Here is a 72,089-nt window from a genome sequence, read left to right as displayed (position 1 = left end):
AGTCTCACTTTGTGCGGATACAGGCCAAAGAGACCAAAGAGACTTGTGGCCATTTTCTCTCCTTCTCTACTTAAAAAGAAAAATGGGGGAAAGTGTTTTATTCTGTAGCTTTTGAACATTCTGCAGCCGTCTTTTATTGTGATTTTGCCAGCTTCCATAAGGTAAGGAGGGTTACTCCAGGTCACTAATAGGTGGTTTCTAAGAAACAGCTGGGCTGCTGGAGAATTGTCCCTGTTTGATTCAATAGGTGACGTTTTTCTCTGCACTAATAAAGATGGAGTCTTTTAAACAAGACGGAAAGCAAGCTTTTGTCATTAGAGCTGACTGCACTTCTGCAAGAGACTGTCCGATAAATTCCCATTTATATTAACCCTTGTGAACTATGTTTTGAGAGAAGAAATATGCAAAAACATGCAGCGGGCTGACCTAGCTGTAAATGCCCCTGTTCATTGCAGGGAAATTGGACTAAATGACCTTTAAGGGTCTCCCTCTCAACTCAAACCCATCTGTGATTCTCTGTTTCCAGTGTGTTCGTTTGCTTGTTTGCATTTACCATTTTTCTTCAGACTATTGTAGCAAGGCAAACAGAAACTCTAGTGACTTGTTTGATCAAATATGACCAAGCAATAGACAATCATTTAGCTCAGTCATTTGTCATCCTATAGATTACGTTTTTTTAAAAAATCGTAATTATTTGTTAAGCAAACTGAGATTGTTCCATGGATAAATTGATTTGTACTTTCTGTAATGACTCCCCACCCCCAGCCTCCTCCCCCCCTTTCCCTCTTTAAATTTCCTTCTGGCTTCAAACGGAAAAGATGCTTTCTGCCTCCCATCAGATGAACTTGGATAGTGCTGACCTAAAAGTTCACATGTGCTGTCTGCATGCAAAGGAGGGCTCCACATAAACTCTCGGGGAAGCTGATCCTTATTTCTCAGGGCAACATGAGGATGACCAAAAGAACAAAACACAAACATTACACTTCTGAAGTCAACCTCAAGGAGACACAGAGTGATCTTGCGCCTGTTAGAATTTATGTTTCTAGTAATTCTGTTAAATCACCCAAGCAAGAGAAGCCCAACATCCAAGCTCAGGAAAGTGCTTCAGAAGCGCTATGCTATCAGTGCATTCCAGCTCTACCTAATCCCTCTCATCATTTTTCACATGAACAGTCTCACTGACTTCAGTTGGTCTTCTCCCAGGTTTGATTTCAGGAGGAGCATCTAAGTGTGCCTATCAAAGCACCTCCATTTGCAACTCAGCACTTCGTCCCACATGGCTGCTTTAAACAGGTATGGCCCTGTCCTTCATGCTAAAGTGTACAAAGTGTAGCCCAGAGTGAGAATGGAAGTGGAAAGAGCCTCTCGTTATGCTAGGAACGGTTAGGAATAAAAGGTGCAGTAGGAATGTATGGTGGAGATCATTATCGCTTATCTCTAACTGCCAAACACTCTCAGCTGTCGGTCCCACTGAGCCTCTCCGTTAAAAGTATCGTTATTGCTTGCTGTCCATCTGAGATCAAACCAGTCCACCGTCTATAACTTCTCTCTCTACATTTATTTTGCTTTGAGAGTAAAGCAAAATCATCCATCTGCAGTATATTGCCATCAATATTTCCAGCATCTTGCATTAGCCAAAACAATCATTTGACAGTTAGGGAAGGTGATTATTACTTAGTGCCTCTTTACTCACTACTACATTCCTCCAAGCTCAGCTGTATGCATTAAATTAAATGGGGAAAAATAACAACTTTAAGAAGAAAGATCACATGTCATAAGAAGCTGAATTTGAGGAGTTTAACTTCCTACAGGGAGTTATACAGCAAAAATATATATACATTCTAGCTGCTTGCTATGCTGTTAAACTCTGCACATTTTTGCAGGTACCTGGTTTTACATGGTGCCATCCAGGAGTGCGATGCTGTAGCTGGCAGAAATGACATTCGCAATGGGAGATAAGAGACCAGACTTCCTTAAAGGTACTTACCCGTCAGATCCACCAATGCAATCTTGGTTTTGCATGCAATTTGGTTTTGCAATGCAATTTGGTTTTGCAGTGCAAGGGGTGGTCTGTAGGAATTAAAAATCATTGCTGAGCTTGCTTTTTTTTTTTTTTCTGCATGGAGAATGGAGGTCTCAGCTTTCCCTCTGCAGAAGTGGTTCTTTAGCTGTGGTCCCTCTGTGGTGGTCTCTTAATCATTCCTTGAATTTTCTCGAAGGCTTGATGAGATGCCTCACACTCAGCTATTAATGCACAACTCTCTCGCTGCTACTGGGCACTGGTACCTGATTAAACATTTCCACTGACTACACAGTTTAGTTTCCAACCTAAATGCATCTGCTCAAAGCAAACAGAAGTGACAGTTCCTCCTTTAAAAGCCCATCAGCAGAATCAAGAACAAGCCTTAGGGTGGTCTCATTAGAAGCAAATGGTAAGTGCTATCAAGGCACAAATAGTGATTAAAACTGAATGCAACATGGAATGCAACAAAATTATGATGATAGCTTTTTTCTCTCTCATGGATGGTAAGGAGAGGACATGTCCCAGCTCTGACATCGGAGCTCCTTGATCACTCCATCACATATCAGAAAGCTCCTTGATCAGCTCTGTGATTGGTACAGCAGTGTTCAACTGTCATTCCTGTGAATGTTTTCTTGTTAATTTTTGTTTTACCCTATGGAAGTCAGGGACAGCATTAACTGCAAAGGTGCTCTGAGGTTAGGCACACTCATGAAAATGAGTGTCAAAGCAGTTGGTCACTTTGCTATGGATAAACCTAAAGGTCGTTGTTCAGACCTTCATTCCTTGCCTTTCCAGCAGGCTTCCCAGTGGCTTCCTTCCCCAGCTGGCTGTGCTGGCAATGGCTCAGCAGGACACGAGGAGGAATTTGGCCTTGTACCTACCCCTGTAAGGCTGTAATTTTGTTGTTGTTCTTTTGTACCTGAAGCATTCTGGAAAAATGCTGATATCTTGGCAAATATCTGGACATCTTTGCTGTTAAGAGAGCAGTGATTAATGTGCTTTTTTGTTCTCTGATTAAATTAAAACATGTATTCTAACATGTCTTGGAGACATTTATAATTGTCCTTGTGTAGCCCAGCTTATCAGGACACAGTAGCAGGTGTTGTCAGCTCCGCCAGCCAGGATTTTCAATCCTGCATGCCAGACTCTCTGCTGAAGGCCAAGGCCCAGATGCCGCAGCCCTTTGCTCACACTAAGCAGCATTTCCACCAGCAGCCCAATTGCCCAGGAGGATGTTCAGTGGTTCCTGGGGACCACAACACAGCTGGGGTGGACTGAGCAGCAGTGCTGGACATGCCATCTCACAAAGGTCTCTTTGCATTAACCTGCCTGGCTGCACTGCAGATTGGGAAAGGTGGCTTTTCAGATTTCTCCAGATCTGAGAGCACTTGAAACAAACTTTACCGACTTTATCTTAAATAGAGCTTTTTGCTGGTTTATCTCAAAGTGTGTTGCAGAGCAGGGCAGTAGCAGTGATGATGTAAGAAGAGAGTGCTGTTTCTGTGAAGAGCCCATTCTGTTGCCCTGTGAAGAGCCCACTCTCCTCTCAGTGTAACCCCAAGCAAAGTGTCCCCTCCATTCACCTCTCTTCTCAGAGGGGTACTTGAATGTAGGGGCTTGAGTAGGTTGTCATCACCGAGGTCACTGCCTCCACAGTGTGCCCTGACCCTCTCTGCCCTGCCTCCAATTCAGGCAACTTAGTCCTCAGGGCTGATCTGGTGGCCACTCTTTATCCAGATCTAAGATTAGCTTTTTGCTAAGGAGTTGCTTTTGCTTCTTCTCTTTCTCTGGTGAATCTTAAGCAAGTAGTGCACTGTCACTGTTGTCAGCCCCTTTCTTGCTAATGTGACAGGAGAACCTTCCCTTCTGAAGAAACCCTTACAGACCTGGAGGTCATCGTTTGACTAGAACAAAGTTGAAATAGGTTTCCTTTGTACTTTTGCCACCTTTATACGAAGAATAAAGAAAAAGCTGATCGAGAGCATTTACAGAATTGCAGTTGTACACAAAGGGTTGATTTTTTCCCATTTCTGTCATTTTGTCATTATTTTCCTTTAAGGAAGGTTAGGTCCATGGAGGTGTCGGCATGTACTCATTGAATGCTTGAAGGAATGAGTATCAAAAGGAAAGTTTAAAAGGCAAGACAGTGTTTGCAATGATGCATTCAGCAGCTGAAAAGAGGAAGGTGTCTCTGTGATACTGTTCTGTTGCGACAACTGATTCTCAATCTTTTCCCTGCATAGAGAAAAGAACTATCCATCCCTAAATACAATAGTTTTGAGCATTTCTGCAATTGTTCATTTGTGTCACTGAAGTTTCCTTTGACCACCAGCGCTGGAGTCACGCTAATTCATCATATGTGTTTCAGGGATGTAAATCCATTGCTGTTCTGAAATGCCCATAGATAGGGATCTGGTAGCAGCTCAGTCAGGGCATTCATCAAAAAGCATCAAAGAAATGGTGTGTCTGATCACAATAATGGATGCTCGGGGTTGCCATTGATTTAGAAGGAGATGTGCAACAGACAGCTGAGATTTTTATCAAAGCTCTTCTGGGCAGTGAGTTAGTATGGCAGTTGCAGTAAGACAGAACACTGTAGGATCTTTGAGAAGGAGTCTGTTATAATTTTACAGTTCTACAGGGCGCATTGTCCAAGAATTCAAAGCCCCCCATTATGTTTCATTGTGCTATTGTGAGGCAGGTAAATATGATTGGATCCATTATTAGATGGGCAAAACGAGATACAGAGGCGATACGATTCCTCCGCCGTGCCATGCATACCACTGGCAGCAACTCAGTGTTCTTCTGTTGTACGAGCCCAGCAAGGCAGCTGCAGGATACCTGATCAGCCCTTTGTGCGGTTCTCCAGTCTGAGGTGCAGCTGTTTTCCCAGTGCCGTCTGTTCCCTCTCTCTCAGAGACTCAGCCCTGTAGTGATTATTTTACATATTTTACTTGATGTATCTGAAAGCAGAGTTCATTAAGCAGTCCTTGAAAAATCCCTACCACAGCTCAGCTCCTTTGTTAGCATCCGTGTGCCGTCAGTGCTTTCATCAGCCCCCCACACACCTGAAGTTTTACCCCACTGAAATCAGTAATCTGCGCTTTGCTCCCACCTGGTGCACTCATGGCTCACACCATCCCTTCTAGCCATCCTCCATGTCCTAGATTCTTATAGCCCTGATGTTCTCATGTGCCTACCGAAGCTCCTTTTGATTACAGAGCAGCAGCAGCTGCCCTCCTGGGAACTCACATGCATGCAGGTACAGGCCAGAACTTCCTCTGAGCAGAGTATTTTTATTAAAAATTACTCCCATAGGCTGATTGTTATTATTACTCTTTTTAATCCTGTCATTGCCTCCCTCAGGCCAGTCAAACTGAGAAGAGACAAACTTTAATCTGCAATTGTTTTTACACTTGCTTGTGTTTCACACCTACTGGGAGGTGCTAGGCTCCTCTGTCACTCTCCCAGCATGCTGCTTCATTACGTTCCTGAGATTCTTTTTGCAGTCATTTTTCTCCTTTTAAAGTCTACCTGTGCTCTAAAGGGAAAAACAACTCTTGCTTCACCCCTCCTTCCTTGTAGTGTTGCTCAGACTTAGTTACGCTTGGGTTGTGCATGGTTTAGGCCCTTCCAGAGGTACAGTTTGGGATGGAAGCAAGGCAGCTCTTCCTTGCTTTAAAGCCAGTCCTGATGAGATTTGGCTTTCTCTGGGATGAGGCCAACTGCATTATTTTACATTTGAGTTTATTCCAGCTCTTAGATCTTGTCTAATCTGCAGACACAGGGAGCTCAGCACAGTGGGGAGCAGCGGTTGTCCTTCCAAGAGAGCCTCAGCCATCACTGCTCAGTGCCAACCAAGGACAATGGCCGAACCTGCAGCTGTGGCTCTAGAATACAGTCCAGAAACTGATAAAGGATAAATGAAAAATGAATTTGTAGTTGTGTATAACAGCAGGCTTTCAACTCAACCCTACAGTCTGCTCACCTGGAACATGGGTGCATAACTCCGTCAATGGGAGCATACATGTGAGCATGAGTGCACTGTGCCTTAGGGACTTCAGGCTGATGGGCTCTTCACTTTGTGTTCCTTCTCAGAGGACAGAGAAAGGGAAAACACAATATGTCAAACAATGCTTTAGCTGTGTAATTAAAACAATTAGAACCGTTAGTGGCTTCATCTTTCAGAGCTTAGACTGTCCCAAGTCGTCTTATTTCCTCAGTTTAGAGTCTCCACAGTAGGACACATCTACTGCCACATTCCTAATGGCATCCAATATCTCTTGATGGTCTCCAAAAATCCTAACATCCAGTAAAAGATCCCCGTTCTTCTTGTTTTCTCTCACCACAGCATCCTGCTGACACAGGCATCTTGTCTTGCCCTATCATCCCAACAACTTTTTGCTCAGACTTTCCCAGTCTCTCCTTTCTTGGCCCTTCACCTTACAACAGCTCCTGTATGAACCCCATTCTTTCCTGTGCTTCATTTCATAATCCCTTACTCTGGCCTCAGATATTCTATTATGGGTCTTGCTGCTTCAATGTGAAATTGAGCGATAATTTTGATTTTTAATAGTAGTCTTTAACACACCTGAAAACAGCATTATTGATTCATCTCTCATGTGGTCCTGGTTAGGTGTTTTCTGAGAGGGGAAAAAGAAAGCATTGCTTCTTCTCTTTTTTTTTTCCTGACTTTTGGCTTTTGTGGCAGCACAATATTTGACTCTCTGCTACTTGTCTTGCTCTGAAACAGTTTATCAAATCTCCTTCAACAATTACTGTCTGTTCCCCTATTATTCACTTTCACTAGCTTGATTCTTTCCTATCAATCAGTGTTCCTTTCCCTCTCCAGCCTGCATTCTGCCAGCATAAAAGTCTCCTGCCTTGAAGTGCAATTTAGGGTAAATGCAGACTTTTAACCCTTCCCATGAGTGCCCAGCTCTCTATACTTAATACAGCAATTAATTTCCTATCTCCTTGGTTCAGTTTCATCTGTTCAAGCTTTCCATCATCTGTTTGCTCTTTCTCTCCATTTTCTAAGACAATACAATGGCCTTCTGCAGTTTTTGCTCACAACCCCAGTGATGTTCCATTGGTATTTTTTGTGGATGTTATAGGTTTTTAGGGCTAAAGCAAACCCTACTGCGGTACTGCAGCTTGCCTCTGATTTTCCTCTGAATGAGTCTCTGTCAAATAACTCACTGCACTATGAGTATCTCCTCAATCTGTATAATTGGTTTCAAGTTAAACTGTGGGGAGGCTGCTTTGCTCCTGAAAATGAGAGTTGTCTGTTCCTTCTGACCACAGAACTGGATTCTGTCTCTTGTGCTCCTACGGCCTGCGGTGTTCTTGTCCCTTTTATCTTGGAGTCCCTGCATCCTCCTCCCCTCACTGTTCCTGAAGTGCCGACAGAACCAGCTACATTCACCTTCACGTGTTTACCTTGTAAAGGTTCTCAGAAAAATAGGTTTTCATAAGTAGGACACAAAACTCTGGCTTTATCATAATCATTAATAAAAGCAATTAATTTGGTCAATGCAGTACAAAATTCAAAGACCTTTGCTAGGTCATGCTTAGAAATACACGTCTTTTGTATTAGTGAAGTGATAAAATTCAAAGGGAAATGAGAAATGTGGGGAAAAAAATACTAGTATTTTACTGGATTATTAAAGGAAATATGTTGTCAGATTTCTGCTATTATAGAATCATAGAATGGCTTGAGTTGGAAGGGATCTCTAAGATCATCTGCTTCCAACCCCTGCCATCAGCAGGGTTGCCAGCTTTTCCTCAATGCTATTTCAGAAGAATACATGAAATATTTTGGTTTTTTTCCATGACAAAATTAATATTTTGTTAAAAGGCACTGTGTTTATTTAAGCTACAATCGTTCTTGCAGAGGATTTGCCTCCAGTCTGTGTGTAGCAACATAAAACTGGTGTGAGCCATGAGAGATGGATTCCTATGCTCTAAACATTAGTGTCCACTTATATTGCTTAGAGGGAGGGAACTGGAAAAGGAGTAATTGTATCTGTGCTTCTTATCAATTAGAATCAAAGCTGCTTAGTTGGCTGAGCTTTGCTTCTTCTGAACCCTCTTTCTGGGTTTCTGTCATGCTTCTCTAATCTTCTACAAAGCTACATTTCCATAAAAAATCATTTTCATTCTTCCTGCTTCTTTTCGTTAACTAGAAAGTCTTCTTAATGATGCTTTTTTGGATTCAAAAACTCTTCATCTAGGTCAGCATTTTTAGAATGCCAGTTTCCTAGTTGTTATATTGCTATGCCTAAAATTCTTAATTCTAAACAATAAAAGTCTTGGAACAGTTCTTGCTTTTCTATAGTTCCTTTCCTTCTGAGAGATGAATTTTTCCTCTCGTCACAGTCTCCATCCCAGCTTCAACTCATTTATCAATTTATAAGTCTCGCTTCTTCCAGAATAGTTTTTCAGATACATATTTTTAGATGAGCTGTTCCATCTTTCCAAAATGATCACTTCAACCTCAGCAACTGGAGCTCAGACATACAATATTTAAATTATTATTTATAGTACAGGAACATGCGGAGACTTTCATTAAAGATAAGGCATTAGGCATGTGCCTTGATGAGTAAAGGCACAATGAATGATGGTGACCTTACTGCGAGCAGTTTGATCTCTTGAGACGCAGTGGACTTGCTGGGAGAATTTATAAAGACGAGTCACCCAAGAACACATTAGGATCACTCAGATTTGGGTACAGTCTCCAAGTCTTGTCAGTTAGCCAGCCCTGCCTTTCCCATCAGTACCAGCCCATCTCAGTGTGATCAGACGGCAGGATGGCATCAAACAGAGGGACAAGAGGCTGAGTGCTGACAAAGTACAGCCATCCAAGGGAGAAGCCAGGTGAGCACACATGGGTGCATCTGCCTCCACCGTGCAGCAAAGGGATCCCCAGAGCGGTACCATGGTTCTATAGCTCAAGGGCATGACGAGGAAATACCATTTTGAGATAACAGATTACATATACAAACATGACCAGACAATTCCTGATGCCAGGGTTTTTTTCCAGTCATTGCTAGAGATTCTTTTTCTCCAGTGTATCCCTAATTTTTTTGATTCCTCAGCTAGTACCAACTTCTGATCTGTCGGGCTTAAATAGTCTAGTGCATTTCTGTACTGAAAGAAACCTTTCTACTTGCATCACCATTTATAGCTCCACTTTTTTTTTTTTTTCACTAAGTGGTGTAAATTAGTTCTCTGTGACTTAATGGATTCGCTCCCTCCCCCTTGACAACAGTGATAAAAGATCTGACCCCTTTCTGAGCATTTGTAAAACCAAACATACAGAATCTAATTTGTTTACAGCCAAGCTTTTAATTGCTTTACCATCACAATGCAGAACTGAATGCTTTAGCAATCTTGGGCATTGATCGACTGATTTATAACAAGGGACTTGACCTGAGAAGTGTTATTACCCTTAGATGTAATAATACTTTTGGGATGGCTAGGACATTCATGCTGACTTCTGTGGGGCAAGATTTTGGTGCACAGGTTTTCAGTCCTGCTGTGGTTGCTGCTAAAATTCCCAATAAAATATTCTTCCAAACTGAATCTCTTACCAGGACTGAACATTATAACAGAGAAAGAAAGGTTCAGAGTAGCACACAGTGTTTCTGTCTTCTCCCAGAGGAAATCTGGCCAGCAGGCCAAAAATCAGGCCATTTTCCCTCATCTAAGAGGGTGGAGGAAACCCCCTGCATGTTCAGGGGTTGGTTTTGGGTTTGGTATTTGACTGCTTAGTGTTAGACTTGTAAAGCAAAACCAGTGCTTATGTGCAGAACATTTGTTGTCTCAAAGTTTGTCTAATTAAGGGCTCTTTGCACTGGACCATAGATCATAAAGCCTTCTATAGCCTTTCAGAGGCAGCAATGTTCTAGCCGTCTGTTTGTGCTGATTAGTATCAAGTCAGAATAATTCTTTTTTCCCCAGAGAAATCCCCTCTGTTTTACTCATAAATAAAAAAGAAAAGGAAGGAATATTCTTGATGGTATTTTTGCAGTGTGACTTTGCCATCAGAATAGAACAGCACACATACAGCACTTGTCGTGCCTAAAACTTACATTTTGAAAGTTCTTTGAAGATGTAAATTACAGATCTTTCATATGAAAAGTTAATGAAGGACTCTAAACAAAATAAAATAGAAATGATGACATGAAAGAGCCTTCTTATGGCTTCAATGGCAAGATAAACAGTTTAATATTCCACATACTGCATTAAAAATAACAGCTGGGCTCTATGGAGATGAATCCCCTAACTCAACCACATTGACTTTCACAGTAGCTGAGGACAGTTAAGGGGAGTGATGACTCTCCCTTAATTGCCACCTCCTTTTGGCCCCCAGAAACACTGAAAGCAGGCAACACCTGCTAAGTTTTAGCAGACTCCAGAAGTGCACTAACAAACATAGCAGTAAAGTGCCATTACCACCATCACTCGAGAAGCATCCAAAGTGATAGACACATACGGTATTGACAGCCTAGAATTTTAATGAGCAATAGCTGTTTCAGGCCGTATTGATTGTCCCTTTTTTCCTCTTCTTCCGATTCAGACAAGAGGAAACACGAACCAGCATTTCATTAGAAGACTTTGTCTGTTGATTCATATTTCATGAACACTCGTGAGCGAGCATGTCCTCTAAAATAACCAATTAATTCAGCCATGTTAGGACTGAGGCTGAAAGCTGAAAACTACACCATTACATTTACAGAAGCCCACGTAGGCATGAGGTTCAAAACTGCCTCCCATATAAAACGTTCCCAGACAACACTTTGATCCACATCCCTTGGTTCATGTCACTTTCTCCTACTCAGCTTTCCCGACAGCTGCTCCTGTGTATTCAGCTCTAAGTGACTATTGCACTGTGCTCTTGGCAGCTCAGGATGTTTCAAGATCCAATGCCCTTTTTTTTTTTCTGTGCGTGTGTGTTGGTGGTGTTGCTTTTGACAGCATCACAGACTCAAATCGAAAATGACCACGAGAACAGGGGAAGGAGTAGCCCACAATAATGATTTGCAAATTGTGTTAATTTCATAGTGGGACCCTGCTTTTTGATAGGATTTAATGCGTAATGAGCTCCTGAGACGTTATTTTTGCTTCAAAGCTTTGCTGAGTACTAGATCCTATTAAATTCTTGCAGTGAACACACCAAAAAATACTTTGAGCTAATTTTAATAATTTTTAATTGAAGGAGTATTTTTATTCCAATTTGAATATTCAAGCTGTTTAAAAGTTAACATATTCTCAAAGTATACATCAGTCTTTTCCTCCCATAATATCTTTTTTTAGGCAGCCTGTGCCTTTTCTTTTTTTTTCATTTAGCTTTTTTTGTCCTGGATTTGTTTGTCAGACCAACTGGAAGCAAATTTTGTTAAAATTGCCAGCACGCTGCAGTTTAATCTCCATTCTTTTTATTGCTGTTTTATAGTCTGCTATTACACTTTGTTTGTTTCCTTTTTCCTCTTTGTGACAACAGAAACAAAATCTAAATATCTCCACTGGTCCTTTCTTGTGTCATAGCAGGAGCTAGATTTGTGCGTGTGCGTCATGCTCAGTAACATATGTATTTTGTTACTTGTAGTTCTGCTACATTACATTAAATGTTATGGACCCCAGCAGAGACCGGCATCCCAGGTTGCCAGACAGCTAGCAGGGGACCAACAACACCATAATCTACATATATAAGCAAGAAGAGTGTTTTTCCACCATGCTGCAGGAAGGCAATACATCAGCGAATCAGAGAATCATCACAGAATTATGGAATCATTGGGTTGGAAGGGGCCTTAAAGCCCAAACCAGTTCCAACCCCTGCCAGCAGCTCGGGCTGCCCAGAGCCTTATCCAGCCTCCAGGGATAGGACACCCATGGCTCTCTGGGCAGCAGGGCCAGGGCCTCAGTGCTCTCTGATTAAAGAATTTTCCCCCTAACATCTAGCTTAATTTCCCCAACTTTTAGTTCAAAACCATTACTCTTCTGTTCTATCACAGTCTGCCACGTAAAAAGTCTGATATGCGTTTGCATATGTATGGGAAATCACAGCCTGAACCTCTGATTAATCAGCTGAGGCAAGTGTTGGGTCGGTTGTGGGAGCACAGGTGAGAGTAATTTAGCTGCGCTCCCGGAAGGGGTGGACTTCGACTCCACCTCCTCTGAGACCTCATTTAAGGGCTGACCACCACCAAGGCAGCATCTCACGGAGATTGCTCTCTGGTGCAGTTTTCCCCAGTTTTTCCAGCCAAGGCATCAATACTGGTGAGTTTTCTTTTACAAATAACCTTTTGAATATTTGCCATAATCTTTGTTACCATCTTTATATCATTCAACCTTACAGCATAGATGAAGAAAAATCCAGTGAACTGTTTCAAGCCTTCCTAAAGATCTGGGATTGGTTCCCATAGCCACAATACTGTTTCTCTGTTTGATTTATCCTCTCAACCTTATTCCTGTGCCTCAAAATCACATGGGAAGCTGGAGGGTGGTGGGAAGTTATATGGCAAATGAAACACAGCTGTGTCATTTGTTTCATATGCAACTCTGCCTCCTTTTAAGCATGGTATTGACTCAGAAATTGATGCTAAAGTGACAGCTGTGTTGAAGGTAAGCCCTGACTAAACAGATTCTGTGCCTGAAGTCATCCTGCCTGGTGGCCTCTCAAGATACATAGGGAGTGAAGAGGTTCTGAGTCTCACATGTACCCCCAGAAGGGTTTGGGGCTAGCAGAAGTGAGTGCTGATGAAGTTGCATGTGTGATCCCAGCCTGCCCATCATTTCCTTGCATGGTGCAGCTGGCCCAGGTGCTTTTTTTCTGGTAAATGAAAGTGACCCTAATGAGTCCATCAAACTTTCTCTCAATGTATCCATATTAATTTTTAGGAATGAGAGACAGATGGTCAAGAGCTTTGAGACGTTTGGGGTGACCTTGGAGAGACTGCAACTACAATGCAAAATTGCAAATGGCAAATGCAGTAAGCAGATTAAGAGTCTGGCACTCTGGCGAATCTCAAGACCTTCTCTTATGTTGCTATTTTTCCCCTATGGCAAACTTACAGATTCCAGAATGACTTTGCTATGGCAGTGACTTGAAAATTATAGTGAGTGAGTGTTCCCTTTTAAATAATGGATTATGAGCCAAAGATTAATTTTTGCTCAATTTTCACACTAATTCAGTGCCTTGCTGCCAGCAGAAGCACAAAGAAGGACACAAATTCACAGTGGCTTTCTTTTCTTTCAAAGTCTCATCATCTTTTATAAGAGGGACTGTTTGCAATAAAGTCCCATCATTCACATCTGGCTGCCTACCTAACCACAGGACTTTGACGACTCTGGAACATCGTTCGGTTAATGTCATCAGTGAAGACAGTCAAACCACTTCTCAACTTGCTTGACGCCTGTCTAAAGGAAACCAATCCTCTTCTGCTACAGACAGAAGGTCATATACCAATAATCCCTATGACAGCCAATGCTGAAGCTGCCAGGCACTGCTTATTTTTAGGCCAATTGAAAAAGGGTAAGGGGGGAGGGGGAAAGTAAGAGAAGGAAAGACAGACAGCTGGGAAGAGGTGAAACCAGAAATGCTACGTCCCAGAGGCATTTATCAGCCTGAATGAAATGGAAATAGTGAAAGGGAAACACTGCTTTGCTTTTCTCAAAATTGTATTTCCAGTTGAATGAACCAAAAAAGAAAATATCCTTTCCTTTTCCCATGATTTTGAGAGATCTGTTTGCTAAGGCTGCAAGCTTAGTCAGGGGCACAAGGAGTATTTATTTTCAGTATATGCTGGTAATTTATGAGGTTGCTATAAATGCAGACTCTATGGAAGCAAGATCGAGCCATGAAATAAAAAGCATTTTATTCAAATATCCCAGCCTATTAATTCTTTTTAATTCTTCACAGAGAGGGAGATGAGTGAAGATGCACACAAGGTTTACTGAATTTTATGAGGGAGGAAATCCAGAAAAGTAGCAAATGCAGGTATATTTTAAAAATAGAAAAGGGGAAAGATAAGTGAATTTTATTAGGGTGGAAATGTAATTGAATTTTTATTTTCCTATTTTGCCATCAAAGATGTCAGAAAGAAGTTTACTGTTCTGGGAAAGAGGCTTGCATTGCTAACTAGCCTGCGTAAAGTAGCTTCACCTTCTTGTGCAGCAGGGTGTGACTGATGGGATGTAAATGCAACTCTTATCGATGACACATGAATGGGTGGAGAGGAGGCTTAGAGCCTTCAGCAAGTAATAAGATGCCACAATTGCTTTCACTGAGAATTAGCATCCCACTGGGAGTAAAAATGGGGCAAACATATTGTTCTTTGAGTGCAATATTAGGTACCAATTCCACTGAGCTCCCATCAGTATGCATGGCTGTGTTGTGTTAATGTCTTGCCTTGGCCTCCCAGAGTTGCCTGGAAGATGGAGCGATTGGTTGGAGGTCTTCACCAAAACAAGTTCTTCCTGCTACCTCGCTCTGGAAAAATGCAGATGGCTTAAGGAGTTACTTCCTTCTTGGTGCAGGCAGCCCCTGCACTGCCTTTTCCTGCCCCTCCTTCCCAGGCTTTGTAATATCTAAGTATATTTAATATTCCTTACTAGTTTCTAGGGTTTTTGTCAGCTTTTTTTTTTTTTTCCCCTAATTGCATGTCCATATGCTTTTGGACAGCAGGGACCAGGGTGCAAATAAATCCCATGGCCCTCATACCTGAGCTGTTTTCCTGATAAGCCCCAGAGTGTAAGAGCAGCTGGCAACTGCAGTCACCACTCAGCTCGCTGGGCAACATCTAAAACGTGTTTCTTGGAATTAAACTCATTTGGGCTCTGTAGTAGAGGCAAATTGAATGAAATGAGGAAAAGTTCCACTGTGACAGCTGAAAATGGTAGCATAAGCCTTCTTCCATCTTGGCATCTCCTTGACCTTATATATCTGTCTCTGCTACTCATCTCTGCAGGGATGAGCTGTGATCCCCAGAGCCCACGTGAGTGCAGCTCTGCCAGAAGGCATGTGAAAGCTGGTAGTGTGCAGTAGAGGAGCAGTGCTTCTCCCCCAGTGTCACTTGGCTGGATGACACAGAGCACTTCACTAGGCAGGAGTAGGCTGGAAGCCTGTGATGATAGCGTGGGACAGAGGGATGTAAGCGAAGAGTGGCTCTGGAGTACCTAGTCCAGTGGTGCCCGCAGGGGGCTGTGAGTAGAGCTGTGATGGCGAGATGAGATGGGCTGCATCACATAGTGCAGGAGGGCACTGGTTGTAAGGCAGTTCCTGATACTTTGGTGTCTTTTTTTGGAATGCTTTGGAGGTGGCACATGACCTTCTGCATGAGAGATCTGATGCCTGAGGAATCTCCAGCTATAATATTGGCTATCAGTCCCTATTCTCATGTACAGAACTGTTACAAAGACAAGAAAAGCCTTAGAGAAAGGGTTTTCTACGAAGCAATTCCCATTGTTATGCTCGCTAAGATTTTTGGATCCCTAAGGTATACAAGGGAGTGTCTGAATTGTAAGTATCAAAAGAAATTAATTATTCTATATTCTAATTAAGACTTTTTAATTAGCTGAATAATTGGAAATGTTCTTGCACTGCAGTGCAGCTTTTCACTTAACCAGATCATTGAAAACTTTAAGGCTATTTACCTGAGTAAAAGAAATTTCTAGCACCAACTATTTTTTTACCGTAATAAAAAGTGGTAAATAACAGCTCTACTGTAGCTGCAAGAAAGGCGGTTCACTTTAAAAGAAGTCTGTCAAGACAAACTTGTCCCTCAAAATGCATGTTTTGTAAAAGCCTTCAGAAAATGTTGGGTCGAACTGTTTAGTGTTATTGCGAGGAAATCAATATTTCCCTGCAGCCTTTGCAACCCCTGAATTGTAGCATGTTGTTTGTGCAGAAGAAGCTGAAAGTGAAACTGTCTGAAAATGAGAGTGAAGAAAACTGGCCTGCTTCTATAATTTCAGCAGAAAGCACCCCCGGTAAACAAAATGGCACACTTCTGCAATCAGCAATGAAGAATTCTCCCTATTTAAATGGCTGAAGTGAGACAAGTTGAGAGAGGTTGGTAGGATGTTGTTGGTTTGGTTTTTTTTTCCTCTCTTTTTTTACCTTTTGACTTTACTTTCAGCCTCTGTCACTCTTCTTTCCTCATTCAGTGCTCCCTTACTCATAGGACTGTGCTTGATATTACTATGCCTTCCAGTGAAGGCACTGAGGAAATTATGCCAGTTCACCATTTCTTTCAACACAGAAATTAGTGAATTACCCACAGTGGCCCCTTCTCAAGTGGAGAAGAGGAAAAGTGTTTCATGTTGCTTAAATAGACCAGCAAAGTGCATCACACAGAGGTAGGAGCCACCCTACCTGTGGAGTAGGGGACCATTATATTGGTCCCATCCAACATGATGCCTTCAGGACCCACAGGCTGGGAAATGTATCAACAACACTGCTGAGTCTGCCTGATCCCTGATGGGATCTCTACTACATCATGTGACTGTGGGTCAACAGCTGTACAGTATTAGGGCTGGCTAGGTGACACCAGAAGGAATAGAGTTTGTGGTCTGATTCTTCCAAATGCTTTGAGTATAGATGTGCATTTTAAGCTGCTGAGGGTGATTTCAGAACATAGCCCCATTGGTTTCAGGAGCTTGGCTGGGACCTATGTCAAGAAAATAAAAAGGAGTCTAGGAGACTTCTTGTTTACTGATAAACTGAACAGTGACTGAGAATGTAATAATAGTTCATGGGCACCACAGACCTCACTGGGAAACCAGATACTTGAACTTACCACACTCAGTGTCAGTGTTTGGGAATGTTAATACATGCATAAGTGCTCAAACATTATCTGGTACAGGGACACTCCTCAGTTTTGTTTCATAGAATTGATATTCACCAAGCCATTTTTATTCTGCTCTGTGCTGGGGTGCCTGTTTGCATCATCAGACTGCATTTTACTTGTGGCAGATTGGTGGTAACCCAGCAGTCAAGAACATGAGAGTGAGCCTATGAGAGCCTGAGCAATGCAGGGACAGAAATCAAATCATTGCCACATAGAGTGAACAAGAGCACTTGAGTTCTGGGACTCCAATAAGCAAGTAAGTGAAAAAAATAAACAGAAGTTGTCAGCTAACCTGGATATACTGGCTGCAGTACAAAGTGGAGAAGTAGTGACCTGATGAATAGGATTGGGATGTTTGGAATGATCCCATTTCACCTAGTCCATGCCCTCAAAATTAGCTTCCTTTGCATAATGAGCTGTGGCCATACAAGTAAAGGAGATGCCATCATGGTAGAGAATACTACTTGCTCAGGGAGGTGTGGACCAGCATGAAAGAGACTACTGATTCACTGCTGAAATGGAGTTGGTTGATACCCAAGGCCTAGATTTTGATATCAGATTGGGACCTTTAATAGGGATATTTGCCTGGAAATGAACTGTATACCAATGGATTGGTCTAACAGTAGTTAGTAGTAGTAGTAGAGTAGACCAATTCAGATGAAAATACTACAGGTAGGGCTGGATGCCATGTTGATCGTGACCTGGAACTGAGAACTGCAGTGCTAAGAGTGTGTGTTGCAGTACAGTGGTGTGACCTGTGTTCTGCTCACATAATTGGGGTCTGGAAATAGAAGAATATGATGGAAAGACTCTAGAAAGAAAAGGAACTAGAAATAAATCTAGCCAAAGCAACTCCTACCATTAATTATCCCTTTTTCTTGTCAGGGTCCTAAGGGCAAACAAACCCAAAGCTCTTGAGGATGAAAGGGACCTTTGCCATCCTGCAGCCTGTAGGACTCTGCCTGTAAGAAGGCAGAGGAATTTTCTCTGAACTGGATGATTCTTGGAAGTGGCATTTGAAGCAGACATGAAAAAGAGTTTGGAACTGGAGAGCCTGGGAAAAGATAGAGCTAGGTGGAATATAAAATCCATTAGTGCCTTAATGCATAAATTGGCAGAACTGACAATGAAAAACAACATACTGAGAGACCAAACTCATTAGATTCTGGTGCCTCAGTGACTGTTGAAATTACTATTTTGCAATAGCATGGGCGCCTGCGAGGTACGTGATACAGGCAAATGTATAGGGTGTGTATCAGTTCTGCTCTACGACTGCTCCCAGTACAAACTGCTTACTGCAGAGTGAGGTTTTGTTTTATTCAGCATCATGTGCAGGAAAATAGAATAAAATAAAACAAGGATTAGTTTTTGACAACCTATTTCTTAAACAAAAGAGATTATTTTAGACCTATCCGACTGTGGAAAGATAATAAAGAAATCTAAGGACTCATGACTGTCTTACTTGAACAAAGATTCCCATAATGGTTCCAGAAATAGTCAGAGGACCTCAGGATGAGGGTGAGTTACCTTTCTGTAAGTATAAGCTTCAGATAAGTTGGAGCACGGAAAGATTAATGCCTTTTCTTTAATAACAGGCCTTGATCCAAGACTACAGAAATGATGTAAGTACCCAGGCGAAGCCCAGAACAGATTGTTGTCCACTATTAATAGCCTGGTAGATCAAGGAGTGCCAGTGCAATGACCCAGTGTGTGTAATTCCCCTGAATGGCTGGTATTAAAGGGAGATAGAAAGATGCATCTGACTATGGATTTCGGAGCATTAAATGCTGTAACTCTGCAAACATCACTTCTTCTTGTTAAAATGCCAGAAATTATGGCTGCAGCAGTACAAGTTGCTAAGTGGTTTTCAGTCATAGATCTAGCAATACATTTTTCTTCAGCCCTCTAGCAGAGCGTTGGTAAAAGCATCAGTAAAAGCGTAGTTTTTTTACATTTCAGGAAAAACAAAATTGTTTCACATGAGTTTTTCAAGGATTCACAAGGTCCTGCGATCTTTCCTATTTGCATCATTCCAATATGGGAGAAATTAGCCCACATTTACAAGGAACATGTGTCACCATACATGGATCACACCCAAATTTGTGGGATTCTGAGAAACAACTGTGTCAGCAGGCAGGAATTTCTGGCTGCAATCCAACAGGAAGGATTGAAAGTCAACGGACAAAAAGTTCAATTAGTACAACAAGAGGTAAAATATTTAGAAGCAATTTAGGCATTGAGGCCAAACTCCTGATAAACAGAGTGCGGAATTAATTCACAAGTTACCCAGCCCCACCGCTCAGTCTGGCTAAGAGCACTGTAAGACCCATTTAATTGTATGCAGGATTTTATTTTGATGTTCACTGAAGTGAGTCCGTCCTCCAGCTAAGCTTTTGAAGAAAGCTCGGCACTGGGAGCAGGGCATGGAAAGGCAGGCAGAACGGCTGAGCTGAAGGCAGCCCAAGGTGCAGTGGGGGAAGGAATCTCTGCAGCCAGGAAAATGTGTGGTTTACTCCTTTTGGCCAGGAAGGAAGTACTAATTTGTCACCAAGAGAGATGGTATTGGCTATTGTTTGATCGTCTCAAATCTTATGGATACCACAACTCTTTGTCGAAGGGAATGAGCAGATTTCTAATAAGAAAAACTGGAGCAAATAGAAGTGAATGGTTTCATTTTACTCAACAAGCTCTTTGCCTTGCTAGGTATAAAGCCTGAATTACAAGTAGCATAATGCCCACAAACCTCAGCACAGAGCGAACCTGGCTTCTAAAAGACGCTTTAAGGAAGTTACTACAGATGAATGGCAAAAATGTGGTGTTCCCATCTGAATGGCTCTATAGATGAGTGCAGCCACCCATTATTATGTTCATTTTAAGACCACAGCATGAAGGGAGATGTGACTCAGTGTCTGCGGTTAAGCGCTTCCATATCAAATGAACAGCAGTTGAAAGGTTTCACAGATTAATGGATAAAGGAATTTGACAGAAAACTGCAGAAGGATAATTAACAAATAGCTGAGGAATTAAGGAAAAATGTCCATAGAATAGATAAGAGATAGAAAATGGTAAATAACCAATGAAGAATGGCAAGCAGGGTGTCAAGTAGTGTATCAGGAGTTTCCTGGAAAGAAGCACAACTTGGGCTGTAAATGGGGTGGATCTGGCACTCGCACAGATAAAGTCATTCCTGTTATTTATTAGTTCCAGTAAGTTCTGACAGTGTGAGGTGGTGTCATCAATCATAGCCAAAGCTTTGGAGAACAGAAAAAAAAATAACCCATAGGAAAAGTTGTGTTAATTTTTCAGGATAGCTTGAAGGAGTGCATTAGCCAGTCCCCAGACCTGGATGAACATAGAAATACTGATTTACTGTAGTTCATAAGAACGCTTTTAGCTGTGGCATCAGACATAAAAATTCCCAAAACTGGTAGTAATACTGAATAGTGTTGGACAATTTCTATTCTATCTGCTCAGTAATGGCAAGGTCTGCGTGTAGCGTGGCATTGCCTGTGTTTTGCAGAATGGAGAGCAACACAGGGAAGAAGACATCCCTCTGTCCTAACAGGCCAGCATGCAGTGAGAGTGCTGTAGACTAGCACTATCATTCTCATCACCTCTAAGCATGCAACCGATCATCAGCCCACCAAATCCCTCCCTCCCATCTTCCTTTCTCTGGGTTACATGAAACCTCAGTGCAACCTGAACCTCTCTCTGCTTTCTTTGTCTTTGGCCCTTCCTGGCCTGTGTAAGTAATCCACTGATTTCAGGCAGGGAAATGGTCTCATTGTGGCAGAGGGTCTTTAACTCACGACATTTCCTCTTACAGAGGCTAGTTTCTTCTGCTGTGAACTAGAATCCCCTGAGAAAAAGCAAGCTAAAAAAGTCTTTCAGCAGCTTTTTCTGTTTTGCCCTCCTGGTGCAGGTTGAAAGTAAGAAGAAAGGGGGGAAAAGATTAAATAAAAGAAAATAAAAAAAAAAAAAGTTTTTCAAAAGAAGGACTTTCCAGGAGTCCAAACAATCAGTCGGACAATAGGCAGTAATGATTCCACCTCTATGCCCTCCTGCTGGATGGGGATTTCAAAACCTGTTTCTGCCAGAGGTGGTGAAAGACCTGAGTGATCCTTCTGGGCTCTGAACGCAGAGTCTTGGTGATGAGCTCAAAAGCTTGTTGCTCACGTTACAAACAAAGACTTAGCAGAAGGCAGAGGTAAAGCCAACTGGGGCCCGGCCTTCTAATCAGGCCCACGCTGTGAGCTCATGGTATTAATCCAGAGCCAGCGACATTGGGGCAGGAGGATGGCATGACCCTGAGCCCGTCCGACGGTGGCTCATACTACACAATGCCGTGTGTTCCTCTTAATAAACTCCATTGATATATTTAATAAAGGCACCACACACTTCCACAGTTTCATGTGTGACCTCTCAGTGGTTGCTACCAAAAATACAAAGCGAAGGAGTCAAGGATCATTAGCTGACGAGGCAAAACTGCCCCTTCCCTTGCTCTTCTTTTTTTCTTCTGAATATCAACTGCTTGGGAGGCAGTGATTGCCTGTAATCCTCTCTGTTGCCATTATAAAAAGTACAGCTTTCTGTGAGAGCTGGGGTAAAAATCACAGCGTAATTCCCCATGGCCTTCAGTCACCACGCTCCTATCCTGCCCTGACCCTATGCTGATGGACTCCTGAGAGCTCACAGGGGCAGGGTGCTGCATCACCCCATTGCCACCTCCTTCCAGTGGGTATCTGTCCACATCAGTGTCTGCAGGAGAGACACCAGGAATCCCGGAGCACCTCTTTGGGAACCTCTTTGAGTTCCCCAGGCTGTGCTGCCAGGGAGTTTCAGCTCCTGGGAAAGGCTTCAGCAAGGGTTTGTTGCTCTGTATGTTTTCACTAGACAGGCTAATGAAAACCTTGTCAGAAAAGTGTCTGCTTTAAAACAAGCCTAGAAATGGGTTTGTTCAGTAGGTTTTTTGCTGAGTTTTGGGCTTTCTGGATTTATTTTATTTTATTTTATTTTTTTCTTGATTCAGTTTGAGCTTTTTTAGGTTGTTGTTGGTTGGAGATGTTTCGGTGGCTTCAGTGGGGTGTTTTTTCACATTAAAAATAGTGTCAGACAAGACTCCTGATTGATTGGTCTGTTTGGTTTCTTTTCTTCTGCCTAGCTTTCAACATTCACAAACTCATCTAATTGTTCAGGACATACTGAGTATCTGCACTTACAGAAATCAAGCTCAGGTGGAACTCCCTTGAAAGCAAGGCACCGGGAAGCCAAGATGGGTTTTCAGAAAGTAAGTGGTTTTCATTTTTTGGTTTTGCAAGGGCTCTTTCTAGGGACTCTTTGAAACAGATGGCTGGGAGATCTGCAGAATGGAAGCCTGCAGTTCTAATGGGGACAGAAAAGTGTATATAGAAGGGGTTATTTGTTTAGAGCTTTTTTAGTTAAATAATCTCCTTGTTTGACAGCTATTTGTGCTCCTTATGCTGCTAAAATGCCAGTGCATTTTTGTGGACTCTTCCTTTTCAACAAAGGACTGAGGAGATCGTGACACTAATTTTCTAAGCTTCCTAGCAGCTCTTAAATATAGGCAAAAGAGCAATTTCCAACTTTAAAATACAGAGGCAAACAAAAGAATAAAAGCATGCACAGAACGGTTCCGTTCAGAAAGACCCTGGAAGCTCAAAGCAGCTATGGCTGTGTTCCCATGGCATTCGGAGTGCTTGCTTGAGCCTGTGCTCAAGACCAAGCCCCCCTCAGCTGCCCTGTTGATCTGTCATGAAAACAGGCCTACACTAAGCTTCCATGCAGCCTGGAGTGTCCATCAGCCTGTGCAGATGGACAGACCAGCTGTACCCAGGCAGTAGGATTATGCATCTGAGAGGCTTTGCACCCTCATACATGAATCAATGGCCATGGGCCAGCATAGTGCATGGGCATCACCTTGAGCATGGCCATTCCCAAGGCACCCAGCTGTGAGCTTGGCCAGCCAAGATATGGCACACCTGCACCCCCAGCTCCCAGCACAGCACAGCCCAGCCTTTGTATCTTGGTAAGTGGAAACAAAATTAGACACTGTCAGATAAACTCTTATCTAGCGCACACCATCTGGACTCAGCAAAATGCTTTGTTGCATTAGAAGAACACTACCAGTCTTGCATCCCCAAGATGGGAAACTGAGTCCTAGCACAGAGGTGGTCCTGGTGGTTAGGTAGCCCCAGGCATTCCCCAGGGCCTTGCATCTCTGGGGAAGTGCACATACACACACGCACCCTCCATGTCTGTGTTTGCATGGATTTGCTGTATGGTTGTCCCACACATTCTCCTTGCTAGCCCGTCATAACCATTACTAAAATATGCTTATCTCATATATGCAAATAGCAGGATATTTATAAGGTTCTTTGAAATTTCCATAATTGTGCTGTAAAAAAAATCTCTTTGCTTATCTCACAAAGTGTTGTAGCCACAATGTTACTTTTATTGAAATCCAAAAATCACTCAGCAAAATAAGAATAGTTAAAAACCAACAGATTTTTATATTTTTGAAATGGAAAGAAAAGGAAGAGCAAACCGGGTTTTATTATTTTAAATTAGAAAGTTTAACGCTCACCAAAAAGGATATAAGCTGTAAATGTGTTTTAGCAGTTCCCAGAGAAAAAGGAAGAGGCTTTAATAATAACACTGTGTGCTCCTATATCATTTTCATTAGAAAAATCTCAGAGCACTTTCTGCTTATTAAAGAATGGAATGCCTCAGAACACTCTTGGGATATACTATAGAAAAGTGAAGTAACAAATATAAATCCGCATTATGCTCCATCCTGTGACTACCTGGAACTTCCATACAGCTCCCTGATATGGTTTGGGATGACAAGTCAACCATATGTGGCTGCAGCTTGCAGCAGGCAGCAAATGCAGTGCAAGGGACTCATGTACAGGCACCTGATGCATGCTGGGCCAACATCTGGAAGGTATTTCATAGAATTATGGAAACCTTAAGGTTGTTACAGACCTCTAAGATCAAGTCCAACCATCAACCCATCCTCACCATGCCCACTAACCATGTCCCTCAGTGCCACATCTGCCTTTGGCTTGAAATTGTTCAAGACGATGAGAAGGAGCCTTGAGCAGAGGTAGGCCAAGCAACACGCCATGCTCATGTTGGCATCTGTCACCTCATATCTTGCTCTTGGGGACCACGTGAGGAGCTCTGTGGAGATCCCTTGGCCTGCTCTGGGGGGATCTGGCCTCACACACGTGGGTTGCTCAGCGGATATGAGAGCATCCCCCATGCATCTTGAGCATAACTTGGAGAGGATAGGAAAAAAGATCTTATCCTAAATTTAGCTGGAGTCGTAAAACATACACTGAAATAACAAAAGGAGGAAGAGAGGATGTAATGGTAGAGGATATTCCCGGGGCTGATGAAGAAAATAATGTTAAAAAATCTCTGGTGTTTAATTTCAGAAAATACAATAGGCCGAGTGAGTGCCCAGAAGAGGAACAACGTGTTAACATATCTTAGATAAACAGGAGCCAAACTGTTTGCCTGACAGAAAAAATGAGAAATCCCATCAATACAATGGGGGAAAATAATAAGTTAAAAAACAGATGGTTCGAAGATGTGATTGCATCTTCAGCTTCAGCGAGAGGAAAGAAGGGGAATACATACGTAATGCACACAGGCCAGGAAAACAAAAGCTGGAAAAATATGAACAGAAAAGCCAGACTCATCATAATGAAGTTAATTAATAAAGCAGGACTTCAAGTTATTTTAGGTCTCCATGGTAGGGACCCCAGAATTCCAAGCCTCATCCTTCATTGATATGAAAAGTTTCCTATTTCATCCAATGCTCAGAAAAAAGACCTGTTCCTTTATGTGCTGGAGAATGAGTCAAGGCAGATGGGAATTATTCTGAGCTTGGAGAAAACAAAGAAGCACAAATTAATGGATTACTGGCAGAAAGGCAGTTAAAGTGCTTTGCCAAGACACATTTCAGCTCTACACTTATTTTGCATATATATTTTTTTCTGTAATTCTGTTTAGATCAAAAGTACATGACCAAGCAAAGATACATGTCTGTACCGTGGGAATGGGCGTTAAAACAAATGAACAAGAAAGCAGTATAAAAACAAAGGAATGAAAAAAAGTTTAAAATGCCTGGTGAGATGATTTACAATCAGTACATGAAAAACAGAACAACCCCAGCTCATCCCATAAGTTCTGCGTGGGTATATATGCATCCACACGTCCATACACTATTGTTCCATATGTATACATTCTATGTAGCACTGTCAGTTGTATGGGATCCTTACAGCCCCAGGGATCTCAGCCAGGATCCTTGTTCTGTCAGAATGAGAAGTTTTACATTTGGGTTCAGGAGTGTCAGGGTTTCACTTGATTCTTTTGCAGCATGAAAGCCTAAAACCTGGAGCTCAGCTTCTGCTCATAACTCTGCTTAGCCTCTTCTGTGAGAAATCTGCAAGTGGTTTAACTGTGCAAATTAATCATACACAAAAAATACAAGATATGATACCAATGTATCTATGTATTTTTGTCATAATTGGGCAAGATAGTGGAGGCAGAAGCCTAAGTTATACTTGTGTTTGTATGCTGTTGACTCTTTTGTAACTCATAAAACCTCAGTTTTATATCCCTTGGGAACAGAGCCTCCCTGTGCTTGGGGATTAGAAACATGAGACGAGGAGGTTCAGTTGTTATGTGACTTTCAACTGCTTCCTTATCTTCCTGACACTTTTTTTCCCCCTTGTGTAAAATTAGAATAATGACATTTCTTCTTATGACAGCAGCTTAATGCATTTATGCCTAAAATACTTAGGTGAAAGGTGCTATAGATTTCAGAGATTATTGTTTATTATCATAACTGTTATTACTGCTATTTCTAAGAGTTTTACTCTCACATATATAAGGGCAAAATATTATGAATATTTTGCCTTATTTTGAATTTGACACCAATTTTATTCCGAATTAATTCCTTCGAATAGAATTATTCCTGAACTGCACCAACAGGGGACCAGCTGCTGACCCCAAGTGTTTAAGAACTACAGATAATCGTGGATGAAAAGAGACAAAAATACATTTTATCTAAGAAGTATCTACTGTTGTGATAGAGACTGAAATTAAAGTATAATCCAGAGAGAGAGAGAGAGAGAGAGGCAGAGAGTATTCTTTAATTAAAATCAGCTACCTCAAAAGATGGATATTCTCAGGAGTGAAATTTGCACTGTGCTGAAGGCTTCCCACTTAAACCCTTGATGATGCAAGGAGGAAGAATTCTCAAGGAGAAATATTGGCATTAGCTGATAGCCACTTGCCACCACACAATATAGCAAAATTTGCAGAGGAAAAATATGTGGACAATAGAACGGAAACACAGACAGAATAGGAAGCTATGTGAAACACAAGGCCGTGATTATCCAGCAACAAATGAATAGTTTGGCAAAGAAAGAGACATAAGATAGGAACTCGGAGATAGAGAAAGAAAAATTAAACCCGAAGCAGTAGAGATCAATGAAAACAATCAGTGCTTTCTGCCAGGAGATATGTTAAAAAGGCTGAAACCAAAGTTTCAGATAACGTGGTTCGAAATGATCCATCGCCCCAACCACCATCTCCATAGCAATTAATATCCTAGGCAAAGACAGAGTATGACTGAAGCAGCGGAAGTTGTTTGGACCCCAGTGGCAGGCATCAGGTGAAAGGCACAACAGCCGTGTGGGGTAGTTTGGGGCTCGCAGTGTAATGGCCTCACCTTCAGAGATGGACTGCTTCTGGCAAGATCCACAGCGCATGCCCTGCGGGAGTGCTTCTGAGGAGCGTTTCATAGCGAGTCCTCTTCTGTTCCCATTTTAGCTACCATCACAGATGGCTTCCTGCAATACAAAGAAGGCTTCTGGCAAGGCAGTTTGCTGCATAGCGTTTGAATAGGATGTGATGGAAGTATAACCTTACAGAAACTCCCTTTCACCAGCATTTATTTCTTTGTGCTCAGCAGCTACTTTGCACTGACACTGCCTTCCTCACAGTGTGCTCACACGAATCTCTCTTGCACAAATCTTACCTAACAGTTGTCTGCAACAAGGTGGTTCTTTGTGCAAAGTGGTAATATTGCAGTGAGAAAATATATATCCTTTTTTTTTTCTTTTTTTTTTCTTTTTTTTTTTTTTTTTTTAATATTCTGGAAGAGTGATTCATTGCTGTGGTGGAATCAGAGCTCTCCAGCTATGTCTGGGAGGAGCAGCAGGGCACCCTCCCTCTGCTGAGAGCACCCTAATGCTGGAAAGGGTGTTCCAAAAAGAGTTTAAGTTGTTTGTATAATATTGACGACACGGTATCACAGCTGGGCAGGATTGGATATGTAACGGGGGACTTCTTAATGCACCAGATTCAAAACCATGTATATGTCTTGGCTGAGTCCCAGATCCCAAAGGGTCACTGTGGATTCAAGAGGAGTTTCAGTTCAAGCAGAGCAGTTGGTTGGCCAGTCATGGGAGTACATCGTGCAGGTATTCCTTCTCCCAGACCTTTGAAGGTATTTTAATATACATAGTACTTCAAGTGCCAAAATATCTTAATCAAACCTGGTATTAGTTGCCAGTTTTCTCCTGAAAGGAAAAAACAATTTGAGGCAGTAAAAGAGCAAGGCCCTCTTGGCAATATTCCTTACAGTGGAAATTGGTGGATCAGTATATGAGCTGAGTTTCAAGTCTCCAAGTTACAGCTTCTCATAGCAGCTCTCATCACTCCTCAGTTGCCCAGTTTGCACAGATGCCACAGTCCTGTGGAGCACCCTTGGGCACACAAGATGGCTGTTTTGTGGGAGAAGACAAGTTCTGAAAGTCCAGTGATGGTGGAACATGCTGGCGAGCAGTATTCACATGTTAACAGATTTCCACTCAAACTGGCAAATAGGAATGTCTATGTTAGAAATGCTGTGTGAAAGCCAAGGCAACAAAAGTCAAAATGTGCATATGATAATATGTGGTACACACAGTATATGTCACAATGTTTACCATCACTTCAAAACATGCACCCACCCACAGTTCTTCACTAGCGGCATCCTGGAACTTCTCCAATTGGGATTAGCTATATGCAGCAAAAGTCAATTAAAATCAGCCATTATTGTACAGATCATGAGATCCATAGTGCAAGATACCATACTCATCCCAGATGCTCATTAGTAAAAGTGTGCTGCAAACAAGTCCAGGACAATTGCACGGGTTTTGTGTACTTTTCTGATTGCCTTATTTGCTCAGTTAGCATATAACATTTTCAAATGGGTTGGATTAAAATTTTTAGCAAATAGCAAACTCCCCAGAAACACATTCTGTTGCAATTTGGAACTGTTGTAAATGTAGGTCAGAGCCAGTAAGTAGGTTTAGCTAATGAAAACAGAAAGGGAGAGATATGTTTGGGGAAAGGGGAGTTGTGTCCACACAGCTTGCTGTAGGAAGACTCACCAACTCACCTGTTAATCACCTGTTAGTAGACCCTTTTACCAAAGGGCCAGCTGCCATACAAGACATGGTGACTCATCTCCACATCATACTTGTCCTACATTTTCAGCTTTACTTTAACCACCTGCTAAAAGCTTGGTGCGCTTGGTTGGGTTCCTTCCATATCTTGCAAAGCTCTTCCATGTTGTTAAGAAAATGTGATTTGTCAAGGAGGTAAGCTGTGTAATCTCATGTACAGGAGCTCACACAGTCGTACAACTCTTAACAGTTTTGTTCGTGCCACACTTTTATTTAAAACAGTATTTACTGGCTCAGTTCAGAGAAACCTGCAAGAGTATCCTTGAGCAGAGATCATTCTCCTGGGAGTGCGTAGGATGCAAGCCCTGTAGGGAAAGCTGAGCATGAACAAGTATCTTAGTTCCCAGGTAAGGGCTCACCAGAATTACAGACCCACTGTGAATTGAGCCCTTGGAAGGGCACAAACAGGTTTCTGTTGAACAAAGCATTAAGTCAACATGAAATGAACATATATCTTGGAAAAAGATTTCCCAAGCCATGCATGGACATACACATTTCTAAGGTGGATTTATAATGTAAAAAATCTGTAAGAAACACTATTTTATTTGTAATTAGCAGGAATAAGTCGTTTGCTTTAGTGCTGTTGCCAGCAGCAATGGAAGCATACTCTTTGTTTTTCTTCTTAAACTGCCTCTTCAAGTTCAGTTGCAAGGTGAGATTAGTATCTGGAAACATGATGCAATTTGTGCTGTTGTCACTTCACAAACTTCAACAAATCTACTCCCAGTAATGTATTATAACTACACTGATGATTAGAACTGAATTTGAGAGTGCACAAAGACTGGCACCAACCACCACTGCATGTCTGACTGGATCAGAGCATGAATGCTATGACTGCTGGCGTCTGTTGTCAGAGGAGCTCCAACACCTTTTTATAGACCGATATGGACTGTAAAAATTAAAACACTGCTTGTTTCATACACTTATCAGATTTTTGAAGACTTTGAGACTCATCTCTCAATCTCTGTTATATTTGTTCTCATTCAGTTGTTTCAGCAGTACCCCTTTAAAAGAAGCTTCCCTACTTTAAAGCCAAATGCAATCCTCCCTGCTGTGATGGATTCCTTCTTTTTCCTTCCTAATTGGAGCCATTTCATCAGATCGAATTTTGACAAGGATAGTAATTGTCATCTAATTTTAAGGCAATGACAAGATCAATATGAATTCTCCAATGACAAGTATTATTCCTGGCCAAGCACAAAGAAACAAAGAAAATGAAAAATCCATGTTCTGGGGATCAAAACAGTTTGAGCCACATGCTTGCCTTGATCCACGTGTGCGTGAATCCTGTTGACAACAATAGACATTGTGCATGTGGATGGATGGCTTGGAACAGATGGCCTTTGCCAGTCAAATAGCGAACGAAAGGGGAGTACCCAGTGCTTTAGTGCATCACAGTTTCGATAATGTGGGAGTCAATTAACTTACCAAATAGGCTTGTGGGGAAAATTACCCACAGCACCATCTCAGAGAATTCTGCTTCTCCTTAACATTTTGTTCTCCTTCTGTTTCCTGAGCTCCAAGAATAAATACTCATGAAAATCTGAGTTCTTTAAGGTAAATATATTCAATCTACTTATTTTTATGTAGGCAGAATTGCTTGATTATTTTTATAACGCTGTTTAAGTGAGATGATCAGATTAGTTAATGGCCCAGAAAGTTCAGATAGCATTCAACTAAGGATCTAAAATGTGTTGCAGCATCTTTAGACATTTCCCCCACAATAGTGGGGCAGATGATCCTCCATTTGTGTGTGACTGTTGCCAGATACTGTCATTAAACATCAGTTGGTTTACCCTGGAACAAGAAGTTTCTCCAAGGCATTTGACCCTCAGCACTCAGCTCTTGTTCCACATTTTCTGCTCAGTGTGCATTCAAGTTACCTCTATATACACATTCATATTGCCAGGAAACCAGACCTTCTGCTTTCCCACCCTCAAAATGCTCAAAGAAGGAAATAGACACTTTTCTTTTCTTTTGCAGTATTTATATTCAAAATACAGTTTAACTGGGGTAAGGGATTTTGGCAAAATAATGCATGATTGTTGTACTAATTGGCAGCTGCAATGATAACAACCATGACAAGTTTTAGCTCTGTCCACTTCAGCCCAGCCAAGTCATTAGAGGTTTCTAAGCAGAGGATTGTGTTATGAAGCCTCATACACACTGCTAGCTACATCAGCATCCCTGGGTTGCTAAACACATATTTTTACCGCCCAAATTCAGGTTTAGGGGGATTTTGATCCATGGAGGAAGGTCTCAGCCAAGCACTGAAAAGATGCTCGTTAGCCTCCAAAATATAAATAAAATATTTACAAAGAGAATAATTGACTTTTGATGTTTACTTCAGGCTATGGTTAAGCAGGCAGTGTCTGTGCTGAGCAATGCAGTGACCACCTGCCACAAATGCTGTGATATTTGACAGATCCCTTTCTGCCAAGAACTATAATTCCTATTTAAATCTAAATAGAGGAGCCATGAATGCAGATTTCTCATCACAAAGACGCTGATGTTAATCCCCGGTACAGAAAAAAAAATAAGAAAAGCCAGAACGTTTTATTGGATTTTATATGGAAGATAATTAAACAGTATTTCTTCTTTACTTGTTATACAGCATCCCATCAACTTTCCTGAAATTTGTTTATAAAGGAAACCAGGAAGTTTCATTACATTTATATGTAAAAGAAAATTAGCATTTTGTATCTTTGGGCTCACATTAGAATAACAAAAAGGCAGGTAAACAAAAATGACCAAAAATATACCAATAAATGGAGGAGAATAAAAAGAAAAAGAAAAAAGTGAGGAAGGCACAATGCTGTTCTGCTACGTACAGCTTTATATTCCAAGCATGCTAACAGAATGAATGTTTATGTGCATACGTACATATCATATATATTCAAATACCGAGCAGTTCTGAAAAGCTAAGCTCCCAGAAGTTAGAGGAAATGCAAGAATTACATGTGCTTGCACACCCCTCATTTGGCCTTTTTGCTTGTGTACACGGACGGGTGCTATTTTTTTCACACACTCATTGCACAAAATGGTGCAGTGTAGGCAGAAAATTGGCTGGCAGCATGATGTAATCTCCGTGAGCTGCTTTGCAGAAGCCTGTTTCTTTCTGCCCACAAGCCAGTTTGGTATTTTGGATGTACCCAAGGAAGTTCTCTTAGCATGTTTCCCAGCAGGTGGGTGCTGCCAATCTGAGTCTGCGAGCGACTGTGTCTAAGTGTGCATTTAGAGCGCATATTAATAGGGGGAGGGGGGGGTGGGGGGAGCTGTATCCAAGGTTGCATCCTCGGCATTTAAAAATGTTTCTGTTCAGGCTGTGCTGCCATTTACTGCATTATGTGATGCGTGTGGATTTTCCAAACAAAAGATGTTTATGAGGAGAGTATATTTTAAGATCCCTTTCATGACTGCACAGACCCCTCTCCAAGCAGATGGCCTGACAGTTGCAAGAAAACTATTCAGAAGCCAAAAGTGGCATTTATAATTCCTTTTAAAAGGCAGTTTGTTCCTCAGACACATGTACAGGGTAAGGGGGTATAACTTTGTCTGCAGCAGCACCTTCCCTGCTCCCTGATGTGTACCTGCTTTGCAGCACGAGCTGAGGGCTCCAGGCACAGCCTCCATTAACACATCTTGGTAATGCCATGCTGCATGTCCCATCCATCTTCTCTGAGCTGCATTCATGGTTGATGCAAAGAAGACCATAAAGTTCAGACTCCACTCGCTGCTATCTCAGAGCAATGCTGGAGGTCCAACAGCTTGTCTTTTGTACTCAAAATAAGATGTATCCACAGAGAAGATGTTTACTTTGCATCTACAAGTGCACAGAAACAAGTAGGATTAGTGAAGAACTTTCCAAGGACATGGATAAATTTAATTTCATTCTCATTCACAGCCTTGACTGTTACCTAGCTGTAATTGAAGTTCATTGGGGAAAATAGCCAGCGGAGAACAAAATACCTAACCCTGAGCCACTTGACCATTATTACATTTGTGTTTTCTGGAAGGAATCTATTGGTAGTGACTTCATACAGATGCATTTACTGACTTCTTTAATTGCCTTCTACTGCTCCTCCTGCTCAAAGGAAGAGAGCGCTCCCATATCATACACATGATAAATAAATAATGCCATCCCTCTGGAGAGAAAAATACCATCTCTAACTAATCTAAGCACAAGGACAGGGACTCACCATCCTTAGAGTTTAAGGGGATTGTTTGTTTTTGCTTTTACTTAGCCCAGGTAAGTGAGGCTTATTGTTTGTAGCATCTAAGACGTTTGGAAATATTTCTGGAACATTTGCCTATTATCCTTCAGCAATGAGTTGCAGGGTTGGTTATACACTGCACGAACTGTTTGCAGAATTTTTCATTCACCTTTCGGTGCATATTTGTTCTTGAGAGAAAACAGAATAAATAGCCCCTTCTCTCTGCTTCTGTTATATCATCTTTCACTCCTGTGCTTTGCAAACTAAACAATGCTAGTCTTTTTAATCACCTTTAAATGGAAGCTTCTTTCCTCGTGTGTTTAATCATTTTTGCTGCACTTTTTTTACAGCACACAGGTACCTGTATATGAGCATATTCACCTCCAGAGCAATCAATAAGTCTACAAAAAACACGTTTTAAGGCTTAGCAGAGGTTTGTGCTTTGCTCCCAAAACGATACCTGTTCATTTCATTTTAAATTCACTTTAAGAAATGGAGTCCCCCAGCGCAGGAGCTGAAATGCATGTACAGATGTTCAAGTGAACAAGCAAGGAACAGAACATGGAGGGCCGGGCGCCTGCAGCTGACACACAGCAGTGTCCCCAGGCCAGTCCTGATGGGCTGCAGAAGGGAAGGCAGAGTCTGGGCTGGTCAAGGTGGGTGTAGGTTAGCCAAGAACCAACCAACAGTGTTTTGGGTTGCATTCTCATCATCTAATCTTAGCCTTCTGAAACTGCTCATCTAATTCAAACATTTTCCTTAATATTCTCCTGCAATAAAGAGAGGAGGTGGTTCATCCCACCATAAAACAGGTGTCTATGATAGCAGGGATGTCCTGAAAGTAGACTGTAGATTGAATTAGATTCTGCTATGGCAGAAGGTTGTTTAGCGATGATCAAGGTGATTACCTTTATGGGCAGGAGTACAGCATAACATAAAAAAATCTGAAGTACTTCATCACAGATCCCATTCCTTGGGCCAGTTAAGTCTTTCATACTGTTTGATTTTGGTATGAGAACCAAAGAGCTCTGGGGTCCCAGAAGCTCTTGCAGTCTCGGGCTTCTTTATAGCAGTGGCTGCAAAGAGTAAGTATGACCACTGCAGACACTGCAGACACAGCTCCACTGCAAAGCATGCTACATCAATCAGCAGTTAGATGACATTTACGATGGTGATATATGGTTATTAACTAGTATATGCAATATTCAAAATGGGGCTTAGGATTGAGGAGAGGGAGGGCTGTTTCTTCCCCCTACCTAGTTACAGCTTATCTCTCTAAAGCTCTTTAAAAAAAGTTAAGGCACCAGACTTTCCTTTCAGTCTTAAAATTGATTCAGATATATCTTGCCCTTGGAAAGTTCTTTGTTAATCCTGTTTGTATTTTTTAAATGCTATGCAAACATTTTCACTGTGGATTAATGTACTGTTTCAAAGCAGTTGAGGTTGAGATTTTAAGATTGTCACTAATTCAGAGCAAGAAACTTCTGCTCCTATTCTGGTCCTTTTGGAAACCATTTCATTCAGTGCCCTTTCCGAAGCTTTGCACTAGAGCACTAAATGAATACTATAAAAGGCCACATTAAAGAGGATTGTATATAGTTGACCAAAGTTCATACCAGAGACTAGTTTTAGATAATGTCTTACATTGAAAATGTGATTCCTCAATTATACCTCCTATTGCCAAAATGAAATTACTTTGAATGCTTGGTCTAGTGGGCTTATTTCTTCAAATACAATAGTAAATGGTCAAATTCCTCCTCACAGTAAAGCATATCTGATTTTAAAAAATGAAGTATATCGAGAGAGAAATATGAAAAGCGAAGTCAGTCACAGCAGTCCTCCAATCAGCAAGAAGACAACGTGCACATAGGCTCTACCCATGTGAGTAGCCCCAGTAATTTCAGGACATTCTGAATGCTTCCAGCAGGAGTGTCTGAAGTGCTTCGTGTTCTACCAGCTGATCCAGGGCACTGCATATGGGGGTCAGTGGGCCAAAGCGAGTATGCAGAAGCTCTTAAACACATTCACACTGTTCACAGATATTAATCAAAGCGATTTGCAAATACATCTCCTTAGAAAAATGTAACATCTTTGACATCACAGTCATAAAAAATAATGACACAATTAGGGGTCCAATACTACATTTGGAGTGACTGCAGCAATTTACATTTATTACATTTTTAAGTGTTTTCTTGTCTGCTTTCCCAAGTCATAACATATATCTGATTTATTTGGCGAATAAGAGTGATTTACGGTCCTTTGCTCTTTCTTTTTTCTATCTCACAATCTGTGCAGATGATTTAGGTGTGGCTTTGTGGTGCATGGGATGTGGCCGTGTGCCCCTTCTGAGTTCCACCCTTGTTGCACAGCTTTGCCTGGTGGTGCTGGCGGGTTGTCCTCTGCATTTATTGAGCTGAGAGCCTACTGCTGCCGAATACATACACAACCTCGAGGCTACCTACTGTGGTGTTTCTAAACAGTCTGCTCTTCTAATTCCAGGATTACAGTGCTTAAAGGCACATAAGGATGATGAACATGTGGAAAGGATCTTATGTCCTTACATCCACAGGGAGTTTTGTGCCTCTGTCCTGTTGGCTTTACTCATGTAAACCTCTTGTTCGTCTACCTTGGGAGGAGTGATTTGTTCAGCTTTTGGTGTTTTCAGCTGTTTTTGATGTGCTAACTGAACTAACTCAGTGATTGCTTATGTGTACGAGAATTAATTATAAATTTTTACTGCATAAAGCAGTCTTGTGGACTCAAGCTTCATTAGTAATCTGATCAGTCAGCCACTGCAATGCTAACTGACATCATTGGCGCTGCAGATATCATAGCCAGAAGGCAGTGGACATTTGTGTGGAACACAGGAGGCAGAGTCTCACCAGCTCCTTGCTCTGAATTCATAATATCTCCCTCGTACCAGGGCAGCATGTGATGAGAGGACAGAGCACAAGGCTAGGCATTGTGTGCCCTGCTGAAACCTTGATTTATGACAAAGAATCAGTTGCTTTACTTTACTGAGGAAAACAAGCTACTTTGACTGCAGTGGTCTATTGCTGGCCATGGACTTGCACCTTGAGACTCCTGTTCCCTCACTTTCTTCATAGTCATATTAAAATGTTCCAAGAGCTACTGCTGAAAAGTATAGCACAAGAGTGAAGAGGCTATTTTCTTCTTTTAACCACTCTCTTCCTTGCTTTAGGTGTAAAATAATTAAAATTACTCTTAGGAATACACAAAGCATTTTGAGACCCTGACCCACCACCTGCAGGAATCTCATTGTTTGCTGGAAAATAATCGTTTTTGTTTAAAAAAAAAAACAACCCTGAAGAGCACAAAGAAACATTTATTTGCTGTCTGCATTAGTAAGAAAGATTAGACAGGCTGTAATCTTGGTCACTCTGACTTCTACAATTATGGAAAATTACAAAGACTGATGTTAGTTGCAATTTATCTTATTGCACAAATTTGCACAGGATGAATCTTCTCTTTTGAAATACATATTTTGCTAAAGCTAGCTCAGATATGAAGAGATTTCTGTTTCTTTCTTTTCCCCATCAGATTGATAATAGACTGTGTAAGAAAGTGCTGAAGAACACAAAAAGAAAAAGTTGGAGCGATTTGAATTGTCATGGCAATATCCTAGATTTTTCAAGAAGTTTGGTTCTGTTTAGCTAGTCACTTTAATTTTCCTTCACTAACTTGTCTCCATTCTCTGCCATAATGATAATTCTTTATATGACTGTCAGCCCTTTGCATTGTGACAGCTTAAATTAATGTTTTGATATTTCTCCCTTTGTAAGAATACAACAAAGAAGACAACTGCCAAGGATAGGACAGAAACTGTATGAATGTAAAACAGACATTGTGCACCAATAAAGCCAGAAGGAATAATTTTCATTTTATTGCCTTGTTAATAAGCTTTTGCAACAACTAATCCTGAGGACTGAGTTCTATAGGCTAGCATGGCCCTTCTGCTTCATCTGGATTGCAGTAAACTTCTTACTGAAGACCCTGGACTCTTCTGGGAATACTTCAGCCCATTTAGGTCAGGAGGTATAATACCCAAAGCAGGCTGATTCAGCCTCTACTGCTACACCAACCATAGATGTAAGCTTTGGTGGATTAGCTTGTTTTACAATCATAATCACAATGGTACTTGTTCACAGCTGAAATCTTTTGCAAACTAATGTATGTTCATCTCATTTTTACATACCACTGCTCCAAAAGTTAAGAGGATCAATACTATGAATTCCAAAAGGAAGATGCAGGGGGAGTTGGAAGGATTTGGTTTTGCACTTGAAAAAGGAATGGTGGAAAGGAATTGCCTTAAGATGTTGTTGAGATTTATGCCAGTCCTCATCAAAAGTTCAAGGCCTTCAGCATCATCATTCTTGTTCTTAACTTATGCTTCAAATACCCAGCCCCATCTGACATTGCCTTACATGAAACTTGACTTCAACGAGGATGGCATTCTTTCAATATTCTTTAAAAAAAATCCTTTTAGAAATATCTGAGATATTCAGATGCACTTTAATGTTTTATTACAGCTGAGGATTTCATTCTCTCATTTTTATCATTTTTCTATTTTTTCCTCTCGCACATTCCTTCAGGACCTGACCTCACCTGGGACATACGGACTTAAATGAAAGTAGAGCAAAAAAAAAAAAAAAAATTAAAAAAAAATCAATTAATCCATTCTTTGTGGCAGGAGCCACCAGATGATGCTGTTACACTTACAGCTTCTTAGCATGTGAGCAAGATTTCAGTTTTTGAAGGAATACTGCATTATTATTATTTTAGTTTTACAGCAATCCTCTGAGAGGTACTAGTAGCAGAGTGCATCTTTGACTTTATTCTATGCACTGGGATGCATTGAATATTCTTGGGACAATATAAAGAAGGCTTTAAAGAAAGTGCAGTTTGGATCACAAACCATTCTTTTGACCTGTACATCCCCATCTTTCAAGGAGTGCTGGTCCCAAAGAGATAGGTCCCAATAGATAATGTGCAACATAGGACAAGGGGGAATGGTTTTAAACTAAGACAGGGAAGGTTTAGGTTAGAGATTAGGAGAAGGCTTTACACCCAGAGGGTGGTGACACACTGGAACAGGTTGCCCAAGGAGGCTGAGGATGCCCCATCCCTGGTGGCATTCAAGGCCAGGCTGGATGTGGCTCTGGGCAGCCTAGTCTGGTGGTTGGCAGCCCTACATATGGCAGGGGGGTTGAAACCAGATGATCATTGTGGTCCTTTTCAACCCAGGCTCATTCTATGATTCTGTGATTCTCTGATTCTATGAGCATACTATTTATCTTAATGGACTACGAGTGCTGAAAGCTATAGATGAAAAATTTAACATCAGATTTGTCAAATATTTCACTGCTGATAGGATCATTTTAGCAGAAATGACCAATGACAGTGCTTATCCATCAAATTGAAGGTTTCATATAAAAAATAAATAACACAGGAGCACTGGGCATTTTGTGGATGATTCATTTATGCATTTTAATTAAAAATCTTGATTGTTTAAATGCAAATGAAGCAAATGCAGAAATGCCAGTGCATTACATTGGCATGCTTAGAATCACAGCAACAGCTGAGGATTGGTTCAGTCAGGTATAGCAATGATAGGGCCCTGAGTGTAGTGTAAGTTTTACTGTATCTGTGGAAGATATTGCCATTGGCTGCTCCTTCCTCTGCTTCTAAAGGCAGGAACAACCCCCACAGCAGCTATCTGAAGAAAATTAGAGCTCATGCCTCTGTACTACTGGACAGTGATCTGTTAAAGTAGGAAGTTTTACCGAAGGGCATGTGTCAATGTTCAAACATCTCCAGATCTGAACAAGGCAACATTAAACTCTTCAGTCTTTGCTAGGAGGAAAGAGGTGGCATATACCTGAGTTATATTTGCCCTTGGATTTCTAGGCTTGACTGCCATTTTATGCAAAATAAGTTCTATTTACTTTTTATAGATTATATAAAAAAGAATAAGCTGGCACGTTCAGAAATCAAGCATGTTACAGAACTAATGCACCCCAGGTTTGCTAAGCCAATTAAGCAATCAAATCAAGGTCACAGCTGAGTCGGACTCAATAGATCAATGAGATTGAATGGACAAAATGAATACACCAGGAAATTAAATCAAAAGGATCAGGTTGAGACTAAATTCGGTTCGTTGGTATTGGACTAGGGGGCATCTATGGGGAAGCTGTTTTCCTTTCAGGCCAATTTTGAAGCCAGTTTTTAGCTCGAAGCATACACACCTGGCCAACAAGTATGCTAGTACTCCAAGGATGTTTATGTCCATCAGGCACTGGTCATTCCCAAGGACACCTTCTAAAGCAAAGGCTGATCTTGAACCATTTCATTTAGGGAGGTCTAATGGCATAACAACCATTGTGATGCCAGCAGCTCTACTTCATTATTCCCTTCCTTAAATCTCACAGTTGTAACAAGTTATTAGCTTGCTGTTCTGATTTTCCTCTTCTAAAAGAGTAAAGCCTTCCATAGAAGTGACACAGATGACAGCCAAGTCAAGCAATAACAGCTTTAGGGAAAGAAAATATAATAAATCCTGAAGAATCTCCCTAATTATGTGCAAAATATGCAGAGTTTGGTGTTTACTTTTAGGGGCCTGTATGTAGTGCTGTTTCTCCATTATAAAGTGCAAATATGCAAGTGCGTGTTTGAGATAAGGCAGTATCACCCTGGTATAATGAAAAGGAAATGAAAGGAAAGAGTTCAAAATGCTTTATTCTGGGGGATCCTTCAGTCATGGTGTTGACAGCAGCTGTAGTGTTTCAGGTTGCGTGCAAGTTACCGCTCCTGTTGAAGGTCTCTGAGGCAGTAGCACAGCTGTTAACAAATCTCTTACCTCTTTCCCCATTAATTGAACAGTCACGAGAGGAAAAAGCCTTACATACAGGAGCTGTCCCTGCTGGCAGGAAATGAGTGCTCTGTTTCCCATCAAGGTCTTCAGTTCTTCACAGGTCCTGCTCATGGTGATTAAGACCAGCTCTTTGCATGGATTCTGCTGGAAGAGCCTGGGGCTGTGTGGCCACCGGGATGAGCACTTATCATCATCATGCTGTATCTGCTGGTCTAATTGTGGGTTGCTTGTCAAAAAGAGAGATAAGGAGGGCAGGTTGTAAGTACTTCGGTTTGCTTTCTTCCTTCCTTTCCTCCTTTGGCAGGAGGGAAGCCCTGAACAAGGCATGTGGAGCCTCTCCTCCCCTCTCTGCATGCTTCATCAGCAGGAATTAATTACCAATTCTCCAGGTCACACCAGCCATCTGCCCCATCAGTTCTGGCCAAGATGCAACGGAAGGGCATGCATGGGATTTGGGATTTTAACTGGAGCTGGAAGAGGGAGAAAAAAGGAATTTTTTTGCTGGTTGGCTTGAGTATGGCCATGGGTTTGTAGAGCCTGAAGGCTCATTGCTGACCATGCATGCTGCAGCTCAGCACAGAGTGTGCCAAAGGCTAAGACTTATGCGATGACTGTCACCCAGCACAAGGAGCGAGCTGCCGAGCCAGGCCTTCTGTTTGGCAAAGCCCAACAACACCGCTGAATTAAAGACATAATTGGGGTTTTGGCAAAATTGCAACACAGCTGCCCAAGGTCATCTCCAGTGAAAGTAGCTGAGGAGGTTTACATAGAAGATGTTAATTGGATTTTCGTTTTCTCTTTAGAAAGGTTCAGAGCTATCGTATCTCACCACACTACATGCTGCATGAGTATGTCCAATGATATTGTGAGCTGTGTTCAATCTTAACGGCTTTCCATCTCCGTAACAACGGTATTAGCATTAATATTGTGCCCAGGGCTCTGAGTGTGGGTACTAATGGAGCTCAATCAGCTCTAAAAGAACAAAGGATCTCTTTTATATCGCACCCTGTGACAGTCAGAGGATTGGATTAGCAACTTGTCAATCCTTTGTTTTACAGCTTTTTTTTTTTTTTTTTTTTTTTTTTTATGCTTTCTGAAATACTTCGATAGTACGTGGAATTGTTTTATCTGAAAAATTAATACAAAACAATAAGTGAAAGCTATGTGCTATTCCCTCCTGACCTGATTATTGTAGATTATTTAACTAAGTAGCCAGCATACTCCCTAATTTAAGTAAGTGCTGAATTCCTGCAATACAAAATGCTATCTTTTCTCATAAAATAAGCCCAAGAAAGAGCAAGCTCAATTGCCAATTATGCTTCCTCCATGAAATCTCTTCTATCCCCTTCAGGATAGGTTTGGGTAAAAATATAATTGCAGCGGATAAGGAAGCTTAAGAAAAGACGTAAGTGAAAAAATGTTATGTGTTGGCACCTGATTGATCCATTTGAAAGGAAGAGAAGGAGAATTTGATGAGATGGTAAGGAGCTCATAGTTTGTTTCGAAGGAACCCAGCATTTTTAACCTGTACAGGGTGCTGAGCTATAATTAAGAACGGCAAGTCAGTGAAAAATCTATTTAAACTCCTGACAGCTTCTGCAGATTAGCATTTTTGACATCTACATTCACTCTGGCAAATCACTAATGTGATTTTTTTTCAAATTTATATTTTTATTAGCTTTCTGCATATAATAACAAAGTGAAAATGATGTTACAGTCTGGACAGGTCTTTAACTCAAAAGCTCAGTACTTGCAATGTGCTTAATTAGCTGCCTGATTATTGTTTTATTCTGAAGGAAAATTTGTAAATGTGCTTTCATCTATAAAGCATATTTAAAATGAAAGCAATTGTTTGATTTTGTTAGTTGGGGAGAACTATAGCAAGTCCTAGATTACAAAGCACTGTGATTAATTGATGTCAAGATATTCATCTTTGCCTTTTTTTTTTTTTTTTTTTTTTGGAGTTGGTTGAATCACTGGATAACTAAACAAATATTTGGGTGAACTTTGAGTTACATAAGTCTTTCTCATTAATAATTATTCTGCAATGGAAGAGTAAGGCTTAGGCCTTGTAACTTGGGTAGAGGTACAATATTTTAAAGCACATCAGCAGTCTTCCTCGTGCAATGAAGAACTCGCAGAAACATTTGAGTCAGACACACTGTGAATGTGTTGGTTTAATTTGATAGCAAAGAAATACCATCATTAACTAGAACACTTTCAGTTTACTGTTTGTGTTGCATAATTCAACATTTGCCAAAGTTCAGGAAAGATACACACTAAGTAGAAATTATTACTTTGATAATGCTGCTACATTTCTTCTTATTATTTTTAATATGGCTTTTTAATTTGGGTAATGAGTATATATCACTAATCATTTTGAAAGCCTATTACCAACACTAACCAATCCATCAATTTGAGTTAATAATTTGCTTTATTACAAAAACTGGAACTGGACACAGCTGTGGAGGACCGAAAGAAAGAAAAATTATGGCTCCTTAGCAGATAACCTATTTTGCTTTGCTCATGCAGTGTCCCTTGTTCTGCTGGGACTTGTTTCCCACTGCTGGAATTCCATTGGTAGCCATTAAGCTCCTGCTTGAGACACTTTCCACTGCAGGGCATTTGGAAATTAAGTGCTCAAGGAATTAGACAAAGACGATCGTCTCTCGTACTTAATTTTCCTGTGTATTATTAGTAGCTGCCTCTGCACTGCTAATGCCCTTCTCCCACTGTGTAGGCATGAGCTGGCAAGGTCATTTATTTTTGAACGTGTTTACTGGAAAAATGCAGTTGCATCTGAATGATTGTTTTGGGAAAAATAAAAATCCTTGGATGAGTCATAAGTGAAGAAAAAAAGGTCATTTGAGAAGATTTCAGTAAGAGAAGAAATTGATAAGGAATATGGAAATGCATTCTAATTAGAATGAAAAGTTTGAAGACTGCACCCTGTAGTGAAATTAGTGTCTGCAGTAGACAATGCTCCTCATTAACAAACCGGGACCTCACTTTTATTACACTTAAACCAAGATTCTTCACCGTGTCCTACCACTTAAAAATATGCATCAATGACCACGACGCTCGCAACTGTGGTTATTCTTAACCCTCTGTGGTCAAGAGCAGATAAAAACTTGGAAAGAAGCACGAGTTGGAAGAGAGATGCCACAGAGATATGTAGTGCATTATGCTGAAGTTGAATCTTCCTTTGAATGGCAGAAGAATAATAAGGATACTGCCTACTGAATCATGCTAAACTGCAGCATTTGTTTATTTTTAGTACAGTTTCATCTAGTGACAATGCAGTCATTATAGCCTTTTGTTGTTAAGGTGTGTGCATATCTCTGCATGAAAACCCTAGCATAAAAATGCATGAATAGTAAAGCTTTTAAAGCCAGACTTTTCCAGACAGTCATGATTCCAGTTCCCCCCACGTTCTGGTATCTTCTCTTGACTTTGGGTCACTGCATGGGAAAAAAAGGAAACAAAGAAAAAAAAAAGAAAAAAAAGAAAAAAAAAGGGGGGAAACTTTCTGAGCAATAGAAATGAGAAGTTTTTTTGTTTTTTTTTTTTAACATCTTACTTTGAAATTAGTCCTTGTCTGTAGTTAAGAGGAGTCATGATGCCTTTCTTCCCTGCAGCTTCTACACCCCGTATTGCCCTTCCCTCCCCTGCTGCTACCAGCCCAGGGGATGAGCCCACCCCAAAAAGGCCAACGTAGCCCTGGAAGTGGAGAGCTACTCAATGCAGACAGCCCAGGTGAATGCAAAACTAAACACAGCCCAAACCTGACACTTTCGAGGTCAATGAAATACTTTTTCAGGCTTCCCAGGGGAAAATCTCACAAAAAATCAACTGCTTGCAGATGGAGTTGAAAGAAAAGTAAATACAGATTTCCACTTTGCAATGGAAAAGGATTTCCCTGCAATATACTGAGCTGCACATCATCACTGTGTGCAGCCCATGGGAAGCAGGGCTGCGGCTGCAGCAGATGAAGCACGGAGGAGTGCCAGCTGCAGTGGGCATTTCTGGGCCATGGCCACAGAACCTTTGGGCAGGGCTGTCCTACAGGCAGGTTCCCCCTCCACCTTTGTTTCCAACACCAGTCAGCCTGCAGCGAGCGCCAGGTGTCTCTGGCAGAGAGAAAACCTGACTTGCATAGCAAGAGAAGCAACTTCTATTTACTCCTTCAGCTCATACGAAAGCAAAGGGGGGCGAGGGTGTAGATAAAGGTAATAAACAACTCCAAGCTCTGGTAGCATCTGAAACGATTGTGCTGTTTATGGTTTCCTTTGGCTACAAGTAACTCTCTGTCTGTTCAATAGCCAGTGGTGCCTTCCTACTGATAGGACCGAATCCCAGCACGGAGCCATCGCCACAGGCAGGAGGATGACAAACAGGAGGCACAACAGGTACAAGGCAGAAATCCGTCTTAAATTCACTTGACTCGTCAGCTGTTTTATGGGCCTTGTTGTCGCTGCTCGCACACTTGTACTCTGCTGGTGTCAGTACAGCAACTTCACTGAAGTCCTCCTGTGTAAGAGCACTTCAGGCCCTCCAGACACAGAAGAGAAAGGCTTTTCATGCCATGGCAAAGCCTGACTTTGCACATGCACAACTCCCAGCCTCATGGCTCATGGCTTTATTCTTGCTGCACTGCACCACTGAGCTTTGGGGTGGATGTTTTTAACCAGGTGGTTATTTTTGCTTTCTACCTGAGCAGCACTGGTAGCTGGGTTCAGGTTGGGGCAGGGGCGTGTGGGGATGCCCTATGCCATAGGAATGGAGATGGAGAGCTGCAGCTAATTGCAGTCCAAAATCATAACTTTAGACAACTCTAATGTTTGCAGCTGGAAAGACTTAAAAGCTATTTGCTTCTAATCTCCCTCTGACAATCAATGAATTGAACAGTAAATGTTATTAGACTAATTTACTGTTCATCAAGAGTAAGAAATGAATAGAATAATTTACTATTCATACATCCAACTGTGTGACGTGCGTACAGATCAGTTTGAAAGAAAAAGCAATGTTATGGTTCCAGTTCTCCTCCCATACCTTTTTTTATTCTAATTTATTTCCATTCTCATATGTGAAGCTGCTCTGGCTTTGCCCCAGTGGCAGAATGACCACATCTGTTTGGGAACACATCTGTGTTGGAGCATAGGACAATGTGCAACCCACTGTGATTTCCATGGGGGGAAGCAGTCACAAACCCACCCCCACAGTGCCCACCAACCATATCCCTCAGTGCCCTTTCTGGAACAAAACCTGGGGTAGTGTTAGACACTTAGAAATGCATTTCTTACAGAATCAGGTTAAATTCATATGTGAAAAAAATAGAGCTGTGTCATCGTTAATCAAATGATCTCTGAATGCATATTTTAGATATTAAGGTGAGAATACCAGTCCCTTTCTGGACACCAAAGACCTGTATGGGAAATCACAGCTTGAAACTCTGATTAATCAGCTGAGGCAAGTGTTGGGTCAGCTGCAGGAGCACAGGTGAGAGTAATGGAGCTGTGCTCCCAGAAGGGGTGGAGCTCAACTCCACCTCCTCTGAGACCTCGTTTAAGGGCTGACCACCACTGAGGCAGCATCTTTTGGAGATTGCTCCCCAGTGGAGACTGCCTCAGCTTTCTGGTCAAGGCATTGACACTGGTGAGTTTTTCTTTGCTAATAACCTTTGAATATCTACCATCTTCTTTGTTAACATCTTTATATTAGCCACTCTTACCCAAACACAAAGAAGGCTCGTGGAAAACCATACAGGATGGCTGGAACTGAGGTTGTCAGTGGGATTCATTTTGCCTGCTGTGTGGATGCTGTTGTTCTCAGTGATGGTTTTGGGAGTTAAAAACCTGGAGTTCCTGGCTCTGGTCAGAGGTCTGGCAGCCCCAGTAGCCTCATCTCCCAAACCAGCACAGTACCAGTGTCCCATTTACTAATACTGCTTGTCTACACTCTTTTTTTTTCCCGCAGGTTGCACCAAAAAGAAGCAGCTTTTCAGTTCAGAAGAAAGTTATTGCACATGGACAACTTCTCACTTCATCTGTATGGGCTTTCCAGCACCTCAAGAGATCCCACAGTTTTTGTTTTGATAAACAAGATGCCATCCACCATCTGCCATCTCCCATTGCCTCTGTCAGGAAGAACAGTTTGGAGAATTCTTCCAACTGGAAGAGTCTCAGCTGTCTCTGCGCTTCAACACTATCCTTTCACATAATCTTCAAAGATCTGTCCACCAGCTCTGAAATGTTAGCATGGAAAAGCAAATAAGAAAAAAAAAAGAAAAAACAAAGAAACAGATCGACCTTGAATTAGGATTGATTTTGCTTTTAAGACTAGGGGAAAAAAAAATACCAGCAACAAAGCAGAAAATAGAATTAAAACTTTTTTATGAGTTACAAGCTACATCATTTTTCCCAGGGCCCAACAGTCAGGCTTGTTTTTTTTCCTTCTCACACAACAGCACCAGGCAGAGATCCCATCAGCCAAAAGCCACTTCAAATCCCCCAAGCAACCCTCTTTTCAGAGCATCTCCTTTCATGCACATGAGATGTAAGGAGAGCTCAGGAAGATCCTCCGATGAAAGCCTTCCTCCCAAGTTGTCGCCTTTGAAGAAGAGCCCCAGTGCCAGTGAAGCTCCACTGGAATTTGCCCTTTCCTGTGATTCACAATGGGGATGTGATGCAGTTTCCGAGCCACGCTCCCTCTGGAACATACCACACAGAGTCTGGGCTCAGGTGGGGCCATGCATCTTGCAGAACTGCTCATATGGCTGACCCTTATGTCAATAATTAGCAGGGAGCCAGGTGGAATTATCTGTAGTATAGTTGCAGCTGGTGACAGCAAAGCCAGTAGGAGAGCACCGTTAACTGCTTCAGCATTAGCAAGAAATGGTGCCAAAGGCTGGCTGCAATCATGTAAATAGCTCATGGAGGAGGAACATGAGGATTATGATTACCTGGTGCTGCAGAGGGGATGCCGCCTGAGAAAAGATGCTTGTGCCCACAGGGGAGAACACTCACTGCCAGCAGGGATATGGGGTCGGTGCAGCTCCTGCCCTGCATGGCAGAGTGTTGGACTGCAGGGCTAGCTGAGCAGCCGATGTGAGGCTGTGAGAGGCAATGTTTAAAAAATAGAATCAACACATCAAACAATGTGTCATGTAAGTTTTCCATGTCAAGGAAAATAGCCCGAGGCCATTCTTCCCACATTTGCCGCTACAACAGCCAGACAACCTGGCCCCAGAATTTATTCTGGTCTTTAATCAGGAAAAATTCCTGTGATCTCTGAGGTTGGGCTTCACGGTTTTGGAAAGAGATGATCTGGTTCACTAGAAGGAAGGCGCTTGCCCACTGTTCTTGAGGTCTGTGGTCACTGTGAGAGTCGCACTCATTGTGCACCACCTGCTGAAGAAGTGGAATTGCTCTCATTTGCCCCAGTCATCTCTGTACAGTAAACATCCAGCGTAGCGGCTTCAGAGCCATTACTCATACTATGTTTCCCTCTGTATACACAAAAGCAGATGCTGTCCAGTACCCAGATGACCCCAAGTTCTGCTTTCATCCTGTGCTAGTTTTGTTTTATTTTTTTCTCCATACTCTTCATGCTGAGGTTTACCTTCCTCATGATTTTATTGCCCCGAGAACAAAGCTGGCCCTCCACAAACCATGCACAGTGAGGCTACGCAGGGTGCATAGTTACTAGAACGCTTGATTTTTGTTCCCTAATTTAGAGCACAAAAACAATTTCCAAGTGGCCAGAGCAAGAGTGGCCTCCGTGCATATCATCCTTCCCTTTGCACCTCAGGTAGCCTTTGCACAGATTTCCTTTGACTCAGGCCATGGTGAGAGATTGGTTTTGCCTTTAGGAGAGGGCAGCAGCACAAAGGTGCCAACTCAGTGTGTAGGACTATCACAAGGCTCTCAGCACTCTGAGCCATTTGGGGCTCTTGCAAGATCACTCTTGGCAGGAAAGATAAACCCAGATATGTTCATGGGTTTAAAACCCAAACCCTAAACAGGCTTTGAGGCCAGCACACAATTTCTCTAGCAGGCAATATGGTTTTCTTGTACATATAATAAGCCTCAGTCATCAGGATTGCCGTGAGCTGCCACAATGCATACACTCCTGTGGTGCAGCCCTGGTCGCTCTCACTGATGTGTGCTATTTCTGAACTAAAGCATAAGGTTTATCATCCCTGCTGTTCTACCCTGCAAGCAGGAGTAAAAAAGGTCGACTACTGTGTTCAGGCAGCATCAAATTACTGTAAAACAAGTGAGATACTGCAGCGATATATGGTGAATCTCGGCATCTTCACTTCTTTCAGGCTTGCATTATAAATGGGTCACAAACTGTTGCTTTCATAATAGAAAGACAAGCCATCAGCTTACTCATCCCTTCCAAATTAATATTCAGTGAGGATTTGCAAATGAATCTGTTTCATACCTGGGCATGCCATGGAGCACCTGGAGTGCTTTGTCTGAGCTATGTAATGGGGAGTTCAGTGTCATGAAGCAATTTACAGGCTGTCCTAGGGCTTTCTCTGATAAAAACTATGACAGCATGCATAGGTAGGTAGAGGATAAGTGTTATAGCAAAGTCTGGGCTGGACACAGGAGGGGAATTAGGCACAGGTTTTTTGTCTCCCAAACCCAAAGATCTCCTGCATGTTACCCAAACCTGGCCACACAGAGTCACTGAGGTCAGGCTGCCATTCTTCCACTCCTTACACCAAGCTCCAGGTTCACCCAGGCAGTGCTGCCTCCATCAGCACTGACCAATATCAGCACCAATATCTGCCCTTCTGTCAGAGGAGACACGCACTTTTATCTTCTCAGACTGAAAGAGAGCCACTCGATAGATCTGCATCTATAGACCGCAGCGCTCTTCTCATTCATCTGTCGAAATGTGTGCACCTGACTGCATCGGAAGCCACAGATACAGCACTCAGCTGCAGCTGATTGTGGTGGTGCTGGGAGATGCTGTTGGAGCAGCCCCATGGGTGTCCCCAGCCCTGACCTGCGCACATTGCAGCTGATGGAGATGCCTCGAGCAGGAGCCCACGTCTGGCAGGGCCTGGTGGCAAATTGGAAGAGCTTTTCCCAGAGTGAGAAAGAAGCTAATTTCTTACTAATTATTTGCCAAACAGCATGTAATTAAATAGCGCAGAACTGTCGACAATGCATCTTTGGGTCTTTAGGCCATATTTTTTCTGTTCATGGCACGCTCCTTCAGCGCTTCAAGGCTACTGCATGCTGCAGAGCAGCGAAGGAGCAGAGTGATAATTGAACAATTAACAAGTGATGTCATAAAACATTGTACTTAAAATAAAATGCGTAATTAAAATAACTGAAGCACGCAAAAAAGAGATGCAGCGGCATACAGAAAAAAGCACACGCACTAAAAACAAAAATCCTTGAGAATAAGTAAGTCCCATGTAGGAACTAAAATATGCCATTTAAAGGGGAAAAAATAGCACCAGAGTGGTTAAGCGAAGACGTGGAATAAGCTAGCAAGCAACGATGATTTGCCAAAAACTATAATAATGTTGCAAAAGAAGTATTCTCTGTAGTTAACAAGTTTGGGCCATAAAACAGTCCTTCGGTGGCTCCCTGTGTCATTATTTGCTACCAAGACACTGCACTGATGGGCTCCTCGGGATCCAGCGTTAGATCAGTAAGCAGGAAAGCAGAGGTCCCCCCAGATTTCCTGCCTGGAGAGCTGTTAGGATCCGTGCTAGTTCTTTAAAGAGCAGAGCTGCGTACAGTGCTGCACTCAAAATGACCCCGTTAGGAATATAATCTGCTACAAATGAGATGTTTGGAGGGGAAAAAAACACAGGAAAGCCAAAAGAAAAGAGAGGGGGAAAAAAACGGATGCCTGCTTGACTTCAGCTCATCCCAACAAACATAGTCTGTGAAGAGCCTGTATCCTGCTCATGGGAAGGCCAGAGAGGGATTTAAGCAGCACCATCTCCCCAAGGCTGGGCTCAAGCTGCTGCTGCCCAGCAGGTGCCCGGCTGCAGTGCCCATGCTACTGTTCGCTCGCAGCATGCACAGCCCTTTTTACTCCTGTTTCTCTGCTTTCCTTCAGCATGTTATTTCTTAAACTCTAGACACTAGCAGAGATTTTAAAGCATGAGGCAGACGTGCTTTCCAAGAATAATTGCTCTCTGGCTGCTGCACAGGAGCTCTGCTCATGCATTTCTGGAAGATACTTGCAGACTGCTAACTGCTCTGGAAGCCTCCTCAGCCTTCTCTGCCTGCAAATGGCATTATTAGTCGCTAATAGCCTCAGCTCACCATGTTGTCTCTTGGTTAGTTAGCAGCTATTCTGCAAGTCAGAGGCAGGGAAAGAAGCACATATGTTTAAGCAGGAGCCAACTTCTGATCTGTTAAAAAAGAAAAAAGAAACCTGGAAGGTTTCCTTAGAGCAATCCCACCATTAGGGAAGCGATGAGTAAGGAATGTTTCAGCATGGGGTGGGATGTCCACACCACCTCCCACTGAGCAGCTGCTGCTCTGGGTCTGGTTCCTGAAGGGAGGGACACAGAGGATGCTTTGCTGCTTGCAGCTGGCACTGGCCATGGAGCAGGAGAACTGGTTCCATTGCAGCCAGAGATGGGGAACACAGTTTGGTGTCAGGACCTGAAAATCTGTGGCATAGAATTTCCAGACTAAAGGGCTGCCCTGCTCAGAGCACTTAACTGACAAATATACCTACATCTCATTAAAAGTCAAGGGGTCTTAATAACAAGATCTTTGCTGCTGTGTTGTTCTTTTTTAAAGGTTAGGGACTGGGTTTGTTTTGTTTTGTTTCATTAAGGTTACTTGCTCACCTGCTCGTTCCTTTCTGGATATTGTAGGATTCTATTATTTACTGCTCAAGCAATTCCAAGAACTGCTCTACTGACATTTCATGGTATTTAGTATTGACCAAACACTACATGATAAATCTTTATAATACTCCAGAGAGACCATCAAGGGAGTAGTTACAAATATATACATTGCAGCATGTTGTGTTCTGGGTTAAATGAAATATAAAATCGCATCCCCAGCCTGGGTACTAATGGCTCCATCAGTATTCCATCACACTCCAGCTGTAAGTATGGCAGTTGCCATTAAGACATCACCATTTGTCTACTGCTGCTGATCATATCTGATGGATCTTCCCCTCAGTATGTGGGGAAGGAAACGGGAACTGTGGTAACATTTGTGTCTTGCCCCATCCACTGCTTGAATGAGGAACAGCTGTATGGACAGAAGGATGGACAGCCATCACAGGCAGAGGCTGCACACTGCCATCCCACGTTCTGTTTTCTCTGCTCCAGGAGATGGGGCATTTCCAAAGCTTCCAGAAAGTTCCAGAATACTTTCAAGTTTGGGGTAATATATAGCCAAGCTGATTTCACCATCATTAGCTTTTATACATTCAAACAAGGTTTAATTTTGTTTGGAAGATGCAGACGTGTGTACAGCTAGATAATGCCCTGTTTATTTTACTGACTAATTCATCACTTAAAGTGCAGGACTATAGGTTGGGAGACCAAGACTTATGCAGACTCTCATACCCCTAAATCAAGCCAATAAAAGTTAAATTCACACTGTTTGCAAGCACTTTATGCAGATGGAAAATGTCACCTTGTCTGAAATACTTTATGGCGTGATGCAGAAGCAAAAAGAAATCCCACAGTGAGAGATTAAAAAGCTTCACTAATGCTTAGCTGGGAGGCACACAGTTCTGCACTACCTCCTTGCCGTGCGGTAGGGAGGCTTCCCCAGGAAGCAGCATCACCTCGGGCAATGCTATGTGTAAAAACCCACCACAGCATCACCAGCCCTGGCCTCCTTCCCCCTAAAAAGATGAAGGGTTGCTCAGCCCAGGTGGTACCTGCTGTACCTTGGGTGAGGGGCTGCCCACATGGCTGCAATGGGAGCTGGAAGGTTTGTTCTGTGGGGTGTGCCAAGCCCTCTTGCCATGATATCACCAGCTCCACATTGCCTCCTGCTACCCAAGACATCCCCATAACCATATCTCTGTGTCACATCTCCAGATTTCTCAAAACACTTCCAGAGACAATGACCCCACCACCTCCCTGGGCAGCCTGTGCCAGTGCCTCACCACTCCTTCAGAGATTTTCCTAACATCCAACCTGACCCTCCCCTGGCACAACTTAAAGCCATAACCCTGCACCTGCAAAGGCTGGGCACAGCACGGCAGCAGGAGCTGGGCTGCTTCCTGCTGCAAACCTTGCAGAGTTCCTTGCCATGGTTTTGCCAACAGGCAAAGGGCTGCTGTGCTCCCCGTGCTCCGGCGGTTCTGCCGACTGCAGGCAGAACATTAAACGATCTGAAAGCATTTTTACGGTGGGGAAGTAGAGACTCTGCAAACAGCTAATGGGTGTATTTCAATTCCCTATTAATTGCATATTTATTACTTGGCTGCTGCAAGGAAACGTCATGTTACGTTGATTAAAGCTTTGCAAGCTGTACAGTAAATATTTTAAACAAAAAAGGTTTTGATCTCAGTTGCTGTAGGGAAGGGTGGGGGGAAGCTGCCATTAGAGTTGCTATAATTAGTAGGCTCCATTACAGACAGTGTTTCCCACAGGCTCTGCAACATGCTTCGTGAGTGAGTGTCTGCATGGATTTAGACAGAGTAGCATTTTATATATCCGTATTTATATAAATGATATATTTAAATATATATATATATATATAGTGTGTGTGTGAGAAGAAAAAGAGAAAGTCTATGCTCGCATCTTGCCAACAGAAAAGATGAAAGACTGGAAAGGCAGAAGAGACAGGGGGATATGCATGCACTGATGGGAAGGCTGGGGGTAAGTGAACAGCCCTCCAGTCCCGGCTACCCGCATGGCACATGTCTCATTAATTAAGCCATTGCCTTTGTTTCTGAGTGCCAAGGCTCTGCACATATGCTTGTGGTCTCTCTCGCTTCCCAGTGTCAGCCTGGAGCTGCCCACACAGGCAGATCGCACTGGGCAGGCCCCAGTGTTACGGGACAGGGTATAGGTGGCCATGGCAGAGATGCTGAGCTTTCCCTCCCGGCCATCTGCCTGATGCTGTCAGCACATCACAACCTCAGCGATACAGAGAAAACCCAGTCTGCATTGCTGACATGCTGCATCAGCTTCATCACTCCCATTTGGCCCCTGCTTACCTCCTGCATAAGAGGCTGCAAAACCCAAAGACTTTGGTGGGTCTTTGCTGCACTGCATAGCACACAGAGGGCCTGTCCTGTGCTCAGCCTGCAGTACTGAGCTCTGACAGCACAGGACCTCACCTCTCCCCTGCTCTGCCAGCCTTTCCCTTCTCAACATCTGACATGAATCGAAGGAGACATCAGTCATGCCCAACCCAATGTCTGTGGGCACTGCAGTGAGACAGGATGAGCAGCAGCTCCTGAGTACGGGTGTGGGAAGTGCAGAGCTGTGTATGCTCAAGCCAGACTTTAGCTTTTAGACTGAGGTAGGGAGGGCTTGGCCACGCAATTCAGGCCTTCCACTATGCGGTAATTTACTTTATTGTGTAGCCCTCAGAGCAGTCATGGTGCTCTGTATTCCCATGTTGTTTTCCCAGAGTTCATAGCTGCTACAGGCAAACCAATGGGCAATTTTCAGGAGAAAAATTTGTTGTTGTCAAGTCTTAGGAGTTTATTAAGCTGCAGTGTTTGGCTTGGCTCATTTCCTACAGCAGCTCCCTCTTGGAGCTGTGCGATTGCAAGGGATGCAGCAGTTATTAACAGTAAAACAAGTTTCAGCCTCTTGTGATTGTGCATGAGGGCTCGAAAGTGGGAACCTTCAAAGGCACAAAACCAGAAATTATTCAGAATTTATTTTTTTCCACAAGGTTTTTGAAAGCCAATTTAAAATTCAAGGGACCTTATGTCTGATTTTCGAAACAAACGTTGGCAGTGCTAAGACTAAATGAGCTGTATTTACATCTCACTGATTTCTGTGAATGAAAGGGTGGCAGCAGGGCGGGGGGACACGACTGCATTTGGCAAGTCCCAGTGCAGAGAAAAGAAATTAAATAAACAAAGCGGGAGCAGAGTACTTTCAAAAAGAATCAAACAGCATGGACCATTAATGTTTCAAGAGATAGGAGCTGTATGTGAGCCAACCATCCCCAAGATATTTATTCCCTATCTTTAAAATAGGGAACTGCATTAGAACAGGTAGAATCTTTCAAAGCGGGGAAAAATTTTAAGGGCACTCACTACCCTTTAAAGAAGACTTCAAAAACCATCTCCAGCATTGAGCTGAATAAGTTGGAGAGATTTGTAGGTTATAGCGAGGGAGAGTGATGGCAATACATATGGAGCAAGATGGTTACTGCAGTAAACAAACCTCCCCCAAACCAGCAGCGGGTGCATCAGCTCAGGAACAAATGGCTCCTCGTCAAGAAATATGTATTAGAGACAAGAAATGGGTAAACACCAGCTCTAAGCCTTTGTAAAGGGGAAGGTGAAAGCCAGCTAACTAGCCTTGGCCACTGGGCTGGCGAGGGAGAACGTAGCTAGATACTCACTTCTTCGTAGACTGAGATGTAGCCTTGAGGAAGCTAACCCCTCAAGGCTTTGAAATTAGAAATGATGAAAAGGGAGAAGTTTTCATTACAAAGGAGGACAGCACAGCACAGCTATAGAGGCAGAGCTTCAAACAGTGCTGTTTTAAATCTGCAACAAAGCCAGCTACTGCGCGGGAAGAAAGTGAATCCATGCTTCTATTCATCCTGCACCATCAAGGGCAACACGCAGCTCAGCTTTCTGTGCGTCCCGGCCGGTTTGTAAGAATGAACTATTTTATCTCAAGGAAAGAGACATTATCATTAATTGACTTGCATATTGCTTTTCACTAATAGCTGGGTGCTGTAAAACAGAGATATTGTAATCATGCCAAGAGTTTGAAAATTAGCAAAGATTGCTGGGCTTCCCTCCCCACCCTCCCACCCCCCACCCTCGGTGATTGCTCCATCTGGTGAAGGGTGGGCAGGCAGTGGCCCAGGGTTTCCCCAGTGCTCTCAACATCACTCTGTGTGCTCCTGGAGCTGCATCCCAGTGAGCATCCAGCCCAGCTGGGTGCCCTTGGCCAGCAGGAAGGATGGACCAGGGTGTCTGCATCAGCCTAGTGTGGCTCAACTGAGCTGCTTGCACCCGGTGCACAGTCAGGGACACCTTACCTATCCTCCCTGAAGGCTAGTATGTTCCCAGATAGCAGGAAAGATGCTTAATATAATATGAGATCAGGTCCAGGACACTCCATTACCGAGAAGATACTTAACTAATGTTCTGCTTGTAGCAGGAGGTCACAGGAGATTTATCTGAAGAGATGCACATAGAAAGAATTAGCAGACAAGCCATTTCACAACCTCTAATACCCTCACCTTCTTAGCTGCTCAGCTGAAATGCCTTAAGGGATGCGTTTTACAGGAGCTCAAAAATGAACTGGAAACTGCTTAGATCACACAACTTATGCATTTTAAGTAGCAGTGTAAAATCCCATGCTTTACAAAAGCACACTGTTGTACTGAGCTGTGCAGACATGCTTTGAGCAGTGGTGCTGGGGAAGTTGCAGAGAATACAACAGAAACAAAACACATACAGCCAAACAAATCTGCGACTTACTAAAGTTTATGATTAAAATGTAAAGACTGTTCAAGTTTTATTCCCCATAGTTGCTGCTCCCCGGACAAGAAGAGACAGAAAGAGACTGACCTTGAATAATTAAGCCGGTCCGTGGCACCAGATCAATTGCTGGTATTGGCAGAACTCCACAATCAGGCATTTTGAAATGCAAGTGTCAAAGTGCATGTAACTATGGGGCTTTTGGTGTAAAGCAGCCAATATGAAGGAGAAGAGGTGAAGAGTGAGAGAAAATAGATTGTGGAGTTTTGAGCACTCATGGGGGAGGGATGGGAAAAGTTTCCATTTCCTCATTCTAACAGCACACAACTTGCAGGCGACAGAGACGCGGCCTGTGCTTGGCTGCTGTAACCTTGCAGGAGTCACTCGGAGCAAGCAGAATCTCTCCTGAGTGACTTAAATCCATCACCAGCTCTGGAATAGACTCTGAACAAGTACCAGTCAGCAGTTTAATTGAAAATAAACTTTGTAAATCCAGGGAAACATCTCTGATCAACATCAATTACTGAACAAACCCCGGAGTGCTGGAAGGTGGCATTCGCAGACGTGGTGGGCATTTCTCTGCACTCTCTCAGATCAGATAGCAGTAAGGTGACTCACCAGAATGGGAATTAGTGAGTTTTATAGCACTGAAGGAAAACTTCATGTTCATATCAGCCAAGAAAGACTTTGTATTAATTTCAGGAGCTGAGGGAATTCTTGCTTAAATCGCTTCCCAATCCTTTGACCTACAACCATGCACAGGGGAAAAAAAGCACTGGGCAGACAAGATAATAACTGCATTCCCTGTGCAACAGTGCTAGAAGATGGCCATGATATTGGCATTATTCCTGGAGCTTTCTGCTAGATACTTCTATCCAAAATTCAAGATATTTTGGGTGGTTTATCATATAAAGGGCAAGGAACATAAAGAAGATTTACATGTATGAAAGCCATGAGTTCCCATAAAGTCCTGCCTTTAGAGGAGGCTCTCTTCAGCCTCGAGGAAGAAGGAAAGATGTTGGCACAGTGTTATGACACACTAAGGACTTCTCTGTTCCCTCTGGCAGGGCAGCTAATGCCAAAGAGGAAAGCAGGGGAAGAAAGAAGGCACAGTGATTTCACTGCCCACCCCACAGCTTTCATAGGAAGTTTTGTGGTACCTGATAGTTTCCTGAAATCTCCAGACCCTGGAGTTTTGAGATAAAGCAACACCAGCTTCCCTAGCTTTAGTTTTAGAGCTCATAACAAATTGTAATTTCCAGTTCTCTCAAGTATATCTTAAGGCTTCAAATTCCGTGAGGAAATCAAAAGCAACCCAAATATATTAAAAGAAGAAGAACATTGATTCTTAAACCAAATCATTACCTAACAGACCTAGCTTTTTATCAATATACTGGGCTGGCCATTTTGCAGTGCTCCAAAGACCTGGCTTAACCTAAAACATGGGCCACTGAGGAGAGGCTGATGGCAGGCAACCACTGAACATGACGGCTGAGGAGGAAGGACCAAGACATCTTCCTCACGTCCTCCTGACCCACAAGCACCCTCCCATGGCATGGTTCCTCCCTGCACTCACTCCAGTGTGAATGTAAAGGAAGACAGGGGGCATCTAGGAGAGCGAGGAGCAGAAGTGGAAGAGTTTCTGCAGACCTAGGGGCTAGTTGCCGCACCATCTCTGTGCTACTCGAGCTCTCACTAATGCTGGCACATTACAGGCCTTTCACTGTCTTTGTTCTTCTATTTTCATTTCATGGGCTTTTGGTACATGCAGCTTTTGCGAGGGAGTGAAAGGAAATCAGCAGTCCCGACTCCCCTTCTCAATGGAAATGCTTTGAAACTTTCAAAGAACCCAACTCTCTCCCAACATCCCTGCGTTAATATGCACCGACTCTGCTCCTGACGTACTCCATTGTAAATGATGTATGAAATGAAATCTCCTTGCTCGCCTAATGCAGAGAAGAAAGGCTCTGTAGGCAACGCTACAACATTCCCGTCTGGAGAAAAAGGCAGCAAACCTCAGACTCCCTATGAGCGATCTATTTTTTTTTTAAGTTGTTGCTCTTCCATGTTAGTGCTTCTCCCTTCCTTTTTATTAATTTATTTATTTTCTGAGAGTGGGGATTTGAATTCAGATTTCACAGAGAAGCACAAGCCACTTAAATGCATTTCTAAGCCCTTCACAGTGATTTTGTGACTGTCCCTGTCCCCTCACCAGAGGGAATAGCAGTGGTAAACTCATTAGCCCTACGGACAAACAGCAGAGGAAAAACAAGGGCTGCAGCCCTGCAGGAGGGAGCAGGCTGGGTGAGTGGGGAGATGGTGGGGGATGTCAGCCTTGATCTGAATTTGAGACCTCCTTCCAGCTTTATATGAAGCTCTTTCAAAACCAGAACATGTCAGCAGACTCCAAAGGGACGATGGATCAGAGTGGGCCGGGAGCTGCAGTGGGAGCAGCGCCTGAAGGTCGGCAGCTCACAGCACTAATGCTCCACAGAGTTCTGCCGGTGCCTGCAGCAAATGATGGATTAGCTGAGGGCAAAGGAAAAGTCACTGGAAGTGAAAGCGGAGAAGGTGACTGAGACTGCCATTGCAGAAGGCAAAAAGAAAGGATCGGCTGTGGAAAACAGACCAGTGGAGCCCTCAGTGTGGGTTTATGGAGGATGGATAAGCCTTGGAAACTAATGGGCTTGGTGGGACCGTATGCTTTGATGGGCTTTGTGACTTCTTTGGACCAAAGAACTGCAACCAGACACGAACAGCCTTGATAGCCTTAGCATCTAGGTCTGAAGGAGCCCTATCCTTTGTGCTGGCAGCACTCTGGCGCTGTGCTGATGGCTGGCTGTGCCTCAGTTCCTGCACACAGCTGTCACAGCGCTGCTGCCATGAGCACAAAACTCTGCTTAGACCTTATAAACCATTAGTAAACTTCTGGGGATGATGTCTTTATAGCTGACAGATGAGCCACCTTGATGGATTATTAGACACCGTTAGCCATCCTTGCTAGACTTTATGTTACTAATGAGTTTTAGGGGCTTTGCTTTCATTTTTCTTTTCCCTTTTGTTTGTTCTGAGCAGCAACTTGCAGAATGACAAAACAAAATGCTTCAAGGCAGCAGCTGGAGCTTGAAATTAATAATAAAAGTAGTCGAGCTGATGTTTGGCTGTGAAGTCATGCTAGCAAATGCGCTTGTTTCACACGGCCGTGGTACTCACAAACACTGATTTGCTGTCAGGGGAGTGAAGAAGGGTCCCAGGGCTACAAACAGTCCAACAGCTCAACAGAAAGTTTCTCTGTACACCACCAAAACCAATGACAAATCTTAACAACATCACAGCAGTGAGGTCCCACCTGACCTGGCTCTGTACTGACCTCTCTTGCATTTGTTCTCATTCCACGAGGCAACGTGTGTCCTTTCTCCCTAAGCACAAGCAGGCTGTGGAGCCCACAGTTATTGAAGTACCAGAGCTGTGTTGTTACACCTGTACTGAAGCTGCCCTTTTTACACATGGAAAGGTAAAATTTGCATGCATAACTCTTGACCAGGAATCTTAAAAAAAAAAAAAAAAGATCTCAGAAAGCCCAAAAGCCCCAAAGCAAAGAAAGGTAACCAGTTCTGGCGTGAGTTCAGATACTCCTGACCTCCTTACTCCCCATTGTTCGCCTAGTTAACAGGAAAAATACTCATGTTTATCTGAGAATGGCACCATTATTTCATAAAGCTCTTTTATTTCCCTTCCTCTTTTCTGTACTGGAAAAATTCCTCAACATAAACTGAACATTTACTGCAGGCAGATTTTCTCCTCATTGTTCAAGGATAAGATGTGAATGGGAACGGCAGGAGGCCAGCTATTCTCTAGGCATATAAAGTGAAAGCGATATTTTGAAGAAGATCAAAACCAGTGGCAAGTATTCAACCATTTCCATTATGTGTTTTCATATTATTTGGGCCACAGAGAGGTGACAGCAACACAGCACATCAACACTTGTGAACAAAATGAGATGCAAGTTTTTAATCAAGCTCGGCTCAGGAAACACAAACCTGTGGAAAGTAGAGCACATAACACGAGCAACTCACAAGCAGTTTTACTTGAACTGTGATTAATAATAACAACCATAACAATAACAATAATGATAATACTTGCATTCACAGACTTTTTGTTATCCTGTAGTACTTTTGAAGCAGTGCCAGCTTAGAAAAAAACTACACTTCCACTCCTGGGACTTTGACAGAGATGAATCTTCCAACTACACAGCAAGGGTGCTCCAAGCTGGGTGGCACTGGGGATAAATGAGCACCTCTCTTCCACCAGGCATTTTGCAACTCATCAAAACAAGAGAATCCAGGAGTTAAACATATGGGAGAACACACACAGCCATTCCAACCACGCAAATCCTTTCTTCTGTCAGGGTCTGAAGGTATTCATGACATACTCATCCCTCCCCACACATCATACACCAGGTGGTAGCTCAGGCACAATAACACTGCTGGAATGAGCATCTCAGAAGGCTGTGCTTACTCAAAAGCCTCCAGGATATTCCTGGCAGCACCAAATAAACCAAGAGTGAGACATCGATCAGCACCTAAAGGTACTGCAGCAAAAGGACAGACCCAAAGCTTCAGAGACTTTTCACATCACACAAGCCTCAAGTATGCTGCCTTGGAGACAAAGGACCACCATTTTAAGTTCACAAAATTAATGCAGACAAAGCTGAGGGGTACCATACAAGCTCAAGCAAAGCATGCTCCCTGCCCACAGGTCACCACCATCATCTGCAGAGGGATTTCACCTCCCCAGAAGGAAAGAGATGGTGCAGAGCATCCCTCACTGCCCACAGGTACCTGTGTTGGTGCTGTCCTAGCACACTTGAACATCAGCCATCCCCACCTCCGTCAGCCACCCCCACCTCCATCAGCCACCCCTGCCTCTATCAGCCATCCCCACCTCCATCAGACATCCTGCATGCTGGCAGCTCTGCTGCTAACCTCATGTCAGGCATGTCAAGTCAGATCGAGCCCAGAGGGCACCATCCAATTATAAAGAAAACCTCAGAAAGGGTTTAGAGTTGGAGAGGGGCACACAACAGCTTTACATGCAATTCCTCATCCAAGCCCATAAACTCTGCAAACCCTGTTCCAGAATAGTCATCCTAATAATAATCATTAATCAGTTATTTAAAGTCTCTCACATGAAAGGCTATGAGTTTTGGTTTGTTGTTTTGTTGTAGGTTTTTTGTTTTGTTTTGTTTTGTTTTTGAGTTAGTATAAATCAACCTTATAGGCAAAAGAATAAATACAGGGAGACAGCTGTACAGATCACACTGTCACACCAATCACTGCTTAAAAGCACACACTGTAAATAGCAGACAAAATTCACCCCCAGTGGAATGCCATTGACTGCACGGGCTGGAACTGCAGCAGGGATAAATTGGCCTATCAAAAATACATAAAAATTTAGAAACAGAATTCTGTGACATGTGGGAGCAATTTATCACTTAAAATGACATTATCACTAGCAAAGCCATTAAATATTATGGGCTCTGTTAAGATTCCTAAGAGGGAGGTGATGGTTGCATGGGGCAGGAGGGGATTGGCACCCAGAGCAGCGGTGGGACCTCACTGCTCATCAGGTCCTGAGCCCTTCATAGCACCAATGCCATCAGCTCCTCACTTTCTTTTCTCACGTGTGGTGGAAGCAAACTCCACCAAAACATTGTGCAATGGGAGCAGAACTGATGTGTCCTCAACCTGTCTGTCTTTGTAGTAGCATCCCCTGCTCCACCAGGACCAGCCCTGTCTGCTTTCTATCTGCAGCAGCTGCAGCCTGCAGGATGAGCCTTGGAGGGAGGGATGGAGACATCTTTTTCCATGCTTCTTATGGTGTTACCACAATCTCAAGCCTTTAGAAAGCCATCAGGCTGCTTCACAGACCGCTCATCACCAGTAGGAGCCAAATGTGCAACGTTGTCTTAACAGCCAAGAACAGTATTTAGCTGCAGTAGGAGTCATTCAGTTCAATGCACGGGCTTGTCAGGGAGCATCGCTGAGACATTGTGTATCACAGTGTGGATTTAATGACAGTAATTGTGTTTGCATGGAGACGGGCTGAGGAATTTTGCTGCAGACTGGAAGTGGCCAAGTCTAGCAGCAATGCCCAAAGACCCATTGGTGTACCTTGCATCCTGCTGGGCTCACAGGCAGTGCATGCAGCAGATGAGGGTGGGAATGCGGTTTCAGGCTGGTGGGATAAAAGAACAAGCAATTGTTTTCTCTTGGGGAAAAAAAATCCACACCTTGCTAATTTCCCTTACTGGGTTTTGATTATTACAGATCCAGGAGAAGGCAGTGTCAGTCACAAAACATGTGTGGGAAGCAATTTTATTGGGGATATCAATATAAGTAACTAGAAGGAGTTTTCCCAGTGTGCTTCCACACTTATTTTGAAAAGCTCTATTCATTACACTCACAATAGCTGCTGATCATATTCTTCCACTCTCTTATGAGGCACCCGTGGCAGTAACACATAAGGCACACCAGCTCCTGGCTGCACACCGCTGCGTTTCGGTCCGGTAGCTTTGAGATTTCACTCTCATTACTTTTTAAATTTGCTAAGGGCAGTAGGTACACAGGCACACAAATGGAAGCACTGCCCCTGCAGAGGCCTCAGCGGACATATCTGATGGCAGCACGGGGTGAGACACGCCAACCTCACGTCCTGCCCTGCTGCCAATGGCCACAGCCAGCCCAATTCAGCAGAGCAGGCACAGAACAGAACTGGGGGGGGCGCTCCACATTTAATGCAATTGAGGTGTCAGGATGCATTAGTCAGGTGATGTGAGAGAACAACAACTGCATCTCAAACCGTGATACTTCATTTATTATTGCACAACTGGATGGCAAAATTGGAGACGTATTTTTTTCTACCTTGTATAGAATGTTATAAAACAGATATTTATTTTTTTTCACCCCCAGGGATATAAAAACAGAATGCCAACAGTAGCACCAAGATGAGAATTATACGTCCCATGACAGCTTATGCTGCTGAAAAATTCACCCACGTTTTGTAGCAGAGGTTGCTAGCAAACTCACCGTGTGTGCCTGTTTGTTGTACTCCTCCTAATGAATGCATTTACCACCTGTACTGCACCGAATCCCTGCCTCTGACACCAATTTTTTTTATTTTTTTTTTAGCAACTCTACAATGAAAAATAGCTCATTTGGGCTTTTATCTATCTCTTGTCCAAAAATCCCAAAGCACTTTCTATGCATTGAGTGGGTCTTGTAGGCACAAGGCTTCTATCCTACGTGACTGAAAGATACACCGAGGTTAAAAATAAACACCTTGGTGCAACTTAAATAATGTTATATGTGAACAAACAGCTACCCTGGCAAGAGAATGGGCCTCCTTCCCAGCACCTGTCAAACCCACCAGAGGCATTTTGCTTTGAAATAGAGCCACACGGAAAGTATTATTTCTTTTCACATCTCTCCTCTTCCCTTCTGACCACACTTCATTCCCAAAAGAGCCAAAATATTCCAGAAACAACCAGTTTCTGGGGAGAAATATAGAAGATTCAGTTTTCTTTTGAGAAAGATCACATCGCAAATACATCTCCCTCCAGCACACTCTTCACCCACCACCACACACCCCTGTGCTGCCTTCCCCGAGTACCCAAAAATGAAGCACACGTTCAGCAGGCGACCCAAGTTGTGTTCTAACAAAACATTCAGGACAACACTATAACATAAAACCGGAATGTGTTATTTCTTTCATAATCAGATCCTTCCTTTCCAAAACAAGGTACATCCAACAGCATCTGCACAGTCAACAACCGCAGCCCATGTGCATCCAGAGATGCTTTGAAATGCTCATGAAACATTTCCATGCCCAATGGATTATGCTGCTAATCAAATCTGACGTATGTCTAGCCTGAATACCTGGGCCTTACTCGCAGCTGGAAACATATCTGGCTCATATTCAAACCCAGCTTAATCAAGAGGTGGCCTTTAGATTAAAGACTGAGTAAAGCATTTTTCCAAATTTTGATTACTGTGGTAATTTGTGATACCGTGGGCACCAGGAAACTAAAATATGTTGGGAAAATCTGTTCATGCACACTAGGTGAAGGCAGTGTAAATGCCATCACAGACCAGTTCAGGGCTTGGGATAAGCACTAGCCTGTGGACTAAATTACAGAATCAGACAATGAATTTTGAAGAATACAGCCAGTATGAAAAGAAGAAGCCATATGGCAGCTAAATCTCCATAATGGAGATCTTTACATCATCAGAAAGGCCCCATCCACTTCACACCCACCCATTAGATATTTATAGCCATTGATATGATTCTCCATCACTCATCTCTTCGATTCTCCATCACTCATCTCTTCTTCAGGCCGATCAGTCCCAAGTGTCTCAGCCTTTCCTCATCAGAGATTCTCCAGGCCACAAATCATCTTTGTAGCCCTTTTCTGGGATGTCAGAAGTTCCCTGTCCTTCTTGAACTGGGGAACCCAGAACTGAACATAGTACCGCAGATGTGGCCTCACCACGGTAGAGTAGAGGGGGAGGATCACTACTCTTGACCTGCTGGTCATGCTCTTTTTAATGCACCCCAGGATACCATTGCCCACAAGGGCACACTGCTGACTCATGGCCAACCTATTGGATGCTAGGACACCCAGGTCTTCTTTTGCAGAGCTCCTACACAGCAGGTCATCCCTTAACCTGTACCGGTGTGCGCAGTTTTTCTTCCCATGGCACAGGACTCTTCACTTGCCCTTGCTAAACCTCATAAGGTTCCCCTGCCCAACTCTCTGCTGACTGACCTTTCTCAAATAAATATATATATATATATATATAAGAATACACATAGGTATTCATACACAACTATACATATGCATCCATACCCCTGCACACACTGATCCATCGAGCCACAAAAGAAAAAAATTTTGGATACTGACGCTGCATTTACTGTCCCAGGAATATAGCACCTATTCTTTTTAGCGTTACCCATGTAATGTAAGATATAAAATTCTCGATAGATGTTCTGAGTTTGTATTTAATAGACCTGGAGGCTCTGAGTGCCTTTTCACAGATTGCGTTCCAGCTGTCTGCCGATATTTGAATGTGCAGGTCTTGGTCCCATGCTGAGCAAACAGGCAGCCTCCCACGCATTTTGTGTACCAGGAGTAATTTATGAGTCTATCTATAAAGGAAATAACAGTGCGTTAAGGAGGGGTTGTGTAAAGCTCTGAGATTGAGAAGTCGCTCAGTTAACTCAGTACAACTTCCCAACATCAGTGTTATGTTTTAGCTGATTTACAAATACAGGAGGCCTTCATCTTGTGATTCATATTCCTCCTGAAGCAGATAGAGAGGGGAAAAAAAGCTATAATAACTGTGCCTACATAAATCTCATGTCACTGAGAGGCTCCTACCCTGAAACCTCATATTCATTAACCATCTTTTGCAAATAAGAGTATCTGAATTGAACTGCAAGTCCCAAGGCAGCGTGGGATATTCTGGTACCAACCAAACAGAGGAAAAATAAAACAAGAGGCATTGGCCATTTATTTTCAATCTCACACCATGGGGATTTCTCCACAATTGTCACTTCATGCAGATTCCATGGGCAATGCATTACAATCCGCACAGTGAAAGCACACAGTCAGGCGTCCTTGAGTTTGGGCAGAAGTGCTCTAGACTGATCAATGGGCAGAGGTGGCTGCTTGCAGCACTTCTTTTTTCCCTTGGTGTGAGGAAAGCAGCCTGCAACAATCACAGAGACCCTATAGGCAACCTGTTTCTGCCCTGCTTTGCATGCCCAGCTAGCAGCTATCAGGCCCTGAAACCTCAAACCTTCCCTAACTTCAGGGCAGGTGGCATTCAACAGCCTGAAACCAGATCTCAATCGGAAAGAAAGCACAAAATGCAAAAGTTGCAATCCACTCAGCTTCACAAGTTCAGCATTCTTTATTTGATGCCTCTTAGAACATGAATATTTAAAGTGGGAAATGACCTCTAACCAGAAGAAAGTTATCAAAATCCATACAAGTCACCTCTCCTGCCAGAGGGCAAGCTGAGCTAGCTGCCCAGCTCAGCTCAGAGGAGACCAGGGCAGAGGCTTCAGCCTTTTTTCTCAGGAGCTAGCACCCCAACTGTCCCCTTCATGGCACAGTACTACAAATCTGACTACAAACAGGGTGAGAACTATGAGCCCGCAGCTACTTTTGGATGAGGAAGAAAGAGGAAGCAAGTAAATAGTGTAATAGATGGAAGTTCCCCACCCCAGGCTGGTGCTCTGGCAGGTCCCAGAAATGCTGCCCAAAAAAGAGTTAGCAGAAAACTCAGCAGACAGACAGGACACGTGGCCAGTGATTACAGCTTCACAGCGATGGGAAGGCTGACCTGAGATATTGGAGGGAAGATTTTATTCCAGCTGAAACCAAAGCATGGGCATAGGACAGCATCACCAGCCCCATGGGAACAGCCAGTCTCAGGCAAATGCATCTGCATGGATTGGGCTCATCTGGAAATTAGAGAGAATAATATTTTCCTACCTCACAGGCCCATTGCAGGAAATATTCATTAGCACTTGGGAGGCAATCAGATCATCACCGTGATGAGCACCATAAAAAGCTGCTGGTGCATTGTGCCACTGCCAGCCAGCCCAAGCTGAGACCTGCCATCCTGCCACCTGTAGCAGGAATAGAAGACAGCCCAAGTATAAAGGCCAAGGAGGTGCCTGCCATGGTCTCTGGTATTCTGGCCTCTGAGACTTTAGCTTTGCCAACCGTTAGCACCTCACGTTGCAACCAGCACATTTCAGCTGGTGCGATTCCTGGCATTTCATTTCAAAAGATACCACATTCCAAAAAAAAAGAAGCATTTCTTTTTGCCATGGAGTTTTGTACACACAGAGATTCAACAAAAAGAAGACAAGGAGAAAGCAGCCAGCCAGCAGCACCGGAAAACTCCTCAGTGAGCTTAGGGTTGGCTGGTGGCACAGCAGTGTGATGGCGCTATTTGCTTTGGAAACTGGTTTGTAGGGGTTGGAATCTCCGTCTGGCCAAGAGGAGGAAGAGCTGAGGCAGCCACCACCAACTGGGGGCTTCACAGAACCAACTGTTGGGGAGCTGAGCATGGAGCAGTGTGGAGATGCTGCTGCCAAACCCAGAGGCAGGAACACAGCAAGCTTCAGGGTACACTCCAAGAAAAAGGCATCTTCCAGGTGCACCTGCAGCCCAGCAACCCAAACCCCATCTTTGCACAAGCCCCAGCACCTCACCCTTCTCCATACCCCAGTGGGAAATCAGGAGGGTGTTTTCTGGGTACAGCTGACACTGGGCCAACCTGCAAGCTAGAAATCAAAGAGGACCTGAAGTAGACTCATTATAGGCTAATTAATCCAGCAAAAGGCTCCTGGACAAAGGTTGATGACATTCACTTCAGGATAATTTTGAAATAAATATGAGGATTCACACAAGAAAAAAACAGCGGAGAAAAGATTATTTTGAAGCATAAATACAGCTCATATCTAGACCCCCTCCTCCACATATCAATTAATGAGGCAAATCATCCATCTGAATCAAAGATGTGGGAGAAAAACACAGTTATCTATTTGAACTACAAAAAAAATTAAAGGATTTTAAATGAAACATATAATTAGCCTGTAGGACTCTGCTGTAGGTTATTGAGGAACAGAAAAAATAAAAATAAAAATATAAAAGCTTTCTAACTTTGAAAGGAGGACAAGACAGCTACAGTTCTGCTGCTTGATGGAGAGGGAAGCGCTCATCTTCAGGGACAGGCAGGGCAGCCAGAGCCCAGCCCTGGCAATGGGCTTTGTGAGCCATCAGCCACAAAACCCTCTGTGCATTAAGTCCTATGATGCTGCCATCATCTGGCAATGGTAATGGCTGAAGCTCCATCCAAAAGGCCAGCCCCCTGATATCAGGCAATCAGCGGATAGCATCAACACAATGCCCGACATATGAGGGGTTTCATTCACTTGTGTTTGTGCTCTTCTGATTGAAGGCAGGCACTAAACGTGGTGATTTTCATCAGACCCCGGTGCTGCAGGACACATAGCTGATGAACACCAGCTGGCAGCGGGAGGACGTGTTCCCACCAATTAGCTGTATGATGATGCTCTGCAATCTCCTCTGAAGCATCTGGCACGGGCCACTGGCAGAGTTGGCCCTGGGATGAATCGTCGCTCTGAGCCACTGCGGCAACCCTCACGTTATTAAAGTTTAGATTGAAATGAGGAGTTCAATGTCAAATCCACACACCCAGCCAAAGACCCAGCAGATGCTGCATATATAAACACACACAAGGGTTAATGTTGCTTTGGACAAGGCTGAAGCTAGCTTTCATGGATGAATCATGACAGCCCATAGCAGGCAGCTTTTTTCAGAGATTATCACTTGCCTAAATAAATGGAATACCTATGGGTCGCATCTGAAAATCCTTTTTTATCATCACTACTCATTTACAAAGGCATTACCTGCTTGGGACCCCAGACAGGGTACGCACTACTTGTTTTCCACCAGGACCTGGAGACACACCTAAGCTCCAGCATGTCTGCACTGCTGCTCTTTGCATCACTGCAGAGAAAAGTGCAAAACACCATTGTGGGGAGCTGGGGTTGGTGCCTGCTGAAAAATGCCATGAAATGGGCACGTCTAAGCATAACCTGGTCACTCCCAAAGAAGGGGCCACTTGGCATTGCCGTAGGTACAGCAGAGCTGCCACCAGTCCAAGTCACTTGATCACAATCTAAATAAGATCACTTCAACTAAGATCCTTGCTTCCCTTCAGAGAAGCTTTAAGCTGTTTCTCTCTTCCTCTGCAATCTGGCTCTCTTTTGAAGTTAAAAGAAGGGAAGGTTTGGGGGCTTTTTTATTTAAGAAGCAAAAAAAAAAATCTTCTCCTCTTTGAAAATATTTTTCTTAGACAATTGCTGTCTCGAGTTTTAACAAATACTCACTAATTTGTACCTTGTTCAAAAGCCAAACAAAAACTTTGAAATCTTTTTTTGCCTACTGAATGTTACTCTGCCTTTCTTTGTCTTAGTGGCAGAAGGCAGAGCCTTAAAGAAATCAAACTACCAGCTCCCTTCCAGATTTCCACAATTTGTTATATAATTTCTTAAAAGGAGCCATAAGGCCACTTAGAGGGGGGAAAAAAAACATCTTTCAAGGGAAGAAAGAAAACAGGTTTTCTACCCGTTTTCTTGCAGATGAAGTAAATGAGACTAAAAAAGGCGTTTCATTTGAAATGTTGTATTCAAGCACAAGAAAAAAAGCCGACAAGGTGTCCCCGCTAGGAACTTCATTCCGAGGGAGCAGGCAGAGAATGGAAGAGACTTTCTTCAAGGACAAAGAGAGGAAGTTTTGAAAATGATGAGCTCCATCTAAAAAATCTTTCTTTCTTTTTTTTTTTCCATGGGGCTCTGCTTTCCCAAGGAGGAGGATTTGGGCTCTGTGTTTGAGGCGCAGTGATTGCGGGAGAGAGGCGGGCACCCCCCTTAGCCTTATAATCACGGGAGGGCTGTAATGACGGCACTGTTTTAGGAGCCAGGTACTCAGGGCTGCTCCGCGTTGCTCCAGCAACAAGAAGCCGACAGCAGAGCGGCCGGAGAGAAAAACCTCGCCACCACCTCGCAGCCTGCAGCAAAGCAGGTGGCCAAAAAAAATGGGTTGTGGGGAACATCGACCCCTCGGTGCTGCTGAATCTGGGGCTTTGCAGTGGGTGCTTCACCCCGAATGAGCTCAGGGACCCACACCTCCTGATCACTGTCTGCTCCAAAGAGGCTGACCAGCTCCACTGCTCTACCATGGGTATGAGTCGGTTCAGCAGACAGCCGGACGCATAAACCCCCTCCTCCATCTCCCGCCGCACACACGCATCCACACACGCACCAGCATGCTCCCTTCATAAATATGCATACACATGAGGGAAGCATAATGAAATGCATCCAGCCCGTCCTTCCCCAGAGGGAGCAGATCCTCCCGCAGCTCTCGTGATGGAGCTCCCAAAACCGTCTGTTTCAGCCTCCTCCTCGTGGTGGGCTGATGGCATCTCAGCCCTGCAGCCAACCCCATCCCAGATCCTCAATGCTGGAGGTGAGCCCCATAGCATCACCCCAGCTCCGGGACTGACTGGAAAGTTAACGACGGCTCGGGGGAAGATGAACAGATTTACACCAGGCACCGGAGCTGAACAGGGGTGAAAAGGGCAAAACAGCCTAAAACCCAATCTTGCATTTGTTATTTAGCAGTTTCTAAGCACTGGTGTATGTTGTGGTGGTTGTGTTTACACATCTCTAATCAGCTAAAGAGTTTGCATGGAGCCCCGGAAGGATGGCAAATTAACCCGGTATTCTGGCACTGGGGACATTTTGTGCTGAAAAGATGTGTTTGGTGGCAGACTCGCAGGCTCCCTCCTGGATTGCACATTTGCATCCAGGATGTTTTCTCTCCAATAGAAAGAGACTGAAAACAAAACCAAACAGCCAAGCAACCTTTCCAACAAAAATAAATGGAGCTTGAGCATCAAAACATAGCTGTGCATTGCTGCTGTTTGCTCATAAAAAAAAAAAAAAAAAAAAGAGAGAGAGAAAAGAGAAAAAAAAAAGTCAAAGCCTTCAATAGCAGACTTTCAGCTCTTTTCAACTCAGAACATCATTTCATGTAGAAGTTTCCTTCAATTTTTAAAATGCTTTCAGGTGAAAATCAAACCAAAATTAACCCGAATGACATTTTCCTTTTTGTATTTCCCTTTTCATCAAGAAATCCACCATGAGGGGTCTCCCCCACCAGCTCCCAGCTCTCCAGGGGCTGCTGCCTTGCAGTTCTGCTCCAGGACACGGAGCCACCACCATGGATCTCCCATGTCCCACTCCTGCCAGCACCATTCTGCCTGAACTCAGATGCAGCAACACACATTGCAGCACAAGCGGCATCAGTGCCAACCCACCTCTGTCTTTCTAAGTGCATCTCTATTTGTTTCCAGTTCTGAAGAAGATGGACTGCGTTTTTCCCAGCAAGTTCATCTTGGTCATGCTTTTTCAAGCTGCATCTTCCTGTTGAAGACACCAAGCTGAGGAGCAGGGACACGTGCATCTGGTCCAACCCTTTTATGATTAACTCAGTAATGTGATGTAAAAATAAATAAATAAATAAATAAAATAAAAAAAGAAAGAATGAAAGAATGAAAGAAAAAGCCCTGCTCTGCATTCATACAGCTTTGCCACGATGCCATTAAAAGAAAGATAATGGCTCTGAGTGAGTTAGTACCACGTTAGGGAGCAGGCTTCAGCTACAGCTTGCCTCATTAGCAGCCACCCTGCCCCTCGTGCAGTCATTAAGGTGCACTGCAGAGACATACAAGTGCGAAGCTGTCAGGGGTGGGCTGAGCTCTTGGGGCAGAAGCAGAGGTCCCCTGTCCCACGCTGCCCACACCCCAGTGCTCCAGGCAGGAGCCTTTCCGACTGCCCCTCTCTGCAGCTAATTGCCCGAGCTGCCTCCCTGGGGCCCAGGGGAGCAGAAAAGATCATTATCCCTTTCAAAATGAGACTGCAGAGAAGACACACTGCTGGTCCCAAGCAGCAGTTGTAATTCCCAAGGCTGGAGGGGCCCTTTCCTGCCAGGCTGTGACTCCAGACCCAGGCATGCAGCGCTCAGAGCCCTACTGCTTCCTACAGGAGAAAGGATAACACACGAGTGGTGTTATTAACCCTCTGGAGAAGAGGAAGGAAACTCTGGGAACAGCCTCCATTAGTGTTTCAGCACTCCTGGAGGGGGATTGCTTGAGGGTTTTGTTAGAGGGTGCTGCGTGCTACTTTAGCATACCATACCCCATGGAACCATACTCTGAGAAACACCCTTGGGCATGGCAAGCCTCTCCAGCCCCATTTCCACACTTCACCTGAGGGGCAGGCACACAGCCACGCCCCTTATCCCCTCCCCACCATGATGCACCACACTTTCCATGCCAGCAGCTGCTGCAGCCCGTGAACCCCTACAGCTTGTTTGGTTTGAAGCTGTTTTGTTTGTTTTCTTCCCCTGTTAACTTTCAAGTACAAATGTGCAAGCTGGAGAAAGTGTTCCTAATGCCCCATATGTTTCCCCTCAGGAGCAGAGCTGTTCTTTCCCATGCTCTAGACTTTTAAGATGTTGCTGCCTCATTTTTCCTGTTGGTTGCTGCAGAGGTCTGAGCTGGGTGCAGGGAGAACCATCCAAGCATCGTTTGCAGGACATGGAGTAAAGCCAGTCTGAGAAGGGCAGTGGGGTAGAAGAGCTGGAAACTCTTCCCAACAGCTCAGACAAAATGCTCTGAACCTAAATATGGAAAGACAAAGGAAAGGGATGTCCCGTTTCCTCCCCTGGCACCTAATGCATGAACACACTCCTGTCGACTTCTCCTTCACCTGGTATATCAAATGGCCGCGTCTTTTTGAAGTTACCATGGCAGTGAGAGCAGAGCAACAGCACAACTCACAGAGGAGGAGAGATTGAGGGGAGAGCGCTGGCAGCAGCATGGGGAGGGCAGCATGGGGCTGCCGGGATCCTCTGATGTCTGCACTGTGCAGTGCAGGAAAGGCTTTCCCACCAGAGGAATTAAAATAAGCAAATAAATATCCAGCCATGAGAGGGCAGAGCAAAAGTAAAGAAGAGAGCAGAGCTGGGAAAAGGACAAAGGGGGAAGCGAAGCAGAGACAGAAAATCAACTAATTATAGAACAAGGGGTGTACAGAGAGAGAAACAGAAGAAGGTGAAAGAGGACTTGGCATCAAAATCTAGAATTAGACCAGTTCCAGGAAACAGTGAGTTTTGAAGACAAAATGCACAAAATTGCCAGTGACAGGCTCAGCTGGCGCCAGCGGGAGCCCCACTGCCTG

The 72,089-nt window shown here is 43.2% G+C and overlaps 1 long non-coding RNA gene across 1 annotated transcript; it reads left to right on the top strand.

Moving 5' to 3' along the window:
* Positions 1-15,940: 15,940 nt before the first annotated feature.
* On the top strand, positions 15,941-47,131 carry LOC107312753 (uncharacterized). Its single transcript, XR_001554610.3, has 4 exons — positions 15,941-16,100; positions 22,040-22,165; positions 43,856-43,942; positions 45,510-47,131. It is a non-coding gene; the product is annotated as an uncharacterized LOC107312753 (long non-coding RNA).
* Positions 47,132-72,089: the final 24,958 nt, after the last annotated feature.

This window comes from Coturnix japonica, chromosome 4 (genome assembly GCF_054131305.1).
Source record: "Coturnix japonica strain WE chromosome 4, WE-NBRP24, whole genome shotgun sequence".
NCBI classification, from domain to species: Eukaryota; Metazoa; Chordata; class Aves; order Galliformes; family Phasianidae; genus Coturnix; species Coturnix japonica.
This window is presented reverse-complemented; position numbering and strand designations above follow the sequence as displayed.